The following is a 72,089-nucleotide window of genomic DNA, read 5'->3' as shown; positions in this document are numbered from 1 at the left end:
GAGAAAAACAAAAGAAAAAAATATATAGAAGAAAAAGAAGAAAAATATATAGTAAAGAGGGGACAAATTGCCCCAAAGTAAAGTCAATAAAAAGGAATCAATGCATAGGTGTTATGAATAAAATAAGAATGCATGAGTATGCAAGAAAAAGTGAAGAATGGGTGGTTAGAATAGTTCGAATTTGTATAGGTCATTATGTAGGTTAGGTGGGAAAGTCTATGCTAATCAAAGATTCAAATCCTAGTCCACTTAACCATAAATGATCCTACCTTGACCCTAACCCCATTACAACCTAAATGAAAGACCTCATGATGAATGTATGCATGCATTGAATAAATGTTGATTGTTAGAAGAAGATCAAATTTTGGAAAACATGATTAGAAGAGAATTGAGTGAATTAACCCTTAAACACTTGAGTGAATAGAGCGGATACACATCCGGTGAGGGTTCAAAAGTTCAATCACATGTATTCACCCATATTATCTATATTCTTGCAAGTTGAACTCTTTTTGATGATTCAATACAATTGTGGTTTGGACTTAGTTCCTACATGCCTAGCTCTTGTGCTTACGCATGTCTCTTGGGAATTGATTTGTTTGAACTAAGTATTCCCAATTGTTTTAGATAGTTGCATGTAGATAGGACCCATATAGTTTAGTTGCATTCAATGTCATGACCCTTAGTTCCTTCTTATTTTAGCATGAGGACATGCTAAGGCTTAAGTGTGGGGAGGTTGACAGACCCCAATTTGAGGATTTGTCTTGTATTGAATTTGGAGTATTTTGATAACCTTTTGTCACATTTAGCCTAGGAATTAGCATGGTTTTGTTATCTCTCCCATATTTGTGCCTAAGTGTAAAAACATGCTTTGTAAGCTTTATTTTGATGAATTCTAATTTCTCTTTGATTCCATAAGATGCCTTGATGTGTTTGCTAGTAATCTCAGGTTGAAATAGGCTAGGCATGGATCAAAGGAAGCAAGGAAGGAAGCATGCAAGTGGAGAGAAGCACAAAAAGCCAAAGAGTTGATCTCGGCCAAGCACGCGTACGCGCACAAGGCGCTCGCGCGCACATCGCAGAATTGGCAAGGGACGCGCACGCGCACTGTGCGCGCACGCGTCGAAGCCCGCACGTGATTCTTTTATTACAACACGTGTCTGGCGATTTTGGAAGGTTTTAGCAACCAACTTTGGCGCCAAAATGCATATAAGAGCCAAGGATTGAAGGGGATTGACACACATTACACTTAACTTGACACATTCACACCCATAGACTAATTTTAGATCATTAGGTAGATATTTTTTAGTTAGTTACATTTGTAGAGAGAGAAACTCCAACTTCTCTCTAGGATTCATCTTCATTTTCTCAATTCTCAACCATTCCTTGGTGAGATCTATTACAACACTCAATTTACTTTGCTCATATTGTAGATCATCTTCTCTAATCTCATTAGTGTTTGTAATTGTTCAATTCTTGTAGATCTTAGGTTTAGCTTTGTTGTTTTGGATTCTATTGATTCATCGAAGATCTCATTTTCATTGTTGTTCATTGTTAATTGTTGTTAATCTCTTGTGTTGAATTGCTTTGATTCTAAGTCTCTTCCCAATTTTGCTATGTCTTTCATTCTTGCCCTCCAAATGTTTGAGAAAATGCCAACTTTAGATATGGAGTAGTATTCCCTCACTTGGCCTAATGGTTGAGTCATTGGAGACACTTGAATAATGGATGTCAATTGTTGATTAAGAATTGAGGATTGCTAATTGACTTAGAGTGCACTAAAGCTAGACTTCCCTAGGGTAAGACTAGGACTTGTGACTTGAGTTAGTTACTTTTACTTGACTTTCCTCTATAATTAGGGGTTAACTAAGTGAAGCAACACTCCTTTGTTATCACAATTGAAGGAAGTTATAGTGATGGGACTTCCAATATTCAACCTTGGCCAAGGCTTCTAATATTGATTGATTGTTGTTTTCTTTTATTCACACTCTTCAAGCCACAAAAAGACCACTTAACCAATGCATGCCTCCTTGTAGCATTCCTAGGGAAGAACGACTTGGGACTAATACTCTCGATTATAGATTGTAGATTTGTTTGATGATGGATTTTGCGTCGGTTTAGACTATACTACGATTGACTACTTAATAATTTCTATACCGGCAAAAATCCATTCGTCAATCACTGACCTTAGACCCATTATTTTGTGGTAATGGTCTGCATGTTCTTTGGTTAAGAATCTCTCTTGACTCCAAAGATCCTTTGGAGCATTCTCTTTCTTACCTCTAGATTTGGTTTGTTTTCCTTTGGGAGCCATGATCTTGATGAGTCTTAGCTTAGTGATCACGGAAAAACACACCAAACTTAGAGGGTTGCTTGTCCTCAAGCAAAAGAAAAGAAAGAGGAGAGAGAGGAGGGGAGCAAATTCGAATGGTGGTGAAGGGGGGATGGCCAAACGTATATTTATAAGGGAGGGGGAGAGATTTAAAAAATTTTGAAGGAGATTTGAGAAGATATGGAAAGAATTTAAGAGATATTTGAGTTTTTGAAGAAGATTTGGAAAGGATTTGAGAGAGATTTGAAGAATGATTTTAATTTTGAAAATTTGAAGGTGAATGATGAAAGTTTGAAATGTGTTTATATAGAAAATTATGGATTAAAACAGGAAAGTTTGAAAAAATTTGAAGTGGAAAGCAAAATCTCTGTCCCCCACCTATCTGGCGTTAAACGCCCAGAATGGTATCCATTCTGGCGTTTAACGCCCAAATGTTGGCCATTATGGGCGTTTAACGCCCAGCCAGGTACCCTGGCTGGCGTTAAACACCAGAAACCCCTTCATCACTGGGCGTTTTGCTAAACGCCCAGGATGCTGCACACCTGGCGTTAAACGCCCAAAATGGTGCCCATTCTGGCGTTTAACGCCCAAAATGGTACCTTTACTGGCGTTAAACGCCCAGAATGGGCACCATTCTGGGTGTTTAACGCCCAGAGTACCCCTTACTGGCATTTTTTCGCCAGCAAGCTCCTTTTCTCTGCTTTTTGCACTGAATCCTTCTGTAACTCTGTGAATTCCTTCAATTTTGATGATCGCCCTTTGAGAATATGTATCAAACTTTTATTAAATAAAATAGATAACCTGCTGATGACTGGGTTGCCTCCTAGCAAGCGCTTCTTTATTGTCTTTAGCTGGACCTTTACTGAGATTCATTCAAGCCTCAGTTTTGAGCATTCTTGCTCAAAATTGCTTTCAAGATAATGCTTGATCCTCTGTCCATTAACAATGAACTTTTTGTCAGAATCAATATCCTGAAGCTCAACATATCCATATGGTGACACTCCTGTAATCACATACGGACCCCTCCACCGGGATTTAAGTTTTTCTGGGAATAGTCTGAGCCTAGAGTTGAAGAGCAGAACTTTTTGTCTTGGCTCAAAGACTCTGGATGACAACTTCTTGTCATGCCACTTCTTTGCCTTTTCCTTATAAATTTTTGCATTTTCAAAGGCACTGAGTCTAAATTCATCTAGCTCATTTAGCTGGAGTAATCTTTTTTCGCCAGCTAACTTAGCATCCAGGTTTAGGAATCTGGTTGCCCAGTAGGCTTTATGTTCCAGTTCCACGGGCAGATGACAGGCCTTGCCATACACAAGTTGGTATGGAGAGGTTCCTATAGGAGTCTTGAATGCTGTTCTGTATGCCCACAGAGCATCATCCAAGCTCTTTGCCCAATCCTTTCTACGGGCAATTACAATCCGTTCTAGGATTCTTTTTAGCTCTCTGTTAGAGACTTCAGCTTGCCCATTTGTCTGTGGATGATACGGAGTTGCTACTTTGTGGCTAATTCCATATCGGACCATAGCAGAGTACAGCTATTTATTGCAGAAATGAGTACCCCCATCACTGATTAGTACTCTGGGAACACCAAACCTGCTGAAGATGTGTTTCTGGAGGAATTTCAGCACGGTCTTAGTATCATTAGTGGGTGTAGCAATTGCTTCTACCCATTTAGATACATAGTCCACTGCCACCAGAATGTAAGTGTTTGAGTATGATGGTGGGAACGGACCCATGAAGTCAATACCCCATACATCAAACAATTCAATCTCTAGGATCCCTTGTTGAGGCATGGCGTATCCATGAGGCAAGTTACCAGCTCTTTGGCAACTGTCACAGTTACGCACAAACTCTCGGGCATCTCTATAGAGAGTAGGCCAGTAGAAGCCACATTGGAGGACCTTAGTGACTGTTCGCTCACTTCCGAAATGTCCCCCATACTGTGATCCATGGCAATGCCACAGGATCCTTTGTGCTTCCTCTCTAGGTACACATCTGCGGATCATTTCGTCTGCACATCGCTTAAAGAGATATGGCTCATCCCATAGGTAGTACTTGGCATCTGAAATTAATTTCTTTCTTTGCACCCTGCTGTACACCTGGGGTATGAACCTCACAGCTTTATAATTTGCAATATCTGCAAACCATGGAGCTTCCTGAATGGCAAAGAGTTGCTCATCTTGAAAAGTCTTAGAGATCTCAGTAGAAGGGAGGGACGCCCCAGCTACTGGTTCTATTCGGGACAGATGATCAGCTACTTGGTTCTATGTCCCTTTTCTGTCTCTTATTTCTATATCAAACTCTTGCAGAAGCAGCACCCACCTTATGAGCCTGGGTTTTGAATCCTGCTTTGTGAGTAAGTATTTAAGAGCAGCATGGTCAGTGTACACAATCACTTTTGACCCTACCAAATAGGATCTAAAGTTGTCAATGGCATAGACCACTGCAAGTAACTCTTTTTCTGTGGTTGTGTAATTCTTCTGTGCGTCATTTAGAACACGGCTAGCATAATAAATGACGTGCAGAAGTTTGTTATGCCTCTGTCCCAACACTGCACCAATGGCATGGTCACTGGCATCACACATTAGTTCGAATGGCAATGTCTAGTCTGGTACAGAGATGACTGGTGCTGTGACCAGCTTGGCTTTCAGGGTCTCAAATGCCTGTAGACACTGTGTGTCAAACACAAATAGTGTGTCAGCAGCTAGCAGGTTGCTTAGAGGTTTTGCAATTTTTGAAAAATCCTTTATAAACCTTCTGTAGAATCCTGCATGCCCCAGAAAGCTTCTGATTGCCTTAACATTGGCAGGTGGTGGTAATTTTTCAATCACCTCTACCTTTGCTTGATCCACCTCTATTCCCTTGCTTGAAATTTTGTGCCCAAGGACAATTCCTTCAGTCACCATAAAGTGACATTTCTCCCAGTTTAAGACCAGGTTAGTCTCTTGGCACCTTTTCAGGACAAGTGTTAGATGGTTAAGACAGGAGCTGAATGAGTCTCCATATACTGAGAAGTCATCCATGAAGACTTCCAGGAACTTCTCCACCATATCAGAGAAGATAGATAGCATGCATATCTGAAAAGTTGCAGGTGCATTACACAGACCAAAAGGCATTCTTCTGTAGGCAAACACGCCAGAAGGGCAAGTGAATGCTGTTTTCTCTTGGTCCTGAGGATCTACTGCAATTTGGTTGTAACCTGAATAGCCATCCAAAAAGCAGTAATAATCATGATCAGCTAGTCTTTCTAGCATTTGGTCTATGAATGGTAAAGGAAAATGATCCTTTCTGGTGGCTGTGTTGAGCCTTCTGTAATCAATACACATACGCCACCCTGTAACTGTTCTTGTAGGAACCAGTTCATTTTTTTCATTATGAACCACTGTCATGCCTCCCTTCTTGGGGACAACTTGGACAGGGCTCACCCAGGGGCTATCAGAAATAGGATAAATAATCCCAGCCTCTAGTAATTTAGTGACCTCTTTCTGCACCAGCTCCTTCATGGCTGGATTTAGCCGCCTTTGTGGTTGAACCACTGGTTTGGCATTATCCTCCAATAGGATCTTGTGCATGCATCTTGCTGGGCTAATACCCTTAAGATCACTTATGGACCATCCAAGAGCTGTCTTGTGTGTCCTTAGCACTTGAATTAGTGCTTCTTCTTCCTGTGAATTTAAAGCAGAGCTTATGATCACTGGAAAAGTGTCACCCTCTCCCAGAAAGGCATACTTCAGGGATGGTGGTAGTGGTTTGAGATCAGGTTTGGGAGGCTTATCCTCTTCCTGAGGAGTTTTAAAAAATCTTTTATTTCCTCTGGTTCCTCCTGATCAGGCTGAACATCCTTGAAGATGTCCTCTAGCTCTGATTCTAGACTTTCAGTCATATTGATCTCTTCCACCAAAAAGTCAATAATATCAGTGCTCATACAGTCATTTGATGTGTCTGGATGCTGCATAGCTTTGACAGCATTCAACTTGAACTCATCCTCATTGACTCTCAGTGTTACTTCCCCTTTTTGTACATCAATAAGAGTTCGTCCAGTTGCTAGGAAAGGTCTTCCTAGAATGAGAGTTGCACTCTTGTGCTCCTCCATTTCCAGCACTACAAAGTTAGTTGGAAATGCGAATGGCCCAACCTTGACAACATGTCCTCAATTATGCCTGATGGATATTTAATGGAGCCATCAGCAAGTTGGAGACATATCCGGGTTGGTTTGACCTCTTCAGTCAACCCAAGCTTTCTGATAGTGGATGCAGGTATTAGATTGATGCTTGCTCCAAGGTCACATAGGGCTGTCTTGGTGCAAGCACCTTCTAATGTGCATGGTATCATAAAGCTTCCTGGATCTTGAAGCTTTTCTGGTAAGCTTTTCAAAATGACTGCACTGCATTCTTCAGTGAGAAACACTTTTTCAGTTTCTCTCCAATCCTTCTTATGACTTGAGATCTCTTTCATGAACTTAGCGTAAGAGGATATTTGCTCATGTGCCTCTGCAAACGGAATCTTTATCTCAAGAGTCCTTAGATAGTCTGCAAAGCGGGCAAATTGCTTATCCTGTTCCGCTTGACGGAGTTTCTGAGGATAAGGCATCTTGGCTTTATATTCTTCAACCTTAGTTGCTGCAGGTTTATTCCTTACAGAGGTGGTTGGAGAAGCCTTTTTAGAGGGGTTACTATCAGCACTCTCAGGTGTCTGATTCCTCATTGGCGTTTGAACGCCAGGATTGTGTGAGGAATGGGCGTTTAACGCCAACTTTTCCCCCTTTTCTAGCGTTTGAACGCCAGAATTGGGCAAGGAATGGGCGTTTAACGCCAGCTTTTCCCCCCTTTCTGGCGTTTGAACGCCAGGAGTATTCCTCTCTGGGCTCTTACTGTCCTCAGAGGGATTTTGAGCCGTGGTTTGGTTATCCTCTGTCAACTGTTCCTTTCTTGGCTTTTTACTACTTTGAGCAGTGTTATTCAATGTCTTCCCACTCCTCAGTTGAACTGCTTGGCATTCTTCTGTTATCTGTTTAGATAACTGCTGTTTTGTTTGATTCAACTGTGATTCTATGTTCTTGTTGGCAATTTTAGTTTCTTGGAGCATCTCTTTAAATTCTGCCAACTGTTTTGTCATCAGGAGTAATTGCTGATTAAGCTCAACAATCTGTTCTTAAGGATTAGGATCAGTAGCTACTGCCATAGCTTCTTCTTTTGTAGAGGGCTCACTGCTAGAGTACAAATGTTGATTTCTAGCAACAATATCTATGAGTTCTTGAGCCTCTTCAATCGTCTTCCTCATATGTATAGATCCACCAGCTGAGTGGTCTAGAGACATCTGAGCTTTTTTTGTAAGTCCATAGTAGAAGATGTCTAACTGTACCCACTCTGAAAATATTTCAGAGGGGCATTTTCTTAGCATACCTCTATAGATCTCCCAAGCACTATATAGGGATTCATTATCCTCTTATTTAAAGTCTTGGATGTCCAGCCTTAGCTGTGTCATCCTTTTTGGAGGGTAAAATTGATTCAGAAATTTGTCTGATAACTGTCTCCATGTTTTTATGCTTGCTGTGGGTTGGTTATTCAACCACCTCTTAGCTTAATCTTTTACAGCAAATGGAAACAGTAATAATCTGTAGACATCCTGATCCACCTCTTTATCACGTACTGTGTCAGCAATTTGTAAGAATTGTGCCAGAAACTCAGTAGGTTCTTCCTGTGGAAGACCGGAATACTGACAATTTTGCTGCACCATGATAATGAGTTGAGGATTTAGCTCAAAGCTGCTTGCTTTAATGGAAGGTATACAGATGCTACTCCCATATGCAGCTGTAATAGGGTTAGCATATGACCCCAGAGTCCTTCTGGACTGCTCAATTCCACTTAGCTCCATGATGGAGAAAGGGAATATGATATGGATTCACAAGTATAGTAAATTTTTTTTATTAAAGGTGACCGAAAAAAAATAAAATAAAATAAATAGAAAATAAAATAAATTTTCAAAAACTAAAAGAAAATAAGATCAAAGCAAATTAAAAACTGAATCAATTAGTTAATTAAAAAGATTTTGGAATTAGCAATTGAAAATATATGATTGAAAATTATTTTGAAAAAGATTTGATTTTTGAAATGAGGAAAGAGAAAAACAACAGAATGACACCAAACTTAAAATTTTTAGAAAATCAAACACAAATTTTCAAAAATTTAAAGGAAAACACAAAGAAGACACCAAACTTAGAATTTTTAAGGATCAAGAAAGGACTAAGGACATGCAAATTCGAAAAAAATAAAAGAAAACAAAAGCATGCAATTGACACCAAACTTAAAATATGAAACTAAACTCAAATAAAAGACTCTAAACCAACAAAAATAAAATAGTCCTAATCTAAGCAACAAGATAAACCGTCAGTTGTCCAAACTCGAACAATCCCCGGCAACAACGCCAAAAACTTAGTGCACGAAATTGAAATCACACTTTTGCAATTCCGCACAACTAACCAGCAAGTGCACTGGGTCGTCCAAGTAATACCTTACGTGAGTAAGGGTCGATCCCACAGAGATTGTCGGCTTGAAGCAAGCTATGGTTATCTTGTAACTCTTAGTCAGGATATCAATAATTATCAGGTTTAATTGTGAAAAGTAAAAGAACATGAAATAAGTACTTGTTTTGCAGTAATGGAGAACAGGTTGAGGTTTTGGAGATGCTCTATCTTCTGAATCTCTGCTTTTCTACTGTCTTCTTCTTCATGCACACAAGACTCCTTCCATGGTAAGCTGTATGTAGGGTTTCACTGTTGTCAATGGCTACCTCCCATCCTCTCAGTGAAAATGTTCAACGCGCTCTGTCACAGCACGGCTAATCATCTGTCGGTTCTCAATCAAGTTGGAATAGAATCCAGTGATTCTTTTGCGTCTGTCACTAACGCCCAGCCTTCAGGAGTTTGAAGCTCGTCACAGTCATTCAATCCTTGAATCCTACTCAGAATACCACAGACAAGGTTTAGACCTTCCGGATTCTGTTGAATGCCGCCATCAATTCTAGCTTATACCACGAAGATTCTGATTAAGGAATCCAAGAGATATCTACTCAATCTAAGGTAGAACAGAGGTGGTTGTCAGGCACACGTTCATAGGTGAGAATGTTGATGAGTGTCACGGATCATCACATTCATCAAGTTTAGGAACAAGTGATATCTTAGAATAGAAGCAAGCGTGATTAAATGAAAAACAGTAGTAATTGCATTAATCCATCAAGCCACAGCAGAGCTCCTCACCCCCAACCATGGGGTTTAGAGACTCATGCCGTAGAAGATACAATAAGAAACGTGTAAAGTGTCATGAGGTTCATATACAATATCAAAAGGGTCCTATTAATAGTGAACTAGTAACCTAGGGTATACAGAAATGAGTAAATGACGTAAAAATCCACTTCCGGGGTCCACTTGGTGTGTACTTGGGCTGAGCATTGAAGTTTTCATGTGTAGAGACTTTTTCTGGAGTTAAACGCCAGCTTTTGTGCCAGTTTGGGCGTTTAACTCCAATTTTTGTGCCAGTTCCGGCGTTAAACGCCAGGAATTCTGAAGCTGATTTGCAACGCCGGTTTGGGCCATCAAATCTCGGACAAAGTATGGACTATTATACATTGCTGGAAATCCCAGGATGTCTACTTTCCAACGCAATTGAAAGCGCGCCAATTGGGATTCTGTAGCTCTAGAAAATTCACTTCGAGTGCAGGGAGGTCAGAATCCAACAGCATCTGCAGTCCTTTTCAGCCTCTGAATCAGATTTTTGCTCAGGTCCCTCAATTTCAGCCAGAAAATACCTGAAATCACAGAAAAAACCACAAACTCATAGTAAAGCCCAAAAAAGTGAATTTTAACTAAAAACTAATAAAAACATGCTAAAAACTAACTAAAATGTACTGAAAACATACTAAAAACAATGCCAAAAAGCGTATAAATTATCCGCTCATCACCCAGCTAACCATATTGTTGATCTAGGAAAGCGCCTTTGCATATGTCAATTTTGGATGCTGACAGATGGATTTTATTTTGTGGAAAGTAAAATTTATTTATACATTACTAACATACACTATCTATAACCTGATTTACTGTTGTTTTGGATGCAGGAATACCTTGTGTGCATGCCTGTGCTGGACTAGTTAGGGTGAACAAAAGTCTAGAGAATTTCTGCCATAAACTAGTTACTATGGAATCATATAGGAAGACATATCAGCATCATATCAATCCCATTCTTGGGTAGACCTTCTGGGAGGTTTTAGAATTTCTTAAGTCCCAACCCCCAAAGATCAAGAGGAAGCTAGGAAAATTACAATAAAAAAGGCAGATGGACACAGATGAAGCTAAAGGTGGCTGCAAGAAATTTAAACACACTTCCACCAAGGACAACACAAACCTAAAGAGGCAGCTGTCACCATTCACATGCAGCTTCTGTGGGAAAAAGGTCCACACAAGGAGGGGTTGTAAAGAGAAGAAATTAGTAGATGTTGCTGCGGTAGAAGCAGAAGCTGCCGCTGAGAAAATAGGTGGAACTGAACTTAATATTGTTGAAGATGCTCCAAATACTGCTAAACCTGACCCTAATGTTGAACTTGACCCGAATGCTGCTAACAACACCAATGTTGTTGAAGATGCTCTAATTGACTCTACAAACACTAATGTCCAAGGCTCCAAGCAGTTGAAGTTGAGCTTTCTCAACCAATTTACTCTGAACCGGAAGAGTTGTAGTAGGTAATTAATTTATTTTTCATCTAATAACAACTTGTAAACTGTTTAGTGTCGTGTAATTATAAGAGCATCTTCTAATATACTACAAATTTTTTAGGCTACTGAAGTATGTTCCATCACTAAGTCAAGATCGGATAAGTTGCCACCAAAGAGAGAATCGTCTAAACTGCCAACTTTTGCCCATGCGCCAGTTATCCCATGCAAGGTACTAGCTCCAGAATAGTTGCAAGATTTGGCAGTATCTTCAAGTTCGTTCCCACTCTGGGATTCAAGACACCTAGAAAGAAAAATTGAAGACTTTTGTATAACATGCTTGTTGTGTTGGGAGTTATTTTGTATAGGGCAATTTGAAAGTTTGAAAAAAAAACTCATTTCCTTTGTTTATATTATGTGGCCCTTTCTTTTTTTAGGATATCTTTGTGTTTATGACTACTTTATTACCAGACATGTAGTTATGTTTATTTTGTTAGTAGCACCTTGCTTATGGCTTTGTAATCCAGTCAAAACTTATGACTCATGACTTTGTTGATTCAAAATTATTACTATATTTTGCTATTGCTATATATCCAGATTACCTTTAGTGGTACAAAAACATTTAATATATCTGAAAGGTTGGCTAACACAGTTAGATGTTCAACAAATTTTTTTCATTCATAAAAACATTACACATATGATCTCAATCGCATCATTACTCAACATTGAGTTCAAAGTTTGCAAAATACCACTAGTAAGAACAATAACATTACAGAAACAACTAGAAACAACAATTGGATCATAAACTTTTGACTCATAACATCGGATTCTAATTTTTCCAACCTCCAACCTTCTATGATCTTCTGGTCATCATTTAGTTAACACTTTCTGATGATGCAGGCATAGCCTCTTGCCCGACATTTGTCCAAACAAACAAATTACACCATCTTTTACCAATTGTCTGCAATAAATGAATGATTCAATAACCAAATTAAAAGTTGGAGAAGGAATGAAATATCAGTAAAACTAACAATTACAGCTAACATTGTAATTTGGGCACCCAAAAAAAGAACTTATTTGGGTTAGAATTTGTCCTAGACTATCGAAGAACAAGTCGGTAGCCGCAACCACACCATTCTGGTACACGCGCAGCCATGCTACGAATTTGCGGCTTCCCCCTATATCTAGGGGTGTTCAAAACCGAACCAGACCGAACAAAACCGGCCAACCGAACCGAATAAACCGAAAATTAAAAAAACCGAAAAAATTATATTTTTCTGTTTTTTATGCGGTTCGGTTCGGTTTTCGGTTTTAATACTAAAAACCTTAACCGAACCGAACCGAACTGGTCAACTAAAAACCATAAAAAACCATTCGCCCCCCACCCCCAAACGGCCCAAGCCCAACCCATCAGATAACCTAACATGACCCCAACCCATCAGATAACCCTAAACCACTAACTCACTAACTCCTATTCTCCTACCCTAGCGCAGCCAAGAAACCTCATTACCCCAACCCTTCCCAGCCCCCTCCCAGCAGCGCCTCCTAGCCCCGCCTCCCAGCCCCTCCCACTCCCAGTCCCGCGAACAAGCGCCTCCCAGTCCCGCGAACCAGTGCCTCGCAGCAACGCCTCCCAGCCGCGCCTCGCAGCAACACCTCCCAGCCGCGCCTCGCAGCAATGCCTCCCAACAGCGTCGGACCAGCCACCCAGTAGCGCCGGACCAGCCCCTTCCAGCATGCAGCACCTCCCAACACCGAACACCAGATATGGAGGATCCAACTCATCCAAGTCAGGTATTAATTTGAATTATTTTTGTTTCATGTTCAGTGAATTTTCGTTTGAATTTCAGGTCATTGTTAAATAATTTTATTTTGTTTGAATTTATGCTTTTGTTTGAATAATTTCTGTTCTTTGTTCAGTGTAATTTTGTTTGAATTTATGCTTTTCTTTGAATAATTTTTGTTCTATGTTCAGTGTATTTTTGTTTGAATTTCTGGTAATTTTACATGTTTTCATCTTCAAATTATATTAAACTTGCATAGGGCAGCACAACAGATAGCACCCAAGATCAACACAGCACCTTGCCACTTCCACCCAGCAGCCGATTCAAGTGAATATGGAGCCCGAGCCATCTATTCAGGTAATGTTTAGCTGTTTACCATTCTTGTTCAGTTTAGTGTTATTAGTTTATTGTTAAGGTTTTGTTCAGTTTATTCTTGATAATTTGTTATTGCTGGAATGCTGGATAATGGTTATTGATTTATTGTTCAGTTTATGTTGGTAATTTGGTCTTGCTTGTTATTGATTTCTTGTTCAGTTTAGGGTTATCAGTTTATTGTTCAGGTTTTGTTCACTTTATTCTTGATAATTTGGTATTGCTGGAATGCTGGTTAATGGTTTATTGTTCAGTTTATGTTGGTAATTTGGTCTTGCTTGTTATTGATTTCTTGTTCAACTTAGGGTTATCAGTTTATTATTCAGGTTTTGTTCACTTTATTCTTGATCATTGCTGTTTATTGATTTATTGCTGACTTGGTAATTTGGTACTGTTGTTGCCTTGTTGGTTATTGATTCATTGCTGGTTATTAATTCATTGTTGTGACTTGGTTAATTTGGTTAAGAGAACTTCTAGGCAGTGATGAACATTATTGTTATAGGCAATTTTTGGTAGTGATACATTGCTGCGCTATCTATAATGATGAACATTATGACTTGTTTAACTTTCATTTATGTTTTCTGCCTATTTTGCATGTGCAGGTTTGGGGCTGATGTGATGGAAGTAGTTGCATTTTGGACAAAAGCCTTGTGCGTTGACATCTCTCAAGGCCGCATACCAAATCATGTTGATGATGTCAAAGCTGAAGCTAGTGACTTAGGAAATAAAGTTTTATCTAATTGGAGTGTACTTCACATTAGGACAGGCAATGGTTTCCTTCTCCAAGAATTAGCTAAACAGGGTATGGTATTTATTGTGATGTTCTGCACTTTTAGTAATATATGCTGTATAATTCTTTTATATAAAAAAAGAGAAAAGAAAGACTTTGTAAAAGTTAGCAAATTTCTGAATTACTCTTTATTATAACAAAATGTGTATTGTTGGAAATCGGAAGGCATGTGAATCTTGTGCCATATAAATTTGTTCATACACAAATATATTTAATTGCTAATTAAATGAGAATTCCATAGCATCAAAACCAAGGTGTGATATATGTGAAAATCATGAAAAACAAAGATATATTCAAGTAAACAAAGAAAGTTGCTACATAAAGGTGGCATGGAAATGTATATACTAATACTATTATATGCTTTTTTGGAGGGAAGGTACATTTATAAGATATATTACTCTTGCTACCTTTCCAAGTTCTCTGATTTGACTGGCACGGATTATAGTGAAAGGGCCATCAGCCTTGCTCAAAGCGTTGCTAATCGATGTATTTTTTTTAATTGATTGAAAAAACCGAACAAACCGAACCAAACCAAACCGATTTTAATTGGTTTGGTTTGGTTCGAATTGCTTCGATAAAAAAACCGAACCAAACCGAACCGCAGTTTAATTACACGATCGGATTGGATGACTTTTTTTTCAAAAACCGAACCAAACCGCACCGCGAACACCCCTAGCCTATATCCATTGCTTGTTAAGCGTATGGAGCTCCCTTAAAACATTGCTTCAAAGCTTTAATGGAATCTCTGTTAAATCATAATGGTGGACCACAATTATGGGACGAAAGAGAATGGAAGAAGAAATACTGCATATAGTAATGAAGATTTGCCACGTCAACTAGTCGTTGCTCCAGCATGGTATAGGAGGTGCCACATCATTACTCCGTTTGCTGACTGTACACCGGAAAGGGTAGCATGGCAACTATGGGTTTCAGAGCTGAATGTGAGGGATGCTTTTAGGAAATTTTAGAAGTCAAGGACGATTATGGGTAACTCACCCAATCTCAGAGACCACTTTGAAATTTTAATCCAATTAAATTCTTATACCATTTATTTTTTTTAATTAAGTCCCTACCATAAAAAAAGTATGAAAGAACGGAATATTCTGTTTAAAAAATGAATATTCTAAAGTTAAGGACAGAAAACCTAATAAAAAACACCTCAATATTTTCTAAATTCCAAAAACACTCTTATCATTCTCCCCAGACTCAGAAACTCCAAACCATTGCTGCATTTTCATTGAGCTCTAATGCTGGGTGTGGAAACCCTCACCCTCCCTAGCCCATAACTTGCTTTTTCCTCTTACAAATAACAAACTTGTCGCCTCATTGTATTTTGCCCTCCTTCTCTCATCCCCACTCTCACCTCTACTCTCTCCCATAGCCGACTCTATCCATTTTACAAAGTTTGAAGAAGACGACTATAAGCACATACCAACAGAAAGCTTCGCAGAACCAACAAATACAAGAAGATTTATGGAAAGCGGATGCAAGTGGTGAACCAGTGGCGGCAAGTATGAAGCAGGCAGTGGTTCAATGACGAAGATGGAGGAACAGCCGTCGTGAGGGCGGCTGGGTCTCTCTCTCTCTCTCTCCATGCACACCAGCCATATTGTGCACCTTTGTCTCCACCTTCCCATTCATGACAGCGTCATTTCTGACGCACGCCATCGTCGCGTCGGGTGATTTTGCCGCTGTGGAGGTCGTCGTCTTCCTTAGCTGGTTTTGTTTTCCATCACGTAAGATTGCCAGTGTCCAGAACTCGTGTTCCCCATTCAGGTAGGTTAGTTCCTAAATCAGAAGCTCCAATTGCAGATCTGAAATTGTTGTTGTGAGTTGAATTTGTCATGGTTTTGTTGATGAACCTAGAATTTGGAATTTGTATAATTGAATTGTTAATTCTGGATTAGAAATTATTGACTATAAATTTGTTGATGATTTTTTTTATATGAATCTGTTGTTGCCAAAGAGAAATTTGTATAGTTAATTGTTCATTCTACTTTTGCTTTATTCTGCTGCTTCTACTTCATTTTGTTTTTATTTTCGCTTAATTTGATTGTGCTGATTATGAGTTCTAATTATATATTTTGTTTGTAATTATTTTGCTTGTAATTAACTGATTATGTTATAGCAAAAATTATGTTTTTGATATGCTAGTATGGATTTATGTTGATTAGAAAACAAAAATAGAGATTTAACTAATTAGAAAATATGTTGGTATTGGAAGGGTGGTGACGGAGGAGGAGGGTGAGGAGATGGTGGACGAAGTGGAGGGAGTGGTGAACGGTGGTGAGGGTGAAAATTATAAGTGTAGGGTATGATAAATAAGTAAATTCACACTTCACTAACGTTTTTTAGACGTTTAACGTCAGTAGGAACTTAATTTAAAAAAATGGTATAGAGACCCAATTGAAAAGAAATAAAGTATAGAAACCCAATTAAAAATTCAATAAAATTATAGAGACCTATAGAATAATTAAACCTATCTAGATTTATGCAGCAGTGAACCCATGGTCATCAGACTTTTCGATCGTCAAAAATCTTTTGATTCTACACTTGTGTGGATAATGATCTAGAGGCTGAGCATTTCTTACTATCATGAAAATGTAATGATGAGAATAGCTACGACTATCAAAAAATCCGATCAAGGTTAATCTTGCCACTAAATTGGTGGATAGAGAAAAATATGCTTGAGTGTATACAGATTAACTTTAGCATTCTTATAACGCGTAAGTTGGAGGTGGATGAATTCTTGTAAAATATTGAGTACAAACATTTTTATTTTGATATGTGACAAGTGGCAATGCTTTGGGCACAATTCAAGTAGTTGCAGAGTGAATTGTAATAAGGAAAAGCCAGTCACGATATCAAGTCCGATTAAGGAGGTGATGTAAGGAATAATCAATGAATTAGGGTTAAGAGGAAGAAAAAGAGCAAATGTGACATTTCATCCTAGACTGGCTCTGCTGGAAAAGATGTTGATAGAGCCCCTTCATTCAAACCTCGAGACTCGGACTTAAAGCAAATCAACATGGATCATGCACAGTCGAAGCTTGGTACTAATCTATGCCCAATACTAAAGATAGAAATTATCTGATAGGATACTATAGTGGAAAGTCAGGCAACTACATCTCATTTGATGTTGCAAACTCTTTTGTGTGGAACAAATAAACAATAGAGGCCAACCTTTCTTAATAACTTTCCAGCGAAAGAGTTTATGTCAGGAAAGGTGCAAAGTTCTAAAAAATCTACCAGGTATAAAAATGGAGAAGTAAATCCTCTAAGGGCCAGTGTCGCACCTCCAGTGATGCAATATCATTAATCATAGACTCTTATCTCTCTTTTCAAGCAATGGTTTATGGATCATGACAATATTACTGGTTGGAATGTGAGAGGAGCCAGTAGCTAATTAGCTCATGTTTATCTCAAACAATTCGTAACAAATTTTAAATCCTCTATTTTTATTGTTTTAGAAACTCAATTGTTCTTTCCAAAAGTTACAATTATTCTGGCACAAACTAAAATATTTTTCTATTCATATTGAAAAAGTACAAGAGCACATTAGTAGTATTTGGGTGTTATCTTTTTGGTTGAGAATCTCATACACTATTATTGATACTCTCAAGTTATTTGTGTTGAGTTTTCACATGGTAATTTTTGTTGGGTTTGTGTGATGATTTATGCTAGCCTGATTCCTAATAAAAGAGAAGAGGCTTGAAAATTCTTACGTAATTTTTTCAATATTTACCTTAATTTTTGGATGGCTATTGATAAGTTCTACTCTCACCAGAAATAAAAGAAGGTAATTTCTTATACCAGAAGACAGATAGATTTGAAGAGATGATGTGGAAGTACAATTTTTTACACTCTGGTGTTATGAGCTTTCAGTTCACATGGTTTAAACATATTCCAAGAAATAGCTACATATCTAAGTATTTAGATCATGTCATGGCTACAAACTCCTGATGTTTAGTTTTTCTTAATGGTTATGTGAAAAATCTGGCTGGATAGGTTCCATTCTAATTATTATCTTACGTTACTTCACTGTCAGAATTTGAAAAAGGTTAAAAGTAATAGGCTTTTCTAGTTCTAAGCAGCTTGGACATCTCACCCCTCTCTTAAAAAGTGTTTAAAAGACTTGAAAGAAAAATAAGTCGAATATTACTCACTCTTTGGCTGAATATAGAGAAATTATTTTTTTTTTAATAATGTGTTTGAGAATATTTTTAATGAAAAATACATTTTAAAATAAAAGATTAATTTAATTTTCTGTCACAGCAAATAGAACGAGTTGATGCTTTTTTCTTTAAACAAAAAAATTAAGAATTTCGGTTAATATATTTTACTTTTCTAATGCAGGAAGAACTCTTTTAATTTTAGAAGTAATTTAAAAAACATTAATAATTTTTTTATATACAAATTGTTATTTTATGAAATAAAATAAAACAAATAAACTTTTCTTAAAAAATAAGAGTTAGAATACAGATAAATTTTTTTTTGGATAGTCGAATCTATAGTTTTCAATAATACGAGGGATCAATTGCTTTCTCAATTTAAGTAAAAAAAAAAATTAAAACAAATATTTATTTTCTAAAATCAATAAAACATACATTAAATATCTTTTTTTTTGTGAGAAACACTCGTGTAATATTTTGTTATGTTTTTTTTAATATTTGTTATTATCCATTTATATTAGTTTTTAGTAATTAGATTTTAACGATTATTAGAAAATATTTTAATAAAAATAGTTTAATATAATTTGATTAAAATTTAAAATTAATATTTTTTTTAATATTTAATTAGTTAACATTATTTTATATTTAAAATTCTAAAACAGTATTTGATTTAAACTAATAAAATGTTAAATTTCAATATAAATATTAAAATTAAATATGAGGTCATTTTATTCAAATTGGATCAATTTATTATTTTAAAAAATTAAATAAAATTAAGTAAAATTAATAAAAAATAATTAAATAAAGAGATAAATATTAAATCGATATCAAAAGATTTTATCGATGATAAGATAATAGATTATTTTAAATTGAGTTTTAATAAAAATATTTTTTAAAAATATCTCAAATAAATTTTAAATTAAATATAAATATTTTATTAAAAAATACCTTTTCTATTAAAAAAAAGTCAATCTAAATTAGCACGATATCTGACCTCTCATATAAAATTGATAAAGAAAATTGCTTCAAGAACACCGACGTTCTTAATCCTTATTAGATCCTCTCTCTCTCTCTCACACACACCGAGGCCTCTCCCCAGTTTCGCCGCCAACACCCTTCTTTCGCCGCCGCTCTGACCTCCCCGGCGCCGGTGTGTTCTCTCTCGTGCCGCTAGGGCATCCTCTTGCGCTCTCTCAACTTGCTCCTTCAGGGTTCGCTTCCTCCTTCGATCCCCTATCTTTTTCTACTTCGACTCCAATATTTAAAGCCATTTGTTTACAATTCAATCACCGTTTTTTCAGTTTAACGCCAATATGTTGCATATCCGTCTCTGGAATACCATAGATTAGAAGTTTTTAATCACCTGCACTTTGTATTAGGTTTAAGTTTAAGAAGTTATTATTGTTGTACTGGTTATGGCGTGGTGGGTTTTGAACACGGCATTGCGTTTGTTTATTTATTTGTTGAATTTTTGGAACTGATTGCATACTCTATGATTTAATTGCTTAAACTTGTTTGTATTCTCACTTGAGCAGGGAATCAGTTTTTTGCCTGAAACATGTCTGGGGAAGAGGAAGAAAATGCTGCCGAACTGAAAATTGGAGATGGTAATCGTGTCCTTTCTTATTTTCTTATTATATATTTTTTAATGAGATTTGATTTGAACTTGAGCTAGAGGAGACAAGTAAGATAAGGTTAAGATTAGAAGAATGCTGTGTGATTCTTGTGTGAAAATGCTGTAAATAGGAAATTATGAATTACTCAACAAGATACAAAAAAGGATAGTAAGTGGTAACCAAGACAGGAGTTAGAACATGTGATGCATGATCTGTAGGTTTCAAAGATGGGAAAGAGTACGTGCAGGCTTATACACTGTAGGAAAGGTTGACCAAAGACTTGGAACAAGTCAAAGCAATAAAGATGAAAATAATACAGTCATCAAAAGAGGATGAGATAGTTATTAGTTATTTTAACAAATTGTTAATGGTGATAGCTACTTGCGGAAATTTGATTGGTTCTTCTAATGCTTTTATGTGTTATTGCCTGAACATTTTTGGTTGGTATATATGGTATCATAGCATAAATTTCATTCTGATAAAGTAGGTTTTTTTCCCTCCAGATTTTTTGAAGGCGAAGTGTTTGATGAATTGTGAAGTTTCATTGATTCTTGAGCATAAGTATGAGCAGCTTCAACAGACTTCTGATGATCCCATGAATCAAGTTTCTCAGTGAGTGAAATCCTTTATCTTTCTGATGGGTGGGTTCAGCATAAAGATCGGTTATGTAGTTCCTTTTTAGGGTCTTGGAACTGTCATGGCATTTACTGTTGGAATTCCATTATGAATAGACTGGATGTTAGACGCTCAAGTTTTTATTTGTAAAGAAAAACAACACTACCTCATGATTGGTTGCGAAAACAAAATAGCAGATGGCCTATGATTTTTATTAATCACCAATTTAACTATTGGAATAAGAGCACTTAATTGATCCATACCATTACAAAGCACTTTATTTTGACTCTTTTTTAATAATTTCCCTGTACAAAATTGATATCTTGCCAGTATAGACTTGACAAAATTGAAATAGAAAAGGAACAAAGTTGTTTAAGATATTTGGCATCATATGGTATTAATTTTCTTTTTTGACATTTTCAGGGTATTTGAAAAATCATTGCAGTATGTGAAGCGCTTTAGCCGCTACAAAAATCCTGATGCTGTTAGACAAGTCCGAGAGTATCCTTCAAAACTGAGTTGAAAAGCCTGCGTGCTGTTTCTTCCTTAATATATACATTCAATCACATTATGTTGTTCATCTTGTGTTTGTTAATGATGATTGACCTAATTTTGTTTCATATACTGACTGAACTTTTCTATTATCTTTCTTGATTTTTTGAATTTTCCTTAGAGTAGTATCATTTTATTTCTTTTCAGCTTTAGTCTTTCTAAAACAAAAATTATTTTATTATAATTTTGTAAGAGGAATTGTGTTCATTGTTTGATAAATTAAGGTCTATTGTATTTTAGTTAGTACACCTTACAGAAAAGTTTAGTGTATAATCCACTTTATGGAGTTGAGAACTAAGAAGCTTGAAACTTTAAAAGCATTGCATGAGGATTGTGAATTTGTGACGTGTGTGTGGATTGTGGTATTGTGACGCTTTGCATTAAAATTGTGAGAATTTGTGATCTTAACTACTGTACAGAATTCTTGCACGATATCAATTGGCTGAATTTGAGGTAATATCTCTGTTCCCTTTATGAAGTCTGTTTAGGAACCAAGTTTCACATTTTGCACATCACGATATATGAAATCTGTGTTTACTTGAATTTGTTGCAGCTGTGTGTCCTTGGTAATCTCTGCCCAGAAACTGTGGAGGAAGCTATTGCTATGGTTCCATCTATAAAGGTAGTAGTCATTTGTTCCATCTATAATCATATTATAAATATATCCTCTTCTATAAAGGTAGTAGTCATTTGCCCAGAAACTCCTTTGGGTAATCGGAAATATCCTACCTTTTCTCTTCCTCCTTTCATCGTCGCCCCTCTAAACACGGTCCATCAGATAAATTGTTCCGTCTTTAGTTGCTATGGAATTACAAGCGTCAAATATTTTTCCCATTGGACATGGCTTACATCTATTTCCTATTATGCAGAATTAATAATCCGTGGTTATTGATTTTTCTCCTCTCAAATGTTTGTTGATATAAGGTTTTATGCATTTGTTGAAGATAAAAATAGGCCAAATAGTTGATTGAAAAATTATAGGCTTGCTTAATTGTGTTTCATGAAGATGCTAAGCATGTTTCATGAAGATGCTAAGCATGTTTCATCAACCTAAAAGCAATTGTTACGTTAATGTTGCAGACTAGAGGAAGGGCGCAGGATGATGAAGCCATTGAGAAAATGTTAAATGACCTATCGTTGATTAAGAAATTTGAATGAAAATTTGTTCCAATTGGCAATAGATCTCAGTTACCCCCTTGTCAATGCACAATGTTGATCATGGCGTAGTTTTGCTGTTACTGCATATGGTATCACTTGACCTATGTCGAGCAAACTTTTTGTAATTTACATTATGAAACTCATCACTAGTAATTATAGGCTATAGCTATTTTGTTTTTACCGTGGATCCTAATCCTATGGTAAGTGGAGTGATTGAATGACCCTTTTATAATATATATAGATTGCCCTACTTTGTGTAATTCGTTCCTGATTCTCGTCTTATAGAACTTCGTTTCGATGTCACGTTAGTAAAGTTGACCCTTAATATTTACAGATTTGTCTCACATACTTTTAATTTCTGCATACCTCATTTCAAAGCTTAATTTCAATCACAGTTGCTATCGAGATGATCCTTTATTTTCAACTCTTATGCTTCATGAAACACCAGAAACTAATTGGCTGTATCGAATAAACAAAAGGGTAAACAAAAAATGCATCCAATTATTTTGGCACTCGTACAAAAATGTCCCATTATCGATAAAAATATATTCAAATAATTTAAAAATGCGTTAAAATACTGTCATGATAAAAAGACCTATACTGTTAATAGTACTTGTGTAGAAAGTTTAGTTTGTCAAGTCACTTTTTTTGTTGTTAATGTAAAAACGTTTTAATTCGCGAATGTGTATTTTTTCTATATTTTTAAATAAGAAGTAATGATCAAATCAGTACTCGAAAGATTCAAACACTGACATTTTGGTACCTCACTATTGTTATTGACAAAATGGTCCTTAAAAGATTTTAAAATTTGACAAGTATACTCACGAGTTTACCGGAGAACATTTCCAGCAAGCACAGTACTGATGTGGCTACCGTGTTTTGGTGATTTGGCAAACTACCCCCAAAGTTCCCTCTCCAACGTACACTCCCTCCCCTTCCCTCTCCCTCCCTGTCGCAGCTCCCATCCCCAACGCACACTTCTCCTCAATCGCGGTTCCCGCCGCATCACAAGCCCCTCTCCAACGTACACTTTCCCTTCCTCCCTCAATACCACCATTCACAGCAACAACAACTTTAACATCAACAGCAACAACAACCTCCACTACTCCCCCTTCCCCAACGCACACTTTCCTCTCCCTCCCTCAAAACCACCATTCACAGCAACAACAATCTCAACATCAACAGAGTTGTCCCAAATCATGAATTGTCCCAAATTTTTAGGTTAAATTATCATTCAAAAAGATTAATCACAATAAAACTTAGAGAAAACAAACAAATTCATATACAATAACCAAAATAAAATAAAATAAAATAAAATAAAACTTAATACAGACACCACCAAAGCAAGAATAGAAGAAGAACACTAGACACAGAGGGGGCACGACACGATGGAGCCAAGATGGAACCCAGACAGAGGAGACACTGTGGTGAAAAGGGGATTAGAATTCAAAGAGGCAAGAGAAGGGGATTAGGATTTAAAAAGGGAGATTTTGGACTGAGGAGGGGGGAAGTGCGTTGGAGATAGGGGATTAGGGTTAGAGAGGGGGAGGGAAGGATTAGGGTTGGGGAGGGGGAGAATGCATTCAGGAAGGGGAAGGGGGGGAGTGCCTTAGGGAGGGGAAGGAGAAGGAGAAGAATTAGGGTGGGGGAGGGTATTTGCCATGTCATGAAAACGCAGTGGCCATGTCAATACTGTACTTGCCGGTAATGTGCTTCGGTGAACTCGTGTGTACGCTTGTCAAATTTTAAAATCTTTTAAGGACCATTTTTTCTATAACAATAGTGAGATACCAAAATGTCAGCGTTTGAATCTTTTGAGAACTGATTTGATCATTACCTCTTTAAATAATTTAAAGATATTTTTGTTGATACCAAAATTTAGAAACATTTTTGTCATCAATAAAATAATTTAAGTGTATTTTAGTGTTACAAAATGACTAATAGTCATAATTATAATTAAATTTCGTAATACAATCAAATTATGTTCACATTTATAATCACAATATGATTTAAATAGTAATAACTTATTAAGTATGGTTTAATTTTTTTAAATTTATTAATATTTAGTCTAGTATAAATAAAACTTCAGTCCAACCTAAATATTAATAACTTTTAATATCTAAAAAGTAATAATATTAAAAAGAACAAAAAAGATTATGTTTCACTTTTATGTTTGGCAATTTTTATCTTTCTGAACGCAGAAATGATTCTGCCTCTGAACGCACGTTTAAGAGAAACTAAAATTTGTAGCTTTTGTGTTTTACATTCATGGTTGTTGATTATCCTTGTAAAATTAGGTAAAAATTTTATTTTTTTTTACTAACCCTACTCTTCTTTTTCTTCAATAAAAAAGATACCAATAACTATTACTTTTACAGTAGTTTTTTTGTAGTTATTCCTACTTTTTCTTTGTAGTTATTTCTACTTCTTTATAGTTTTTTCGTTCCAGCTTTTTTTCATCAAAATCGTTCAGGTTTATTTCAATCACTAACAAATTGAATATTTTAATTTTTTTATTATTTTTAGTGCTCATTTTTATATTTTAATTTTTATGTTTTTTTATTATATTTTTATTTATATAATAAATATTTTTATATTATATGTGTAGTGTTCTGATTTCTCATGTTATGTTTTTATGAGTTTTTTATCATTTACTATATTTTTTTTATATATTTTTTTATGAATTTTTTTTACTGGCTTTATTCATATGATTTTTTATTTATTTTATTGTATTTCTTTTATTCATATGACAAATATTGTTGATTTTTTTATAGGTTCTTATTTTTTAGATATTTTATTAATTTTTATGATATTTTTATTATTTTTTGTTCATATAAATTTTTTTTTATTCTTTACTGAATTGTATTTATGTTGTGTATGCTATTTTTTATTTTTTATTTAATTTTATTTATATGAATTTTATTCACTTTTTATTGTATTTTTTTTGTTCATATGATAAATGTTGTTGATTTTATGAAATTTTTTTTGTATAATTTTTTTTATTATTTGATATACTCTACTTTTGTTTTGTATTATTTTTTTTATTTTTTATTCTGACTTTGTAAAATTTGTAATTGTAATTATTAGGGTAAAAAACCCAAATGAGCCAAGGAGAGCTCAAAATTACCTAATTAAGCCAAATCAAAAATCCATACATGAATCAACCAGGACGAATTATTATATAATTCGAATCAATATGATTCGAATTATAATTACATGTAATTCGAATTGATATGATTCGAATTACTAGGAAGGCAACAAATGAATGAAGTTCGAAACAAGTTGTTTTGAATTACATCAACATAATTCGAATTTAGTTAATTCGAATTACTAGGAAGACACATTGTTAAGTAATTCGAAACAAGTTGTTTCGAATTACACTTAACTAATTCGAATCTAGTTAATTCGAATTACTAGGCTAGGTTGTGATACTACATAATTCGAAACATATAGATTCGAATTATATATATATAGTGCGAGCCAGGGCTGTATATATATGCTGTGAACTCATGTTGCTCTCAACAAAGAGGGGAGATGGCTAGTGAGGAGAGTTTCCTAGTTCTGGTACATTACAGAGGGTCGATTAAGAGAAAAACTCGGTCCGGCGTGAAGTTCACTGATAAGGATCCCCTATGTATTATCGTGACGCCGACAACCACCTACGATGCACTTGTTAGCTCTGTGCTGGAGAAGCTGGGTCTTGAAGGCGTTAAAAGGGTCAAGAAGTTTTTCTACCGCATTCCAACAGCGGTGCTCCATGACACCGTGAAGTTTGATTGTTTCACAATCGGTACTGACGAGAACTTGCAGGTTATGTTTCTTTCTCGTAGGCAGTTTCCCGAGGTAAGGACACCAGAGCTGTTGGCAAAGTTGGTTGATGGGGTATCCAGCTCGGGTGGTTCGAACCGGAATGCCACTACTATAGCCGCGGTTGCTGGCTCGAGCTCGAGACCTGCTGTTGCTTCATCCTCTGCTCCTGTGTATGAGCCACCGATGCAGCCTGTTGCGTCCCCTTCGTTTGCCGTTGATCTGAGCGGCAATGTTGGAGACGAGGTTCGGTATGGGGAACATATTCCCACCGAGGTACATTGTCCCACACCGGCTGCTGTTGGTGATGGTTTGTTTGATGATCCAGATGACGATGACGTGGAGCCGGATATGATCGCTGATGAAAGCGGCGATGATGTTGGAACTACTGTTCCGACAAGGGCTACAGGTGGATCTAGTTCTGGCACACATCAGTATCCACCCCATTTTTCCTCATTGGACCTGGATGCCATGCGGCAGGACGACAATGCTCTGCAGGCCTCAGGATTTGGTGCTAGAGATACCGAGGGGTCTGCCGGTATGAACGAGTTCCAGGTTGGCCAACAATTTCAGGATAAAGATGAGGCGCTGTTGAGTGTGAAGACGTACAGTATCCGCCGAGGGGTCCAGTACAAGGTCGTTGAGTCTGACTACCGCAGGTATGTGGGAAAGTGTTCTGAGTTTGGGAATGGGTGCACATGGCTAATTCGGTTGAGTCTCCGACAGCGGAAGGGTATCTGGGAAGTGAAGCGATACAACGGACCGCATACATGTCTTGTACAGCCATGCTAGTGCCGCCGACGCCCAACTGTAGCGACCCATCTCCTCAAGCCGAGCAACATATGGTAGCCATCTGATGTGTATACGATTGCCGGACTTGTCGGCAAACAGCTGCGTACCCAATAACATCATGATATAGGCCCGGGCAAATCGCCTAACTGTCTCCTCATCTGCCCCATCTGGACACTCTGCGAATGTCTCCTGAAACCAGGTGCAGTTGACTGCGAATTTTTGCACCTGGTTCTCCGGAGGTAAAACACCGAGCAACTCATGGAACCACTGCCAAGCAGGTCTCCCACCCTCAATGTAAAGGTGGAAGTCCGTAAGGCAACCACTAACATAATCTCCGTCGACTGGCAACCCCAGCTGGTATGCGACGTCCTGAAGCGTGATACTGCACTCTCCGAACGGCATGTGGAAGGTGTGCGTCTCAGGCCGCCACCTCTCGACGAATGCGCTGACTAGGGGCTCGTCTAGTCGGAACCATCTGTCGTTCAGTCTCGCAAGATGGTAAAGTCCCGCCATCTGCAAGTACGGGACATACCTCTCATCAAGACGCATCCCCTGTTGCCGCCTAACGCTGGATATGCAACGACGAGGCTGGCCAGTACATAAACCGCATAATTAGAACAGATGCACAAACCACTTGCGTAAACCGCTAAAAGTAAAATAAACCGCTAAAACAAAACCATTAACAAAAACCATCAACAAAAACCATTAACAAAAACCATTAACAAAAACCATTAACAATAAACCATTAACAAAAACCATTAACAAAAACCATTAACAATAAACCATTAACAATAAACCATTAACAAAAACCATTAACAAAAACCATTAACAATAAACCATTAACAAAAACCATTAACAAAAACCATTAACAATAAAACGCTAAACCAAAACCATTAACAAAAACCATTAACAATAAACCATTAACAAAAACCATTAACAAAAACCATTAACAATAAACCATTAACAATAAACCATTAACCATTAACAAAAACCATTAACAAAAACCATTAACAATAAACCATTAACAAAAACCATTAACAAAAACCATTAACAATAAAACGCTAAACCAAAACCATTAACAAAAACCATTAACAATAAACCGCTAAAACAAAACCATTAACAAAAACCATAAACAAAAACCATCAACAAAAACCACTAGCCTACACTATTTTCCTAAACCATTAACAAAAACCATTAACAATAAACCGCTAAAACAAAACCATTAACAAAAACCATTAACAAAAACCATCAACAAAAACCACTAGCCTACACTACTTTCCTAAACCACTATCCTAAACCACTAACAGTAACATAAACCATCATAGAAAACCATTAACAAATACCGTTATCATAAACCGCTTTCATAAACCACTAACCTCGTCGTTGATCACACCGGCGATATGAGCTACTCCATCCAAACGATAAAGCCTTCTCGGATCGTCCCCCATCGACAGAAACAACCGCTCTGGTCGCACTCGTACTGCACGTTGGTCTTCTTCTCTGGGATTTGGTGGGGTTGGAGAATGAGAAAGTGATTCGAATGAACTTGGCTCGAACTCCTTTTATAGCCGAACTCCTTGTAATTCGAATCAAGTTGATTCGAATTACTATGAAACTCAAATTTCACCTAATTCGAATCAAGTAGATTCGAACCTCCCTAAAATCCACTTCTCCTAGTAATTCGAATTAAGTAAATTCGAATTACGTTGATGTAAATCGAAACAAGTTGTTTCGAACTTCATTTGATTCTTGCCTTCCTAGTAATTCGAATCATATCAATTCGAATTATATGTAACTATAATTCGAATCATATTGATTCGAATTATATATTAATTCGTCCTGGTTGATTCATGTATTGATTTTTCATTTGGCTGAATTAGGTAATTTTGAGCTCTCATTGGCTCATTTCGGTTTTTTACCCTAATTATTATATACTACGTTTGTTATCAAGATTTTGTATAATATAAATTATGGTCCTATACAAAATAGGACAAAATAAATAAAAAATTAATTATAAATAACAATAGAGTCATGAATAATGAAAATTTATAATTCAAAATAATACTAAATTAAAGAGTACTAACTGTACCTAAAAATTATAGAATTTTTTTGTATTTGACATTATAAAATTTATAGTACTCTCTTTCATATTTTTATTTTTTATTGTATTTATTTTATTTATATAATAAATATTTTTTATATTTTTTTGTTAGTGTTCTGATTTTGCATGTATATAAAAAAAATTATCTAAATTGATGTCTCTTTTAGTAATTTTTCATCTAAAAATAATTTTGAGTAGTATATTCTAAACAATATTTATTTTACTATAATCAATTTTGATATAAAGATTGCTAAATATAAATCACATTAACCCAAACTTACTTTTCATACAAATCAATTTTACAAAATAAATTTTATGCAAACTCCTTGCAAACTGTAATCCAAACACACACGTACGTCCAGTCTCATCCTAACAAATTATGTTACGTTATTATGTTAAAATATGTTTTTATTTTATTTTGTTTTAAAATATTATTTTTTATAATGAACATATTATGAATTGTGTTGAATTGATTATTTCATGATGATTATATTATATTTTAATTGGTTAAGTTTTTTTTACACAAAAATTAAAAGAATATATAAATATTTGCGGGTATCTACCTTCTCTAAAGGAATATCTAAAGATAACTCGAGAGGAAGATGGAAAGGAGAGGAGAGATATTTTTTTAAATAGGAACGAGGAACATAAAAGGATTATCTGTCGCACTCTTATAAGTACCCATTACCCTGCCTATAACATGCAACGGAGATCCAGAGCCAATTTAAGTGGGAACGCATGGACTTTGTCCAAATTTTTTGTGGTGACTGAACTTTGTCCAGATTAAACTTTAAAGAATGTATCCTGATCGATTTGAGACTCTCACATTAAGTTTAAATTTAAACTAATCTTACTTGCTTGGATCTACTTAAGTATATTTTAAATTAGTATTTTTTAAAAAAATAGTAGGTTATATTTTATTAATTATTAAAAAATAAAATATAAAGATGTCCAAAAGCAAGATAGCGTAATAAAAGGTGCGTAGTCGAAAAACGAAGAAAAATCTTAAAGAAAAAAGAATGATAAATTAAATTAGTATTTTAACTTTTAAGTCATTACTATAATAAATACTATATTATTAAATATTATAACCATTTAATATATATAAAATTTTGGATATACTTACCAAAAAAAATTAATTTAAGTTAAAAAAATTTTAATTATTTTTTTCTCTCTTTTAGTTTAAAATATTATTTATTAATATAATAAAAAAATAAAAATAACAATAACAATAACAATAATTATTCACATTATTAAAATAAATTATATTACTACATTCATGATATTATATATATCTAAGATTATTATATATGATAAATGATTATTTGATACTTTTGTAATAACCATATAGTTAATTTATGTATAAATCATCTAATCTTTATAACATATAATATATTGTATAATTTTTTTTCTTTTCGTATAGATATATTAAGATGTCATTAATATTATTTTGCATATCAAATAAACAACTTAAATCATTATATAGGACAATAAATATAATATGCTATTTTTTTTAATTATATTAGTATTAAAAAATATTTAAATAATATAAACTAATTTTTTTTGGTAGAAAATAAAGCAATAATAAAGTTATTAACTAAGTTAATTATATAATTAAAAAATTATGGATCATTTTTTAAATAATAAAAATACTATTTTTACATGCTACAAATTTTATGGAAATAATTTTAAATAATAAATTAATTCTCAATAAAATGCATATCAAATATTATTATATAAGTATTAATTATTTTAAATTAAATTAATTTATATTCATACTAAAGAATATTTATTTAGGATTATAATTTAAATTCTGTACAAGACACGAAAAATGAAACTAATTATAAAAATTAAAAGTGAATAAATTTTGTAATTATGGTTATTGTTAACGGACATGTCACTTTCTAAATTTTTACTCTAAATAACTTAATTTACGGTAGGTCGTTTTTGTCACATTTTAAAATTTTTTGAAAATTACTTTGTTAATAACAAAAATTAAATATCATCTTATCAACGATTAGGGGCGGAGCTAGATGAAATATTAGAGGGGGTAAAAAATATTTACATAAAAAAATAAGACTAAAATAAAATTTTAAGAAGGGACTAAACTAAAATTTACATATAATTTATATGTAAAAAATTAAAATTAAGGGAGACCATTGCCCCTTTTCAATGTATATAGCTCCGCCCCTGTCAACAATAGAATTTTTTAAATACCGAATTGGTATTTACTTCTTTTAAGAAGAAGAGTTATTCAAATCAAATCAAGCACATATTATATTCTGTGGTAATAGGCTATATAAAAATTATGTAGTATCTTTCACTAGTAGTTTATGTGAAGGAATATGAGATGTATGTGTTTAAAGGAAAAAACTATTTTTAAACACAAGATTGATTTTTAAATAAAAAGTCAGTTTTTATATAAAAAAATAATTATTTTTAAATTGATTTTATTTTTATGATCGGTTTATTAATTCTATAATTTGATAATAATTATTTTTATTATTTAAAATTAGTTGGATTTATTAACTTAATTCAAATTTCTAATGAATCAAAAGTCAGGATTGATCCTTAATTTATGTTTACTGTTTAAAAAGAGATTTCAGATTCACTTTAAAATAGCGGTAGATAAAATTAAAGAAAAATTAAATGGATATAGATAAATTAGTTGCTTTTGATTAGATTTGATACAAATTAATTTTTTATTTTAACTTAATTTTGACTTTGATTTTGTTGGACTAAAATTAATTTTATCTTTAAAACAACAACAACAAAATTTTATACGATCATTAAATTATATTTAAGAATATAAGAATAAAATATTTTTATCACTATCAAATAAAAAATATTATCTATGAATATTTTGATTAAATATATAGCATTTTAAATTTTAACTGAAGTCTTTTTAAAAATCATAATTTAAAATCTGAAATACAGAATTATTTTATAAAACTAATAATTATTTAAAAATTGTTTAGATATATTTTAAGAAAGATAAAAGTTTTTACTTTATTTCGTTTATATTTTGACACATCATTAATTTAAAAAAAAATTGATTTAAAAAATAGTTTTAAATTTAGAAAATTTAAACTTAAAAGATAAAAATAACGTATATTATTAGGGTTAATGTTCAAATTCGTCCCTTAAAGATCACGTGATTTTCATTTTCGTCCCCGAATGCTTTTTTTAATCAAATTAGTCCCTGAAAGATAAACTGCTAGTCAAATTAGTCCTTCCGTTAATTGGATGATGATGTGTCACGTTAAGTGCCACATGATATGATGACGTGACACGCCACGTGGCAGGTCAGTAACACGTGGCATGCCACGTGTCACTTGACATATAAAAAAGTTTTCTATTAGTCAAAATAGTTCTTCCGTCAATTGGATGATGATGTGTCACGTTAAGTGCCACGTGGCATGATGACGTGACACGCCAGGTGGCAGGTTAGTAACACTCACTTGATATATAAAAAAATTTTCTATTAGTCAAAATAGTCCTTTTTTTTCCAAAGATAATAGGTTATATTTCATTAATTATTAAAAAATGAAATACAAAGATGTCCAAAAGCAGGACAGCATAATAAAAGGTGGGGATTTCCCAAAAACACTACACTGAAGGTATTCATCCAACGGTGCGTGGTCGAAAAACGAAGAAAAATCTTAAAGAAGAAATAATGATAAATCAAATTGAATACACCTAAGAGCTTGTCTCATGGAGATGACGACCTAAACTGAGAGTTCTTTGGATTTCACGGAGCAACTTGACAGAGCTTGCTAGAATGGCAGACGGCATAGAAGTAGAACCTTCAAAAATCAACTGGTTGCGAGCTTTCCAACAGTTCCAGCAAATGATGGCAAGCAATTGAGGATTACGGTAAGCATTCTTCAACGGGTTAAGTATCTCTGTTGATGCAGTCCACCATGTCCAAAAGTCGTTAGAACTCTGAGGGGGAAGACAGTCACGAAGATAACTCTGAGACCATACGTCTTTAATTCTAGAGCAATCGATCAAACAATGAGTGACTGTTTCCGTTGCTTCATGACAACAAGGGCATATTGGTGATATAGATGGGATGCGGTAATGAATCTGAGCAAGCACCGGAAGTCGGCCATGGAGAGCTTTCCAGATAAATAGCTTAATTTTGTGAGGCAAGTTCAACTTCCATAGATCAATCCACTACTTTTTCTGTTGTATATAATTAGGGCAAAGCTCCAGAGGCGGATAGTAAAATAAATAGCCAATTCTGTAACCTGAAGCTGTATCATATTGCTTGGATTTGTTCAAATCCCATTGCAATTTGTCCCTACTCTGCTGAATTTTAACTGACAAAATCCTGTTTACAACGTCTTGGGAAAATAGTTCTTGAATGAGATTCTGATTCCAATTTCTATCTTCAGTAATTAGATCTTTAACTCTTGAAAACAACTCAGAAATAGCCTGTCTATTTGGCATGTCAGAAATCATTAAAGGATACGGAGGAGGCAGCCAAGGATCCTCAAAGGTTCGGATATCCTCACAAGTACCCACAGCCCAATTAAGACCTTTTTCAACAATCTTTCGGCCTTCCAGTATGCTCCTCCATCCCCAAGAAGGTAAGACTCCAATTTCTACCGTTATAGCATTACCATTGCTAAAGTATTTACCTCTTAAGATTTTGGATAATAAGGAAGTAGGCTGTGTTACAAGTCGCCAAAACTGTTTGCCTAAAAGCGCCAGATTTTGGATTCTGAGATCTTTAAATCCAAGGCCTCCTTCTTTTCGTGGGCGAGTCATAGTGTCCCAGCTAATCCAAGCCATCCTCCTTTCAGAACCTTTTTGTCCCCACCAGAACTGAGAAAGTAGAGAGTGAATTTCCGAAATTAAACCATCAGGCAACTTGAAGCAAGACAATGTATAAATAGGAATAGCTTCTCCCACTGCCTTAAGCAATACGTGTCTACCACCTGACGAAAGAAGATTGCGCTTCCACCCTTGGATTCTTTTTCGAACCTTTTCTTTGATCATACTAAAAGAAGCCCTTTTCGATTTAGAGACTGTAGAAGGCAAACCAAGGTATTTATCCTGAGCCCCAATATGATTAATATTCATAGAGTTAGCCAGTAGTGTACGAGTAGTGGACGAAGTGTTGTGGCTAAAGAATACAGCAGATTTATTAAGATTTACCCTCTGGCCACTGATGCTTTCATAAGAATTCAATAAATGCAGGATATTTGAACATGCTTCAGGATTAGCCTTACAGAATAAAATGGAATCATCAGCAAACAGGAGGTGGTTGACCTTGGGACATCGCCTATGTATCTGAAGACCCTGAATTAGTCTGTTTTGTTCTGCCTTGTGTAGCAAGAAGGAGAGACCTTCTGCACAAAAAAGAAAAAGATAGGGGGATAGAGGATCTCCTTGTCGAATACCTCTATTTGGTTTGAAGAAACCATAAGGTTGTCCTTCCACAATAACAGAATAAGAAACAGTTGTCACTAATTCTCGAATCCACATGATCCATCGAGAGTCAAAACCAAACTTCTTCAATATAAACCAAAGAAAGTGCCATTCCACCCTATCATATGCCTTACTCATATCTAATTTTAGCGCCATTTCATTTTTGAGACCCCTCTTTTTGTTCTTCAAGTAATGCATACACTCGTGACCAATTAGGATATTATCAGAGATTAATCTGCCTTTAATAAAAGCACTCTGTGTAGGGCTAATTAGTCTATTCATCATACTCTGAAGCCTATGTACAAATACTTTGGAGATAATCTTGTAAAAGACTGAAGATAGGCTTATTGGTCTTACCTGAGTCATATCTTTAGCATCAGAAATCTTGGGAATAAGACAGATCTGAGTGTGGTTAAAACCCTTCAAGATTCTGCCCCCAGAAAAGAAGCTCTTAACTGCTCGAAACACATCACCACTAAGTATGTTCCAGAAGCTTTGAAAAAATTTTGCTGTCATACCATCATCTCCTGGAGCACTTTGAGGATGAATGCTAAATGTTGCGCGTTTCACTTCCTCCATAGTCACTGGTCTTTGAAGCCTACGGTTCATGTGAGCTGTAACCTTAGGTTCAAAATCAGTAAACAGAGGTTTAGGGTTCTCATGACAAGTGGAGGAAAAGATGTCCTTGAAATAAGATTCAGCCACAGAAGCAATACCAGCATTTGAAGTAGCCACTTCACCATCATTGCCAGTTAGTTGCCAAATTCTATTCCTTCGGGTTCGATTTCTAAATTTCTGATGGAAGAAAGCTGTATTCTGATCACCAGATTTGAGCCATTTGACTCTAGACTTATCTTTCCAATAAGATTCCTCATTTTGCAATGCTTTTTCAAGTTTGTCCTCTATTTCTGAAATGATGTCGCCTCCATGAATTCCTGCTAAACGAAGTTCCTCTAATTCCGACTGTAGTAAATCAATCTCCATCTTCGAATTAGATCTGTGTTCTTGCTGCCATTTGACAATCTTATGCCGACAACGCTTTATTTTTTGAGCTAGGATATACATGACTGAACCATCAATCTGTTCATGCCAAACCTCTCTAACAATCTGCCGTATTTCATCATTGGAACACCATCTTTCTTGGAATTTGAATCGGTGTTTAGATCTCTCAGTTCTCGGATTAGAGTCTAGGAGAAGAGGGGCATGATCCGAGCCTGATTCTGACAGTCTAAGAACCGTTGCATTGGGATAGAGTTGCTGCCAATCAACTCCTACCAGGAATCGGTCCAGTCTTTCCTGTATCAACTCATCACCCCTCCGTCTATTTGACCAAGTGAATGGTCTTCCGACCATACCAATATCAATCAGGGAATTATCATCAATAAAACTATTAAAGGTTTCAATAAAAGAAGGAGATTTAGCACCCCCACCTTCTTTCTCCAATTGATTAGAAATGGCATTAAAATCCCCCATTAACACAACCTTACCAACGAACTGTTGGGTGACTGAAGTTAATTCAGCAAATTGAGCCATTCTATGTTGATCATTTGAACTGAGATAAACACCTAGAACACCATAGAGATCATTAGAACCAGCTGTCAGAACTGATGCCGCAATGAAAAATCTACCATGCTGTAAAATTTGAACAGTGCAACCATCCCTCCATGCCATTGCCAAACCCCTGATAATCCATCCAGATCTACAATAAACCATTCCTTGAAACCACAAGATCTTAGTTTTCCTTCAACTTGTCGAGATTGATTTTTTGTTTCACAGATAAAACCAACCTCGGGGGAGTAGGATTTGCAAATCCCTTTAAGATTGTGGATTGTCAGGGGTCTCCCCAAATTCCGACAATTCCACGAGAGCAGTTTCATATTTCTTTGGGTGCCACTTGAAGGCTGGCACCTCCACCGTCATAGCAATTATATGAGGGTTCTGAGTTTCTGATTTGTTGCTCATGGTGTAGAGAAAATCAGAATTGGTATTCAATGATTTCAAAGAGACATAAGATATATGGAATGAGTGAATTAGAAAATGGAATGAATTAAAAGAACAATGAATTGGAAAAGAAAACGAAAATTAGGGAGCTAAGTGGAAAAGAAATTAAGAGAAAAATAAAAAATAGAAGAAGATTAAAAAGAGTTTGACGAAGAAAAGACAAAGAAAGGTGTAACCATGAAGGTGGTGCAGTGAAACCCTAGCAGAGCGTCGGGCGCTAGATGAGGAGTACGTACTCCCACTAGTCAAAATAGTCCTTAAAAGTGTAGACGTAAGTTATTTTCATCTCTCAAATTTTAAAACAGAACAAATCTTTTAGCACTTCTAAATTTAATTCCTTACCAAGTCACCAAAAAATTTAATTCCTTACCACATGGATTAAATTAAAATAAGATAAATTAAAATAAGATAAGATAAAACACTATGCTTTCTCTTTTTTCTACTCGTTACGTCCCTTTTCCCAAATTTTCATCATTAACAAAGTATCTGATCTTCTTAATATTTTCTCTGGACTCATATATATATGTATATTAATATCATCACAGGCTCTTATTCTTTTCTATCAATCCATCGTTACACCAATGGCCATGCGAAAGATTTATGCATCTCTCCCTGCTGTAGCTGCAGGAGTTGGATTCTTCTTCTATAATACGAAGGTAAGAAAAAGATATTTATTTATTTATGTTCATATAAAATGTCATATAATTCCAAAAAGTAACATCAAGATTTCTATAAACGCAGAAACTTACAAAAGGAATTTCAGCATCTGATCAAGAAACAAGGTCAACAAGAGTATTGGAAGAACAAACCAAGGCTATTAGGAAACCAAGTGTGGCACCACACTTTGATGGTTTGCATTGTTTTGAAACCTTTGTTATGAATTAAATTTTCGGAAAGATGTACAACTGAACTGATTATATGAGATAGATAAAATAGTAGAAGAATTTATATTTATTCGTTTAAATAATGTCTCAATTTATTTCAAATCATTCATAATAGATATAAAATTGGTTTGGTAAAACTTTTACTTTTTTTTAAATAATTTAAGGAAACTGTCTTTTAAAAGACAATTTATAGTGTGTTTGGTTTTGTGTTGGAGGAGAGAGAAACTTGATTTGCGTCTATTCAATGTTTTATTTTTATATTTGTCAACTTTTTTTTTAATTTTCTAACCACAAAGGTAATTTCTACCTTTTAACTCACGTTTACTAAAAATTACCAATTTTAGCTTTTGAATTCACTTTTTTACGTTGGACTAAAATTTATTTTCTATGTACCAATTTTGTCATTCACTATTCATATGTTTGTTTTTTTATAATATTTTTTCAATGTTCTCTTGTACATATTATTTTTTATAAAACTTCTATTATGAAATATTTTGCTTGAGATTTTTTTACCATTATTGTTTTTTTTTTGTTGTATAGAATATTTTGTTTGCTTTGTATTATAATTCTATTAATCCTATTAGAATACTAAAAAGCATGAGAGTACTAAAAAAATATTAAAATTTATTTAAATATCTAAAATAAAATTATAAGATAATATAAAATAATTATTTAAATTCATATTATTTTCTATAATTTTTAATTTAAAAATAATTTTGAATAATGTAATCCAAACAATATTTAGTTTACTATAATCTATTTTGAATAAAAATTACCAAATATAAACCACGTTAATACCAACTCACTTCTAAGCAAAATCAATTTTACAAAATCAATTCTATACAAACCTCCGTTTACTAACGTTAATCCAAACACATACTAAGAGTTCGGATGCATTTCTTCTCTTTTGTAAAATTGAGCTCCTAAATGTATCATGTTTAATTAAATTGATAAAAACTCTGTATTAATACCTTTCTCTCATAATCAGTTTTAGCCTATTATTTCCCATCAATAGTCTCTGCTCTGAGTTAAAAGATTTTAGCATATGAAGAATAAGGATGCATTAGGAACATTATCAAAACTTGCAACTTTAAAGGGTAAGCAATAAAATATCTAAAGACTAGCTTCGATCGTAAAGGAAGCAGGGAAACAACCAATTGCAGTGGTTCTGTTAGCATGCCATTGCCAATTTGCCATTCCCCAAATTTTACAGAAAATATAGAATGAACTCAGGAAAATTAATTCGAGCAGTTGATTTCTTCTGTTATTGCCAATTACAAAATGACACAGAAAACTTTCCGCCTTGTGTCATTGTTATAAACGAAATTTACAGAAAATATATAGCATCTGTAACTCCCGAAAATTTAGGCTGCAGTACTACGCATACTGAAACCAGCATTCTCTGGTTGCAATTTCTTTCTGCTGTTTTATGGTGAAAAATGGAGCAAAAAATGTTTTTGGTAATATCTAGGATTACCGAAGAATTAACCATAACCGGGAGATCAAAATAAAATAAAATTATCTGGTACTTTATAAACTCAAGCTGTTGCAGCCAAGGGCACAGATCTGTGACATGCTCTCTTTGCAGCGCGAACAATATCTTCAACCTACACATCGGCATACAGAACAAACCAAATTTAACCAATACACATGTACCAAAGCTTTCAGTAAATTAACACTGATTTCCATGACATACTTGTGTCATACCAAGCCAATCATCTCAACACTATTAGGTTAGAAAATATATAATACTTATTTGCTTTATTGAATCAATATGCATAAGAGAATGAGTCATCCAAATCAGGGTGGCAAATTCACTGAAAATAAAATTTAACTTTAGAAGAATCACCTGTGGGACAGCCATTCTCTCTAAATTGGCAGCATAAGGCATAGGAACATCAGCCCCGGCAATTCTCTCAACCGGTGCATCGAGATAACCAAAACTCTCCTCAACTACAGATGTGCTGCTCAAGAGATGCAAGAAGGTTAGTTTATTTCCAACAATTAACAAGTTTAACAGTTAAAAGGTCAATGCAAAGAGCTAACCAAATTTCAGCGCCAACACCATGCTGAGGAAAACCTTCTTCAACTGTCACCAATCTGTTGGTTTTCCTGACTGAAGCATTAATTGTGGTTCTATCAAGTGGCCGAATTGAACGCAAATTTATAACCTGTGCAGACAAATCCTTGACTCAGTATTTTTATCATAACAGAAACACAGGTTTCATTGGGAGAAGACTTTCAATCACAAACCATGGCAAAGCTTACCTCAGCACTGACTCCTTCCTTCGCCAGTATCTCCGCAGCCTAAGGACCAAGCAAGAGAGTTATTTATATCCAAAATCTTCTGTGTGTGAAAAAGATTCTGAATCTTTTACAAAAAATAAAAAATGAAGGAAAGAATAAAGATTCTAATGTTCTTAAAAAGTTTGTATAACACCACATAACAGACCAGTGCCTTCCAAAATTTACAATACCTGTTAGTGCAAGGAACCCAATTATCTTATCATATTCCTCAGCAAATAGTAATAATAAATTGGATATAAAAGCAAACAATACATATCTAGATACCTTAAGAGCATAGCCAACCATTTTTGAATAGGCTGTAATAGTAACATCTTTTCCTTCTCTCTCAATCTGTTAATAAAATGCATAATGAAAAACAAGGATTCAGAGTTTACAGACAGGTATTTCATATATTATAGTTTATAGATAATATTACCTTTGCTTTTCCAATGGGAAGGCAAAAACTGGAATCAAGAACTTCGGCTGAAACAGGGAATGACTCACCATATCTAAAGCGGAAATACACAAATTCATTTTCAGTTGCACATACTCCCTCCATTCCTTTATATACGTCACTTTATTTGAATGGAATTATTAAGAAAATTAAAATCAAGTGTAATGTAAAGATAAATTACTAAGCAACCCTTAATAAATGAGGAAAGAGATAGTAGAATAATTTTGAACACTTATATAGATCAAGGTTTAATTAATAATTCAACAAAAAATGCTGCATAGACAATAGAATAATAGATATTGTGGAATGGAAAATATAAGCTAAGGTGAGAGGGAAAGAAAAAGAACAAAGGCATTATCAATCAAGGAGCACAACTTACAACAACTCATTTTCAAGAAAAACAACAGGATCAGGGTCCCTTATAGCGGCTTTAAGCAAGCCACGAGCATCTTCAGATGAATATGGTGCCAATACCTTCAACCCAGGGCACGAGGCATACCAAGCTGCATAACACTGCATAAAAAGTAAAGTTGTTGGATATACAATAAAAAATAAAAACCATGATATCTGTGCTCAACAGGTTGTAACCAGAGCATACTCAACAGGAAACACAAAACTAGTTGAGGAAAGTTTATACATAAAGGTAGAAAGCCTAGAGGTCCATACTTGAGAGTGCTGAGCACCAACACCAGCAGCAGCCCCATTGGGTCCTCTGAAGACGATAGGTACAGATATTTGCCCAGCAGACATGTAGTTTGATTTTGCAGCAGAATTAATGATGTGATCTATTGCCTATGGACAAATTAAAATACAGCAAGCGGTTAAATTATGAACCTAATGAAGAAGCTAGTAAGGTGATCTTTCATTACATGTGTTGATGCAACATTTTTTCTCAACATTGCTGTCATGCAGAGAAAAGAAACTTCACATTCTAACATAATATGTTCTGAGAAATTAAGAACTGTGGCTAAAACAGAGGACAGAATTAAGAAGCAAAAAAATTCAAAAAATGAGTCCCAACATCTATGAAGCCTGGTTAATGCATATGGAGTTTCAGTGATACTAAAACTGCAAGTCAAACACCACACAGTAACTTGAATATATTGTTTATGATTAGTACAGCCAACAGTAACTTGAATACATTGTTCCAATATAGAGAGAGGTCAACAGTTTGCCTCCGATCACAAAGGCAAAATTTATATATGTAATCAAGACTCAAATGTGAACTCAATAATGTCCATATAATGTGACCCAGATATTCAAATCACAAAGAATTTGATTCTTTTCATTGTCTTAAGTATATTCTTCTTTTATCCCCAAAAATAAAAAAAAAAAAGCATCGGCAAGAAGAATTTGGCCAACTTCAAAAGACATCACAGTACTTTAATTAAATAGGTGCTTTAATAAAAATGTAAAACAACACACTTAACTTCACACTTTGTTCAAGGATTTAATCAAGTTAAACTCTAACCTGCATGGAGAAGTTAAAAGTCATAAACTCCACAACAGGCCTTAGACCATAGTAAGCAGCACCGACTCCAATCCCAGCAAAGCCAGCCTGCAATATATTTAGCAAACAAATTAGTCTCCTCACTAAAATAGTAAAATAAAACAGAAGCAGTGACAATGATGGATAGGGTTTATCCCTTATGTGATAATTCAGATTCTGTTTTATTTGTTCTTGTCGGCATTAAACTTTTCCCTTTCTGTTGCAGTCAGTCTTATTTAGGATAGATAAGTTATATACATGTAAACATTTGAGAGGAGGTGCAGAATGACAGAATTAAGATCTTGCGAATAAGTGCCTGAACAAATACCAACGAGTAAGGAAGTGTTTGTTAAAAAAATAACCTCAGTAATTGGAGTATCAAGAACCCTCTCAGGGCCATACTTGTCCAGCAGCCCCTTAGAAATCTACACATAAGAAGTAGAAGTTAAACAGATGATAGCAAAACAAATTCACAAATGCACAGCCACCAAGAAACCCATAACTAACCTTATATGCACCCTGGTATTCTCCGACCTGCAGTTAAATACACCCAAAACTATCATAAGAAACAGAAAATAGTAAAGAGACCAGCAAGAATTCATTTTCGAAAATAAAAATATGATAGTATGAATCAGGCACCTAAATTACCTCTTCACCCATCAAGAACACTTTAGGATCAGCAGACATTTCCTCATCAAGAGCAGAGTTCAGAGCCTCTCTCACTGTCATCTGTTATGTTATATCATAGATTAGAATATGTTAGAAACATATTTTGTTTCGAAAACATAAAACATGCATTAAGTTAGGCGTGAAATGAAAGGTGAGATAAACTAAAGGAAGAAAGCATACCTCTTTAGCTGCAGAAGCGAAAGCTCTAAATGCACCGAAGGCAGGGCAGATACTCTGCAAAGCAAAAAGTGTGTAAGATGCTTCCAAGCACCGTATCAGACAAAAGTAGGAAATGGTACCTACCTTATGCCTTATAGCACGCAACATCTTGCTTTACTCGAAACCTTGAACTCAAACAAAGCAAACCTAGTCACAAGAACCATAATCATCAACAAACAACATTCTTTACAAATTACATAACAAAGTAATCTAAAAGCCACACATAGAACCAGATACTGAAATCATATCTTCACACATATATAGCATATCCAAAGGGGAAAAAAAACAGAGAAATGGTAGGCATTGGCTAATCTAGCGAATTATATATTTCATCAGTACCTTTTTTAAAAGTGTCTATGCAAATTTCATGATAGTCCATATTTATGTCAAATTTTTTCAAACTAAATTTAATAAAACACCCTCTATTCCATATAAAAAACCTATTTCACCCTTCCCCAACTAAAGCTGCTATTCCGTTTACACACTTCCTTTACAAATTTTATGTGATTCATATCCTCTCCTGCTTTTATTGAACCACCTTCTTTATTCACACTAACAGCAAAAGCTGCTTTTCTATTTTTCAGTGGTCCAATCAAGCCGCTTTTTAACATTTGCAACCAAAAATATTTTTTAAAATCTCTATTCAAATCATTAATTGGTGTAATTTTAGAATAAAGCTTAAAAAGAGAAAGTTATCCCCAAAAAAAGGAGTTTAGAAGTGACGAACTTTCCAATGCATTTCTTAATTTTGTCTTAATAATTTAGAATTATAATTGTTAAACATGTCATCATGGTATAAAACAAATAATATTAAATTTTACATGCATTCTACTAGTCTAGAATAGTGATAGCCTCCATAACCGTTTTATATATACTTGAATATCACTGAATCTTCCTATTTTCAATATCTAATTATTAGTTACTTATACGTCAAGTGGATTTAGAAGGTAAACGATTTAACATACTAGTTGATCGGTGATACTTAAAGCATGAAACCAAATCCATTATAGTTTTGAATCTTTTCCACTACGCAAATCGGAGCGCAATTTATACTATACAGCCGCAACAGAAACAACTAAATCAGAGAAAAATTATGAAATTTCAGAAATATATATTAAACCAAAAGGAATTGGGGAAAAACAAACAGAATTTGGGGAAAATAACTCACGTGGTGAAAGGCAGAGACAGAGAAGGGTTAACGGATCGTGTTATGGAAGCGACGGAAGGTAGAAAGCAGCTTCAACGAATGGAGATTCAGAGAAAATGGAGACCGGAGATTGGGTTTGTTTTCTGTTAAAGTTGCCAACCCTTCATAAAAGGTATGCGACCAACACCAACCTACCTACCCATAAACCGGGAGATATATACATACGCTAATCAAATTTTGTATTTTTTGTATTTTTGTTTATAAGAGATTAAGTTGATATAGAAATGTTTATAAATATTTTTGTGAAAAAATAAATTTGGAAAAAAGGATAAATCGATTTTAATTTTTTGTTAATGAATATTTAAGTTTTTGACCTCTTTAAAATTTGGACACATTGGTTTTTGAGTTTAATTTGTCTAATTTTAAAAATTCTCTCACATATACATCTGTATCAATCAAGTCAGTACAATGGAAGTCACATTTGATTTTTCTTTAGGTTTGCCAGATTCAAGTGAATATGAAAGATCAATATGTCTAAGTTTTGAAAATGTCACGAACTTAAATGTATTTTCAAATCTTTCAGAACTTAACTTAAATATCTGCATATCAAAAAGGTAAAGACCTATTTGTCTTTTTTTCTATTATTGATTTAAATATTAAAATATAAAAAACATTGATTTTTTGGTGTCTTAAAATATTAATTATTTAATATTTACGTTATTTTAATAAAATAGTTTTACATGTGCATTCAATTCCGTAATGTCACATCAGCAAAAATAACTACATTCTATATTAATTGTGTGAATGATCATCTAAAAGAACAAATATGATTTATACGACTGAGTAAAATATTTTACACTCTATCAAAATTAAAGTCTATTTTAATACCTTTAAAATAGAAATTATAAAATGTGTAAAAAAGATTAATTTTGTTTATATATTATAAAAGCAACCATTCTGAGTATTCACAAAAAATTAATTATCAAATAAATTATTTATATAAAATATATATAAAAATAAAAAATATATTAAAAATAAATAATATATATTTACCTATAAATATATGATAGTTACTTTAGTGGTTAGCTTTTTTTATAAATATAATATTTTTATTCTAAAAGTTAGGAACGAAATTTGTTGAAAGGATTACTAGTTATAAAATTTAAGACCAAATTGATTCTTTGAAAGCTTAAGAATTTAATTGATTTGTGAATGAAAACCAAAGCTACATTAATTGTCTAAACTCTTTTAGTAGTTAAATGTGTTAAAGATAGGTTCTATAAGTAATAAATATGAAATTATGAATCATATCAAAATCCTAAACATAAATTAAATCAACCTACAAAAACTACTTTGATTTTATGAAAACTAAAATAATTATCGCATCTCAAATTAAAAATTACCCTTCAAAGAAAAGTACTTGCTAGGGCTGTTGGAATTTGAATGAGTACTTGTTCTCCGTTGTTTGTAATAGAGTAGCATGTCATCTAGCTTGGGTTGCTACAGGATGACATAGAGATGATATAGTAGGAACCAAACACGACATAATCAAGAACTTGGTTGCATTAGATCTTTTTGGTTTTTAGTAAGAAATTGTAGCGCCCACACTAGATAAAATATAGTGCGAATAGGATTTTTGTATGAATTAGATAGAGTCTAGATTGAGCTTCAATCTTATCTGATTAAGCCTGCACTCTATATATGCATATATTATATATTTATATAAAAATATGTTTTAAATAGATGTTGAACCAAACACTTCTCATTAAATGCAAAAGATCTTTAGTCACTAAAAAAATTATTAATTAATAATTTAATACGTTTTTTATATAAAAGTCAATTTCAATTTATATAATAATGTTGCATCTTTTTTATAACTCGCAGGTAGGGTTGAGTACCCATCAGTTAAAAACGGGTAGAACTAGAGTTGAGATATTCTCAACCTGCGGATAGAGTTAGAGTCAACTTCAAATTCCACCCTACCCATTGTCACCCCTACTAGCGATCTTTGATTGGGTTCTTGATAGCTTAATCGAAATGAGTTCAACTAAGCAATTTTAAAACACTTATTTGATTATAAAAAAATGAGCAAAAATATACATAAATTTTTACATTATTGATAGACTAATTTTTTTAATGAGTTATGTACACACCCTATATCAAATTTTGTTAGTTATTTCTATTCTTTTATAACTTGAATAATTTTTTCAACGGTAATTACTAGCAGATGGCACCTTATTTGTCATGGTAGCACTGCACATTGTGTGACCTAGATTTAACAAATAAAAATAAAAAAATTATGAGATTAAAATAAAATCTTCAATCTAAATCTTTTTCGCATCTCTTATATTAGGGATTTGTAAACCTTAACATACCAAAATGTCACAATATCAATGATCGAAAAACATATTCCATGTTTTGTGCGAGTGGTTGTGGTGGCTCTCCTTCTGCGCCAAAAAATTAAGAAGAAGAAGAAGGAATTCGACTATAACAATGACAAGTGTCTGCATGAACTTAATGAAGTGGTGTTTGAGTCTGCAACAAAGTAAAACTTAGAAAGATTGTTTTTTCATTGTCTGTTGTGGAAAAGATGTGATTTTTTATTTTGTTTGTGACGATAAATGTTATGCAACTTCTGTGAAATGGCTGAAATTATCCTTGGATTTATGAATGCAAAATGTTAAATTGATGTGTAATTATTTTTGTTTGAGCTGATGAAATTGTTGATGTTGAAAATTGGGAGATTTAGGAATAAAATGAAGAACAAATAGAAGTTTGTAGAAGAAAGTAAATGAAAGGTAAAAAAAAACTAAGATGTTACAGACAACTAATGAGATTAATCAAGAATTAAAGAGCATTAAAAAATTGGTGCAGTAACTAATAGATATATTGAACTTTCTTATAATGCACAAAGCCAACATGGCAAATAAGATATTATCTGGCAACCACTATCACTTGAAAAATTATTCAAGTGATAGAAGGATAAAAATGACCAACAAAACTTAATATTAATGAGTACAAATGATTCATTAAAATATTATAATGTACTTTTATCTATCGTATGATGAAAATTTATGTATACTTTTATCTATTTTTTTAATTATATTACAATTTAAACTATGTCATTTTATCGTTGTCACATGAATATTTTAACATTATATTAATAATGTATTAATAGTAGTTAAATTGAGGATGAACTAAGAGTCATCATTTATAAATTTAAAGATCAATTTCGTCATTTTCAAAAGTTATAAATTATTTAGATGAGTGTTAAAAATATCGTAAAATAAATTTGACATTATCTTATAAATAAATTTGTATTTTTTAACCATGAAAAAATGAGCAATAATAATTTTGACTAAAGAAAATATAACTCGATCATTCTAAAATATTAAGTGCAAGAGAAAAACCTAGACATTGGTGGTTTTCTCGAATGAATTCATCTAAACATCTTAAAATACATTTATTTAATTTTTTATAGATATCAAATTAATTAATACTTTTTATAATTAGAATTGTCGGTACTCAAATTTTTTAACACTAGAAATGATAATTCATTCTAATACCATATTATTATTGTGATAAGATAGCCTGAGATAAATGTCCATTTTCTATAAAGTTTAGATTTTAAAAAATATATATTTAATTAAGTTTGAAAGTAATGACTCTGTAAGTATATAAATAGAAGAACAAATTCTGAGATAAGAATAGACGCAATCAATAAAATTTTCTATCTCTCCTTTATACTAAAACACTCTTCTCTCTTCTTTTTATACACGCTACTATATATAATAATAATATATATATATATAAATAATTTTTATTATATTGAGATATTAATTATGGTAAATATTAATACTAGAGTCTTCTATATTTACTTTTTTATTTTATATTTATTATATCTTCCTTATTTATTTTACAACACGTTATCAGCACGAGAGTCTGATCAAATTTTAGGAAGACTCAAAAAATGACAAAAACATATAATGAAGATATTTGCCTTGCGGATAGTGCAAGTTCGCACATCATTATCAAAAGTAATATATATTTTACTCATCTTGTGCCAAAAGAAGAATATTTTAATACTATTATTGGCTCCGGTAATGTGATAGAAGACTCCGGAAGAGCTATAATTTTATTTCCTAGAGGAACAAAATTCATAATAAATAATGCACTATTGTCTACTAAGTCTCTAAGAAACTTATTGAGTTTCAAAGATATTCGGCGAAATGGATATCATATTGAAACTATGAATGAGGGAAATCATGAGTACTTATGTATCACAATTCATGATTCAAATAAAAGGTTATATTAGAAAAGTTACACTCACTTTTATCTGGGTTATATTATACCAAAATTAGTGCAATTGAATCACATGTCATTGTAAACCAGAAGTTTACTAACCCAAATGAATTCATAACTTGGCATGATCGATTGGGTCATCCAGGAACAACCATGATGCGAAGAATTATTGACAACTCCCATGGACATTCACTAAAGAGCCAGAAGATTTTTAAATCTAGTGAATTTTATTGTGCTGCATGTTCTCAGAAAAAGTTAATTTTAAGGTCATCACTAGTAAAGAATGGATTTGAGTCTCCTGAATTTCTAGAAAGGATTCAAGACGATATATATGGACCTATTCATCTACCATGTGGATCTTTTAAATATTGTATGGTCTTAATAGATACATCTTCGAGGTGGTCACATGTGTGCTTATTGTCTTCTCGCAACCTGACGTTTGCGAGATTACTTATTCAAATTATTTGAGTAAAAGCATAGTTTCCAGAAAACCCAATCAAAACAATTCGTCTTGATAACATTGGTGAAATTCACTTCCCAAGCATTTGATGCTTATTGTATGGCTAATGGAATAAGCATTGAACATCCAGTAGCTCATGTTCACACACAAAATGGGTTAGCAGAATCACTTATTAAATGCCTCCAATTAATTGATAGAACCTTACTTATGAGAACAAATCTCCCAACATCGGCTTGGGGCATGCTATTTTACATGCCGCAACACTTATTCGTTTAAGGCAAACAAGTTACCATCAATTATCTCCTATGCAATTAGCTTTTGGCCATAAGCCAAATGTTTCCCATTTACGAATATTCGGGTATGCGATATATGTTTCCATTGCACCACCTTCTCGCACCAAAATGGGATCCCAAAGAAAATTGGGGATATATGTTGGATATGATTCTCCCTCTATAGTGAGATATCTTGAGATACAAATTGGAGATATATTTAAAGCCCGATTTGCATATTGTCATTTTGATTAATCAAAATTTCCAACATTAGGGGGAGAGAAAAAACTTCCTAAAATGGAACTTAATTGGAATGCATCATCCTTGATACATTTAGATCCTCGATCAGGGCAATGTGAACTAGAAGTTCAAAAGATTATACATTTGCAAAGAAGAGCAAATAAATTGCCCGATACATTTCCTGATATGAAAAGAATAACCAAATCCTATACCTGTTGAAAATGTCCCAATTCGAATAGATGTCCCAATTGGACAAGTGGCCATTGAAACAAATTCATACCAGAAGCGTGGTAGACCTATCGATTCTAAAGACAAAAATTCTTGAAAAAAAGAGGTAAATACTATTCTTGTTGAAAAAGACATAGTAAAGACACATGTAGTTGTCTAAAATTCTGATATAGTTTTAATGCCAGAAGACGTTCAGGTACCTGCAAATTTTGAAAATGATGAGATATCGATAAATTATGCCTTTACAGGAGAAAAATATGACCAAAATAAGATAATTGTCAATGAAATATTTGCATATAATGTGGTATTAAATATCATGCATGAAGGTAAGGATCTTGAGCCAAGAACAGTCAAAGAATGTCGACAAAGGAATGATTGGCCAAAATGAGAAGAAGGTATGAAGGCTGAGTTAGACTCACTTGCAAAATGTGAAGTCTTTAGACCTGTAGTCCATACACCAGAAGATGTAAAACCTGTTGGATACAGATGGGTATTTGTGAGAAAACGAAATGAGAAAAATGAAGTTGTACGTAACAAAGCTCAACTTATGGCACAAGATTTTTCAAAAAAGGCCCGGTATAGATTATGAAGAAACATATTCTCCTATAGTGGATGTAATAACATTGCGTTATTTAGTCAGTTTATCCACATACCATAAACTACACATGCATTTAATGGATGTGGTAACAGCCTACTTATACGGATCATTAGATCGTGATATCTATATGAAAGTCCTTGAAGGACTAAAGATATCTAAACCATCCAATAAATATTTGCAAGGGTTATACTCAGTCAAATTGCAAAGATTTTTATATGGTCTAAAGCAATCTGGACGAATGTGGTATAATCGTCTTACTGAGTATCTGGCCAAAAATAGATTCAAGAATGATGATATTTGCCCATGTGTTTTCATAAAGAAATCTGCATCTGAATTCAGTATAATTGCTGTGTACGTTGATGATTTAAATACCATTGGAACTCCTAAAGAGATTCTAACAATTATAAAAACTCTAAAAGAAAAGTTTGAAATGAAAAATCTTGGAAAGACTAAATTTTGTCTCGACCTGCAGATCAAGCATACCAAAAATGGGATTTTTATTCATCAAACAATATACACAGGAAAGATCTTGAAGAGATTTTATATGGATAAGTCACATTTATTAAGTATCGCAATGATCATAGGATCTCTAAATGTGGAAAATGATTAATTCCGTCCTAAAGAAGAAAATGAAGATATCCTTGGTCATGAAGTACCATATCTTAGTGCAATTGGAGCGCTAATGTATCTTTCTAATAATACACGACCTGACATATCAATTATGGTGAATTTACTAGCAAGGTATAGTTCCTCTCCAACTAGAAGACATTGGAATGGAATCAAACAAAATTTTTGATATCTTCATAGAATGGTTGATATGGGATTGTTTTATCCCTATGGATCCAAGTCACAACTAGTTAACTATGTAGATGTAGGATACTTATCTGATCCACACAAAAGAAGATCCCAAAAAGGATACCTATTCACATATGGTGGTATAGCTATATCATGGAAGTTCACGAAACAGATGATAGCAACAACCTCCTCTATTCATGCTGAAATACTAGCGATACATGAAGCAAGTCGCGAGTGTTTTTAGCTCAGGAGTTTGATCCAATATATTCTGTCATCATGTGGACTGATTGATCATAAGATAGCTCAAACTGTTTTGTTTGAAGATAATATAACATGCATTGCTCAACTTAAGGGTGGATACATCAAAGGTGACAGAATAAAATATATTTCTCCCAAATTCTTCTTCACTCATGATCTTCAAAATTAAGGAATAATTGATATCCAACAAATCCGCTCAAGCGATAATCTAATAAATTTATTTACAAAATCACTTCCAAAATTATCCTTTGAAAAATTGGTACATCAGATTGGGATGCGCTGATTTCAAGATATTAAATAATGTCGACAAAAGGGGGAGACTGTACTTTTTTTTCTTTGGTCAGGTTTTTTTCATTGAATTTTTCTTGACAAGGTTTTTAATGAGACAGTCCCCATCACAAAAGATATTGTACTCTTTTTTCTTCACTAAAGTTTTTCCCATTGGGTTTTTGTTTAGTAAGGTTTTAATGAGACATAATCCTAAATGGTCATTCAAGGGGGGAGTGTTGTGATAAGATAGCCCGAGGTGGATGCCCATTTTCCATAAAACTCAGGTTTTCAAGAGAAATTATGTTTAATGAAATTTGAAAGTGATGATCTTGTACGTTTATAAATAGAGGAGCAAGTTCTAAGATAAGAATAGAAACAATCAATAAAATTCTCTATCTCTCTTTTATATTAAAACACTCTTCTCTCTCCCTTTTATATATGCTACTATATATACTAGTAATATATATATATATATATAAAATTTTTATTATATTGATATATTAATTGTGGTAAATATTAATATTAGAGTCTTTTACTTTTATTTTTTTATTTTATATTTATTATATGTTTCTTATTCATTTTACAACAGTTATCTTATTAGAGTTGGAATTTGGAAGTGATCAAGTCTACTTGTGACCAATTTAGAGTTGACTAATTAATAATTCGATAAACTAGACTTATGAGTAAAGTTTGAGCTCATATATCAAAAACTCAAACTTGAATTTGACCAATTACCTCATAAATTTACTTAATTTCATAAGTATATATATTTTTTAAAAAAATTATATTCAAACTATTTAAGCTCATTCTTAGATTTGAATAAGTGTTATATTATTAATATTATGAGTGATCAAATCGACTTGTAACTAGCTCAAACTCGACTCAGTAACAATTCAAGTAACTAAGATTATGAGATTTTGAGCCAATTTTAGCTCATATATTAAAGTGTCGAACTTGAAATCAGATAGAATCAATAAATTAACTCATAAATTTACTTAATTTATATGTGTATATGAATTTTTTTTGTTAGTTTTAAGCATACAATACTCAAGAGGGGATGAATTAAATATCAAAAAATAATAATAAATTTTTATAAAATTTAAATGAGTTTGAAGTAAAGTGCATAAATGGATTTGTACTAGTATTTTTTTAAGAATTTAATTTATCTTAAGTATTTACAAGGAGATTTTACTTTTTACACCTGATAAACCCCATTTGTAGGGTTTATCTTGTGCTTGATATAGGGGATTTTATAACCTTTTACCCACATTTATTCAATGAAATAGCATGGTTTTATAACTTCTCCTTTAATTGTGCTTAAGAGTGAAAACATGCTTTTTAGGTCTTGAAATAAATAAATTTAATTCACCTTGATTCCATTAGATGCCTTGATATGTTTGTTAAGTGATTTAAGGTTTAGGAGGCAAAGATTGGATCAAGGGAATGAAGAAAGAAAGCATGAAAAGTTGGAGAACTCATGAAGAAATGAAAGAACCAGAAAGCTGTCAAGCCGACCTCTTCGCACTTAAACGACCATAACTTGAGCTACAGAGGTCCAAATGATGCGGTTTCAGTTGGGTTAGAAAGCTAACATCCGGGGCTTCGAAACGATATAAGATTTGCCATAGTTGCTACACGTATGGTGGCGCGTACGTGCATAGTACGCGCACGTGCTGTTGCTGCCACCTGGTTCACTTAAAGCACAACGTGGCCAGCGATTTTAGAAGCCTTGTGGGCCCAATCCAACTCATTTCTGATGCTATTTAAGCCAATGATTGAAGGAGAATCAACATACTTTTACCATTAAGTTAGTTACCATTAGTCATAGTTTAGTTTAGAATTAGTTTCTAGAGAGAGAAGCTCTCACTTCTCTCTAGGATTAGGATTAAGATTAGGTTTAGTTCTTAGATCTAGATTTTAATTCATCTTCTTCTACTTCTATCCTCTTAATTCCTTGTTGTTACATTCATCTTCCTCTATTCTTTTGTTGTAATTTCCTTTATGTTGTTCTTATACTTTGTTGTAGATCCACTTTTGTTCCTTCCTTTCTCTTTCAATTCAATTCAAGGTAAATCATAATAATTGTGTTCCTTTTGATTTGTGTTGTTAATTCCTTTCAATAATTGTTGTTAGATTTTGTTCTTGTTGTTGATTTACTATATTTTTCTTTTATGCCTTCCAAGTGTTTGATGAAATGCTTGGTTTGATTTTAGAGTAGGATTTTATACTCTTGGCTTGGAAAGGTAACTTAGGACCTCTTGAGTTACTAATGTCCAAGTGATTGATGATGGGGAGCCATTGACTCTAGTTCTCACTAATTGAATTAGTGGAAAGTTAGGACTTATGGACTAGGATTGATATAGCTCATTTGACTTTCCTTTACTACTAGTTAGAGGATGATTTAATGAGATTAATCCTTGCCAATTCTCATATTGTGGTTAGTGATTAGGATAGAGATCCTTGACCACCAACCCTTGCCAAGACCTTTTTAGCCATTAGTTTACTTTCTTGCCATTTATCTTTCATGTTTCTTATCAAAACCCCAAAAAATAACTCAACCAATAGCAAGACACTTTATTGTAATTCCTAGGGAGAACGACCCGAGGTTTGAATACTTCGGTTTATAAAATTAGGGGTTTGTTACTTGTAACAAACAATCTTTTGTATGAAAGGATTTTTGATTGGTTTAGAAACTATACTTGCAACGAGACTTCAATAGTGAAATTCTATACCGTCAAAAATTTAATCATCAAAATGGCGCCGTTGCCGGGGAATTGCAATGGTGTTATGTTATTGGTTATTGTATATATGTGAATAGTGTGAATATGTTTGCTTTTGTTAGCTCTTACTAGTTTTAGGATTTAATTTTCTTGCTTCTTATTTGATTTTGTTTTCATTTTCCTCTTGCTATCATGAATTCTCACCTTGGCTATGAGTTTGGTTATCAACATGTTGTAGGAAATGAGGACTATAATGAAGATGTGCATCAAGAATGGGACAATCAAAGGTGGGAGGAACCATATGCATATGATCAATCTTCATGGCAACAACCTCCACCAATGCACTATGAAGAAGAGCCATTCTATGATGCATATCAATCCAATGGCTATGGTGAATCACCTTGTGACTTTCAAGAACCACCACCATATGCCTATGAACCATATCCTCAACATAACTCTCAACCATACTCACAAGCCTCTTTTCACCAACCACCTTCATATGACCCTAATTCATATCCATCCTACCAACAACCATATGAGCCATATGAACCACACATAGAGCTACCACCACCCCAACATCAACATTTTCAAGAGCCACCCCCTCCATATTATTACCAAAATGAACCACCTCCAATATACGAAAATTTTCAACCACAAGATGAATACCACTTTCCACCACAACCTCCCATGGAAGAATACTCATATCCATTGATCCAAGAGCCACATGATCCTAATCATATTATCCAAGAGGAACAAGAGTCAAGGGATCATCTCAAGGAAGCATTGGATCAATTTCAAGCAACCATGGAGTGTGTTGTGCAACAAGTGGAAAGAATGGAAAACATTGAACCACCACAACTCTACTAAGAAGAACCACCTTCCTACTATGAACCCTTCCCCCAAAATGATGAATCCTTCCAACCACCTCAATCTCTAATGGATGAAACCCTTGGTGTTCTTGTTCAAGGGCAAGAAGAGATGAAAAGGGATGTGCAAAATTTCATGGCCGCCTTGGATGCGGTAACAAATCAATTAGCCTCCCAATGCTTGAACACTCAAGGAACTCCCACGGCTACATGTGGAGAATCAAATGAAGAACATAGCATGAAGGAGAGATTGGAAACTCCGGTGGGAAATGAGGGAAGTTGCTTTGTATTGGAACAATTGGAGGAAGCTTCAATTGTTGAAGACAAGGAAGAAGTGGTAGAAGACTTAGGAGATGCGGAGCCTCCATGGGAATATAGAGTTGAAGAAAACCCCTCCAAGATGATTGAAATTGATGCTTGGGAGGAAAGTGCACACCTTCCAAGGCATATTCCATATGAAGACATGGATGGGATAGAGAAAGAATTGAGTTCCCTTGGTGATGAAGATCAAGCATCAAGTCTTAGTGGTAAAGAATCCTTTGAGCATGAAGAACCTTCTCCGGTTGGATTTGAAAGCGTTGAGGAGGTAAATTTTTCTCATCCTCCCTATTATGATTTGAGTAAAGGAAAAGGTTCAGATAAAATTGTTAAACAAAGGATTGAGATTAAGAGATCTTGTGAAGAGGTGGAAGTCCCTAGAAATGGAAGAACGAGGGTTGGCTATGCTTTGTCAAGATCTTTGGAAGCATCTTTGCCTAGGTTGCCATCCACACCTTCATTTGAGTGGGTGAAATTCATTTCTATTAGCTTTATTATCCCACTTGAATATGGTTTGCTTGAAACGGATGGCCAACTTAGGGAAGTTAGTGGGATGAAGCGTAAGCGGAAAAGGTTTTGTGGTGGGCGTTGCAAATCGAGGCTCATCATGGTTGATGCATCAAACATGAGATATAAAGGTTGGAGTAGTGCTCAAATAGATGGGTCCAGGAGGATTGTTGGCCACTATATAGAGAATTCACTTTACTTACCACCCGGATGGACTAATAATGATAATCAACTTCAAGACGGGTGTGAAAATAAAGTGTGGGATCCCAGATTAGAAGAAGAGGATCAACTTTGGGAGCCCCAAGCTTGTGAAGAACTCCATCAACACTTGGCTCTATCCATGAGAAATCTTGGGGCACAATGGAGAACCAAGCATTGGTGGGAGTTCCAAGATGAGTACAAGCACAAGCCACCTTGATGAGGAGCTCCCCATAAGTCCAACGTAAGGACAATAAACAAAAGTGCTAGGTGGGAGACACCCCACCATGGTAAAATCCTTTCATTTTCTCTTTTGTACATATTGGTAGAGCTAGTTTAATTTCATGTTTAGATTAGTTGGTTGAGTTTAATTAGTATTTTAACATGTTAAATAAGGTTTTAGGGTGTTTTGGTAGTAGCTTGGAGGTTTGGAATGCTTGGATTGGTGCAAAAACATAGCAAAAATTTTTGAAAAACAGAACACCATCCACGCGTTCGCGCACATGACGCGTACGCGCACCTGAGCATCTTTCGACCACCCACGCGGACGCGCACTGTACGCGTACGCGTGGATGCAAAAATTCTACCCTAGCCAAAAACCCGAGAGTTAGGCCTGCGCTGTGCAAACATTGGGCCTAAGGCACAAGTCTATGCACGCGTGCGCGCACCTGGTGCGTACGCGCACATGATCTTAAATTCGCAATGCACGCGCACGCACACTTTGCGCGCGCGCGTCGATTGCACGATCCACACTCCTGGTACTTTTACCAGAGAGTTGTGCCACTTTTGGGCCAACACTAAGCCTCTCGCCTAACTCGATGCACGCGTGCGTGCACTTGGCGCGTACGCGTCCTTTGACCAATATACCCATCGACGCATAAACATGCATGACGCGCACGCGTCGGTAAAAAAAAAAAAGAGAGAGTTTTTTTCTCATCTTCCATTTTCTTTTGTTAATCACATTCGCATACTTCTACTCTTCCCATTTTCATTTAGTTTTTGTAGCATGTTTTCGTTTTTTTTCAAAAAAAAGCCATTTTAATAATGGTGTTGAACTTTCCTACTCAATTGTTGAGACTTTCTTGCATTATTTTGATGCTTCTTGACTTGTTTGATATTGTTGGGTGATGAAACTTTTACATCAATGCTTCATCTTGAATGACTCTTGTGTCTTTGTGCATTGATATGACCTCATATTGTCTTTCATGACCCACTTCTTCTCATTTGAACTTGATGCTCAATACACTCTTCATGCTTTAACTTTACTCTTGCATCGAGCTTAATGATATGCCCTAGCTTACATTGTTTTCTCACTCACATGCCTAGCTAACATGTAGTAGGGAATCATACTCTTATTTGGCATTAGCCCCCGCCTATGTTCTAATTGCCTTGATATCTTTGTTATAGGCTTAATTTTCTTTCTTTCTTTCCTTTTGGGTTGGCCACCAATACGGAGGAGAAACGAAAAGCTTTTAAATGGGGAAACAAACAAGTCCGCACAACCTTTTGAAGGAGCTCATCAATTATAGCAACCCATCCACCTTGCTCTTCTTTGCATGCACCGAGGACGGTGCAATCTTCAAGTGTGGGGAGGTCGTCCGACCGATCTCCATGGGTAACAATTTCTTTTTCAACACCAAATTTTTATTTTCTTTGTTAGATTAGCTATTGCATTGCACGACAGGTTGCATGTTAGTTAGAATTTGTTCATATTTTTATCACTTCTTTTTATTAGGACTACTTGGTTAGGATGATGATTTCTTTCCCAAGAAACCGTTTTAGGGTAACCTACCAATTTGAAAAAGAAAATTTGTTGAACTTGCTTGAAAGAATGTATTTTGGAACATGGTTTTTGAGCTAAGAACACAAGCTTGCGAGATTTGAGCCTAATTGCGTGGTTACATCTTATAACCACTTATTCTTCCTTCTTGTGTGCATTATTCTCTTCCTATGATTGTAATCTTTGATTTGTTTGATTCTTTATGTCCATTATTTTGTGTATTCATGCATTTATATGATTGAGGCCATCATTTCATTAGCTCACTTACCCAAATGGCCTTACCTTTTATCTTTCTTTGTTAGCCAAATTTGAGCTTACGATTAACCCACTTTGTTCTTAATTTAGCACATTACAAGCCTTAAAGCGAAAAATAATAAATGTCCTTAATTTGGATCTTTGATTAGCTTGGGCTAGTGTGTGTGAGTATCATTCAAGTGTGGGAACCTTGGGACATTGGGTGAATAAAAGGGTAGTTTTGTATTTTTACTGAAATTATTGGAAATTGGGTACATGCTCATGTATTGATCAATTGTAAACCTTATGCATTGATGCTCTTGTATATAGGAAGAAAAAAAAAACAAAAGAAAAAGAAAAGAAAAGAAAAAGAAAAACAACATGAAAAAAATAATAATAATAGAAAAAGAACGAAAAAAAGAAGAAAAAGAAAGAAATAAAAAGGGGACAAAATGCCCCAAAGTAATGCTCAAATAAAAGTCAATGCATATGTGTTGTGAAATGAAAAGGGAATGCATGAGTATGTGGAAAGGTGAAGAATGGGTAGTTAGGTTAGAACTTAATTGTATAGGATGTCATAGGTTAGGTGGAAAGTCTAAGCCTATCAAAGATTCAAATTCCAAGCTCACTTAACCAAATATGCATCCTACCTTGACCCTAACCCCATTACAACCTAAAGAAAAGACCTCATGATAATTGTATGCATGCATTGAATAATTGTTAATTGTTAGATGAAAAATAAATCTTGGAAAGCATGATTTGGGGAGAATTGAGAGAATCGACCCGACACACTTGAGCGACTAGAGTGCAAACACTTCTGGTGAGGGTTCGATGCTCAATTCCTTGATTCCCGGCTTTCACGAGCGGTCTTCTTGCAAGTCTATGTGAACTTCATGTTTATACTTCAATTGGTAGGACTCATGAATCGTTATATGATCTTGGCCCTACTTGTGCATACATGCTCTTGGAGGATTGATTTATTTTTAACCAAGTAGGTAAAACCATTTTGCATTTAGTTGCATATAGTTTAGGTTGCATATAGTTTATTTACATGGAATAAATGTTGATACCCTTTGTTTCTCTCTTGGTTTAAGCATGAGGACATGCTTGGTTTAAGTGTGGGGAGGTTGATAAACCCCATTTGTAGGATTTATCTTGTGCTTGATATAGGAGATTTTATAACCTTTTACCCACATTTATTCAATGAAATAGCATGGTTTTATAACTTCTCCTTTAATTGTGCTTAAGAGTGAAAACATGCTTTTTAGGTCTTGAAATAAATAAATTTAATTCACCTTGATTCCATTTTGATAAACGAAATTTAGCATGCCGAATTAGAATTCAAAGATGAATATGATCGTGAGTATAGTCTAATCGACACTTAAATCTCGTACCAAACAATCCTACAATCTATATCCGAGAGTACTAGTCTCCCGAGTCGTCCTCCCTTGGAATTGCCAAAGTGTGCATCTTATTGATTAGAAAGCCTTGTTAGGATTCTTTGAAGGTTTTAGCAAAGTAATAGGAAACAAACAATCAATCATTAAAAGACTTGGCTTAGGGTTGGCATTAGAATTTCTATCCTTATAGTTCATTCAATGATGACAACAATTAGGCCTTGTTTCATTTAGTTATCCCCTAGGTATAGAGGAAAGTCAAATGAAAATAATCAACTTGAGTCACAAGTCCTAGCTTCACCTCATGGGAATCTAGCTTTAGTGCATTCCAAGTCAATTAGCAATCCCTAATTCCAAATCAACAATTGACACAACTATTCAACTTCTTCTAATGGCCCAACCCTATGCCAAGTGAGAAATTTCTACTCCATAACTAGTGTTGACATTTTATCAAACATTTGATGAGCAAGAAAGAAAGTCATAGTAAAATGAGAAGAAAAGTAGAATTAAAAGTATTGCAACAAGGAACTAACAACAAGTATCAAAGAGCAACAATGAAAATCAAATTCTCAAAGTATTGATGAAATCCAAAACTACAAAGTTGAATTCTAGATCTATGAGAATTGAGCAATTACAACTACTACTTGAAATTGGAGAAGAAAATCTATGACATGAACAAAGTGAATTGAGAATTGCAATGGATTTCACCAAAGAGTGATTGAAAATTCAGAAATTGGATGAAGATGAACCCTAGTGAAAGCTTGGAATCTCTCTCCTTCTTCTCCAAGAGTGTAACTAACTATCCCTCAAAATATCTAAAATCTAGAAAATGAACTAAGTGTCCTTAACCCTTGCTCCTTTGGTCTTCTTAAGCTTTTCCCGCCAAGGCATTTCCCCAGAATGGGATTCCCAACTACCTCCACGCCTAAGTCACGTGACTTCTTAAAAAATCATATTCGAACATCGGCGCGCACGCGCAAGGTACGCGCGCGCCACCGAAGCATCTTGTAATGTGCGCGGAGGCGTGATGTGCGCGTGCGCGCCCATGAAGATCATGGCTTAGCCGCTATGTGGCTTGGCTCTTGGCTTCGACTTCTAGTTGCTCCATCCACGCGGACGCATCAAGTGCGCGCACGCGCCCATGCTGAGATTTCCAAGGCTCAATTCTCATGCTCCCTTCCTTTGCACCCGTCCTCCTTCTCTCTCCCGGTCCATCCCTGCCCTATATTCTGAAACCACTTAACACACAGGTCACGGCATCGAATGGCATCAAGAGAAGATTATAAATGTATCTATTTTGGTGCAAAATAAGCATGTTTTCATCCATGGGGCAAAACTAGGAAAGGAACACAAAATCTCTTATTTTCATATAGAAAGTGTGTGGAATCATTGATAAAACCCCTGAAATCAGCACAAGATAAACCCTCAAAATGGGGTTTATCAACACCACTTATCAAGATGTAAATAACAATGAATATAAAAAAGAGATTAAGTTTAAAGAGATTGTAAACGATGATATATTTTTTGTTCGATGTAACCTCTTTGCCTACGTCCAGTCCTCCCCACCAAGGTGTTGGAGATTTCTACTATATCACCAAACTTCTAGGGTGCTTGACAAACTGCTAGAACAATGAGCATTTAATGCACACTTCACGGTATATAACCACCACTCGTATATTAAACCACTCCATTTAGAGACACCTTCTCTAAGAATTCTCTTAAATGCTTAATATACTTCTTTAGTATTCTCACTGAATATAGTATATAAGTATGTCTCACAACTTTGGAGAATCTCACTCCAAATAGCTCAGCAAGAAGAGCTACAAAAATCTCCTTTCACAACTTAAAGAAACAGAAATTGAATAATCTTAAGAAAAGTGAATGAATACAAATTAAGCTCTAATGAACACAAACTTATATATCTCTCAAATTCGGTATAAATAACTTTAAAATTGTATTTAAAAAATAATATATGAACTCAAGAAAGCTTAAAAAAAGTGTTGTGTATCAAATGATGCTTCAACACACCTATTTATAACAATTTCAAAGTATTGGAACGTTGCACGTCAGGTAGAATGTAGTCATTTTATCAAAACTAGTTGTTACAAGCTTTTTGTCAGTAAATGAATCGATTCTTTTATAAGAGAATTAATTCTTACTAGCCGTTGTATGAGAAAATTTAAAATTTCAAATGAAAGAATCGATTCTTTTACAAGGAGAATCGATTTTATGTGCTAAAGAATCGATTTTTTGGGACACAAAATCGATTCCAGAGCTTTGCAGAATCAAACTTCAATTTTGTAATGCTGGAGAACCGATTTTTTATCGAAGAAAATTAATTCATTGCTTAGGAGAACTGTTGAGTTAAGAAATTAACTAAATTAACCAATGATGACAAACATTATTTTTGGGCAAAATAAATAATTAGTGTTGATTATTAATAATTGTATGTTGCTAATTATTTATTAAATATTACAGGCCAAAATTCAATTTAGCAGCCCAAATGGAATGAAAATAAAATAACTAGGCTGGTGGGCTGATAACAAAAATGAAGCCCAAAAGAAAACAAAGCCAAAGAAATCAAACGGGTTGCTTTATGGATATCCGATCCAAGCTCGTTACTAGCAAATTGCTCCAATTTGATCTCACATCACAAGTAACGTTCACTTTTGTGTGTTGGTCAGAAAATCAGAAAAGTGAGAGAGAGAGAGAGAGAGAGAGAGAGAGAGAGAGAGAGAGAGAGAGAGAGCTTCTTCCCTAAGCTATTCACCAAAGAAGCAAGAAAGAGAAGGTTAATCAAATGGTAGAAGTCCAATCACCAATATCAATCTGTATCAAGAAGAGGTCAGAAGTTAAAGGTGATTTTATTTCCTTCTACATGCATCTCATTTTCTTCTCCTCTTCCCAACTCTCTGCTAGTCCGAAAATGGAATTCATGGAAAAGTTGATTTCTTTTCAACTCTGCTGTGTATCTACGGTTGAAAATGAGTCTTGGGGACCAAGTTATTTTTTAATGACTCAGATTTGGTTTACCATTGGAAAACTTGTTGTGGTTGCCGTATTGAGGCTTTCGGTGAAAAAGATGGTCAGAACCAAAGTTCCTAATTTGAGGAATAATGGAAGAAAGTGAACTGTTGGGTTGGTGAAGCACAGAGCTCAAGAAATTGACCTAGGGAGAGCAGCCCAGCAACATGCAAGGAGATAAAAGAGGTTTGCTGTTCATTCAGAAGCTAATGAGAGAAAATCAGAGTTTGGTGAATTGTGTTCTGTGAAGAGTTCCCTGAAGAAGTTCCTCTTCTTGGATAATGCTTTCTTTCAAAGAAGCATTCGGCCAATATTGAAGAACTAAATCAGAGACTTGCAAATCTGGTTTATCACATAGCAAAGAGGCTGTTGATGAAGTCAATCTCCTTCATGTTTTACAGATTGTAATGTACTTTTCAATGTTTATCTTTCTGTAATTTCTTGAGTGAAAAGGCATAGTGAGAGAGCTCAAGTAAAAGCCATAAGTGAAAAAAGGCTGAATGATACACTTGAGAGAAAAGCCTATAGTTATTTCAGATTTCTTTAGGTTGATTAAGTGTCTTGTATCTTGTACCTGTTAGGTATCCCTTTCTTAGTTGGGTTAGCACTAAGAGTGAAGAGTTAGGTATTGGCATAGCCAATGTCAAGTTAGGTTAGAACTTGAGTGTGAAAGGATTGGGTTAATCCTGTAGAATTGGTGTATGTAATACTTTTAAATATAGTGGAAATTCCTCCATTGTTATGGAGGAGACTAGACGTAGGTTGCATAGCACAAGGCAACCGAACCAGGATACATGTTGGTGTTAGCTTTTCTCTTCTCTGCTATTTTCATGAGACAAAAATAAATTGTCTCATAAATTTCCGTTGCTGAGTACAAATAGAATCAGAATTGAGAGTTTGTTTTAAAGGGTCGAGTTCAGTAACTTAAAAGGAAGGCATAGATTTAACCCCCCTTTTCTAAGCCTACCACAACCTTCAATTAGTATCAGGAGCTAAGGTCTCAAGAATCAAGCTTAACCACTTTGAGCAAAGATCCAATGGCGAATAACTTAGGCACAACCACAGTTGCCTACACCCTCACTGAAGGCCAATCAAACAACCAGCCACCTTTCTTCAATGGGAAGAACTATGCCTACTGGAAAGAGAGGATGAAGATCTTCATTCAATCCATTGACTACAACATATGGAAGATTGTTGTGAGAGGTCCCAAGATCCCAACAAAAATAAGTGTTGATGGAGTGGTGACTCCAAAAGAAGAAGCTAAATGGAATGAAGATGATAAGAAGAAGATGGAGCTGAATGCTAAAGCAATCAACCTTCTTCACTGTGCTATCAACTTTGAAAAGTACCGGAAGGTGTCTAGATGCAAGACAGCCAAAGAAATCTGGGAAAAACTCCAGGTTACACATGAAGGCACTAAACAAGTCAAAGAAACGAGGATTGATATGCTGCAAAAAGAGTACGAGACGTTCAACATGAAGGATGGAGAAAGCATTGATGAAATGTTTGAGAGATTCTCAATCATAATCAACAACCTTGATGCTATGGGTACAAACTACACAGAACAAACCCTAGTAAGAAAACTCCTTAGAAGCCTCACAAAAGAATGGGAAACCACTGCCACTATCCTAACCGAGAGCAACAACCTAAGCTCTATAACCTATGATGAGCTGAGAGGAGAACTCCTTGCCTATGAAACCACACACACAAACCCGGACTCAAAGAAAAAGAGAATAGCCATTAAGTCAAAAATAGAACCAAAAGAGAGTGAGTCTAGTGATGATATTTTAGATGACGAGCTTATGTTTTTTGCTAGGAGATTTAGAAGGATGATGAAGAACAAGGGCAAATACAAGGGTTCAATCTCAAAGGAATACAAGATAGACTTGAGCAAGGTGACGTGTCATCATTGCAAGGAGGCTGGACACTTCAAGCTAAACTGTCCAAAACTCAAGAAAGAGGACAAAGGAAAGAAAGAAAAGAAGAGAGTGCTCATGGCAGCTTGGGAGAATCTCGAGAATGACTCCAATGAGGAAGAAGACTCTGAAGGTGAAGACAAAGACTATTTCATGGCTGGAAACAATAATTTTGATGAGGTAAATTACTTTGATTTATCTATGGATAATTTACATGCTATTATTGATGATCTCACTTAAACACCTCAAAACTGCTTGACAAGTACAATGAGTGCAGATCTGAAAGAGATGTGTTAAGAGTTGAAAATTAATTTTTAAAAGAAAAAGTGAAGGAAACTGAATGTGCTTTGGACATTATTGAAGAAAACAAATTTCTAAAATCTGAACTTGAAAAAGTAAAAGGAAAGCACATTGTGGATCCTTCTCATGAGTTAATTGCTGAAAATAAAAGATTAAATGATATGATTAAAAGACTGAATGGTGACTCAGCAAAATTTGCTCAAAGTTCTAGTAACTTGGACAGATTACTTGCAAGCCAAAGACCATTATTTGAAAAATCTGGTTTAGGTTATATAGCCAAGGAAAGTGCAGTTTTCAATGACTCTCCTATGAAATGTGTGGCTTCTTCATCAAATACTAAATCAACACCAAACAAATCTGGTATTGGATATGTTCCAACATTTGAAGAAAAAATTGATGAAGTATACACAAGTGAAATTGAGCCTTCACTAAGAATCGAACCTAGTTCAAACAGGCCAGGTTTGGGGTACATTTCAAAAAATGAGGTTGCTTTCAAGAAACCACCATTTTACAACAAAATCTCATATTCGAAAAGTCCAAAAGTTCAAAAAAAATTTGGTGAAAATATTTTTGCAAAGAGGAACAATTTTAATAAAAATCAATTTGTCAAAAGAAATGCACCTCTTCCAAAAATTTCAACCCTTTAATCATTTCCAGCAAAGCAACTCACCTCAATTTCAACGATAGACATCAGAAAATCATTGTGTAAATTGCAAGAAATTTGGTCACTCATATGCACAATGTTTCAACGAAAAGAGAGTTGTGGGAAACAAAATTTACAATGTTGTTTGTGATTTCAATGCACTTGGGCAACCAAGATGGATTAACTTCAAAGGATCCAATTTAATTTGGATACCTAAGGTTACTTGAAGTTTCTCATGCAGATTTGCCTAGCATCCAATAACAAGAAGGATATGTGGTACTTGGATAGCGGATGCTCAAGGCACATGACTGGAAGGTCAACTTACTTCATCAAACTAAACAAATATGATGGAGGTTTTGTGACCTTTAGAGATGATGAAAAAGGTAAAATAATTGCTGTTGGAAAAGTAGGTAATGAACAATCTACTTTCATTGATGATGTATTTTTGGTATGTGGTTTAAAGCACAATCTTTTGAGTATAAGCCAGCTGTGTGACTTAGGATATTTAGTGACTTTCAAAAGACTTGAGTGTTGTGTTATAAATAAAAAGACAAATGAAGTACTTTTTGTTGCCAAGCATTGTAATAATGTGTATGGACTTACCCTTGATGAACTAATGGATCAAAATGTAGCTTGTTTTCATTCTAAAGAATCTGAAAAGTGGCTATGGCACAAGAGATTGGGCCATGCAAGTATGTTTCAAATAAACAAACTTGTAAAGAAAGAGTTAGTAAGAGGTCTTCCTTTGATAAAGTTTGACAAAAACATCACTTGTGATGCTTGCCAAATGGGAAAATAAACAAAATGTTCATTTAAACATAAGGAAGACATCTCTACTAAAAGGCCACTTGAGTTGCTACACATTGATTTATTTGGTCCAACAAGAACTTAAAGCCTAGGTGGTAAACGCTATGGTTTAGTGATTGTGGATGACTATACTAGGTTTGGTTGGGTGTTATTTCTTGCACACAAAAATGAAGCCTTTTCGTCCTTTGAACCTTTTTGCAAGAAAATTCAAAATAAAAAGGATTTGAAGATCTCTTCTATAAGAAGTGATCATGGAACTGAATTTGAAAACAATTTATTCGAATCCTTTTGTGAGGAATTTTGAATATCTCACAATTTCTCTTGTCCAAGGATACCACAACAAAATGGTGTGGTGGAAAGAAGAAATAGAAGCATACAAGAAATGACAAGAGCTATGCTTTGTGAGAGCAATGTTCCAAAATTCCTTTGGGCTGAATGGTGCGGTGATTTAACAACCACAGACTAACCGGCAAGTGCACCGGGTCGTACCAAGTAATACCTCAGGTGAGTGAGGATCGATCCCACGAAGATTGATGGACTAAGCAACAATGGTTAAATGATTTACTTAGTTAGGCAAGCAGAAATTGGTTTTGAGATGTTCAAAAGGTTTAAAAAGTGACTTCAAAATCTCAGAAGGCAGCAAGTAATTAAGTTGAAAATAAAATATGGGAGAAAATAGTTAAGACTTCAGAGTTATCTATTTTTCCGAATTAACTTTTCTAATTAACTATTTTAATCATGTAGGATTTAATTTATGGCAAACTATATGTGACTAGACCCTAATTCCTTAGACCTTTCTAGCCTCCTCTAAAATTCATCGACTGCTAATGCCTTGGTCAATTAATTCCAATTAGAGGGTGAAGTTCAAATTCTAGTTTATATGCCACAAAAATTCTAATTATCAAAAAATAAGAGGATTATATGAGCTCCTAACCTTAACAATGGAGGATTATTTGCTCATGGTTCAGAGAAAAACTAAGATTGTGATAAAATGTACAGAGTTCTAATCTGATGGGATGTAAAATTCCGTCTCTAATTCCCTAATGGAATCCCCTTTTTATAACTAATCCTAATAAATTTAAAATCTAATTATCAAAAATTAAAAATAATATCTTTTTCTATTTTAAAATCAAATTTGAATTTAAATCAGAATAATCAGCAGGTCTTCAGTTGATGGGTAGAGACCACATGTTTTGTCCATTCTGCAGCTTCTAATCTGTGTTTTCTGGGTTAAAAACTGGGTCAAAACAGCCTAGAAATTGCTCTCAACATTTTTCTGCGTTTTCTGCACGTGGCGCATTTCACGCGTACACGTCAGTCACGCGTACGCGTCGCTGGTCTTCTTCGCAAGTCACGTGCACGCGTCGATCACGCGCACGCGTTGCTGTGAAATTCTTCAAATCACGCGTACGCGTCAGTCACGTGCACGCGTCGTCATGTAAAGCTCTAAATCATGCGTACGCGTTAGTCACGCGTGCGTGTCGCTCTTCGCTACCATCTCCTTTGATTCTTATGCTGCAGAAACTCCATCAAATCCAGCTAAATGCTACCTAAAATAAACAAAATTGCAAAAGACTCAAAGTAGCATCCATATTGGCTAAAAGATAATTAATTCTTTATTAAACTCAACAATTTAGATGCAAATTCACTAGGAAAAGATAGGAAAGATGCTCACGCATCACAAAACTAAACTTGAATTGTTGCTTGTCCTCAAGCAACCAAAACTAATATAAGCTTAGGATGTGAATTTGCATGAGAATGAGAATTCGATTAAGCTCAAGTCTCTTCTTATAATAGGGTTTACAACTACAATCCTGAATAGTTTTGGCATCTCACTCTCCTTTGAATCAGAAGAATGTTACTGTCATCTGGAATTAGAATCCGGATAATATTATGAATTCTCTGATCTTTTGTAACTCAATTTAATTCTTGAACACAACAATTTTTCTTTGGTGCTTTGCACCTTGAGCCTAGCCGTGACTTTAAATGTTTTGTCTCAAGGATTACTTGACACAGAAACACCACAAGCACTTAACTGGGGAACTCTCTTTAAGTTCTAATTATTTTTATTTATTATTTTATAATTTTTTTATTATTATCCCCAGACAGTGGTGCTCAAAGCCTTTGGCGTACTCTGCAATTGATCTCGACACTAGATGTTTTGTCTCAAGGATTACTTAACACAGAAACAACACAAGCATGTGACTAGAAAAACAACTCTTTGAGCTTTTAATCATGTCTGACCTCCCTAGTCATTGATGCTTAAAGCCTTCGACCTTGCTTTTATTTTTCTTTTGCTGTTTCTTTTGCTTCAAGGATTAAACTTTCATTAATTTTAGAGAAATCATAATAATTCTCTAAATTCCTGTTCCTTGTACATCAACATTCTTTGATTTAAATTTAAATATGCACTGTTCATGTCATGCATTCAGAATCACAGAAAATACCACCACATTTAAGTAAATAAGACTACTCTTAAAATTAACTCAATTTTTCATGCAATACATCACTTCTGTATTTTTTATTTGAATTCAAGCTCAGTGGGTAATACATGAGATATCTTTTCAGAATTAAAGCATTTAAGGGAAAACTAAACTAGACCTAGGATTCTCACTAATTAGAATCTTCCTTGGATCTAGAGTTAGTCTGCTAAGGCTGTTGTTGCTGCTGAGATTGAGATTGGCGGTTATTGTAATTATTCTGTTGGAAGCCGCCCTGAGAATTATTGTTGAAATTCTGAGGTCTCTGAGATTGGTCTCTCCACCCAAAATTTGGGTGATTTCTCCATCCTTAATTGTATGTCTAAGAATAGGGGGTCATTATTGGGATTTCTAGAACCACTCTCCATGTAATTGACCTGTTCAGAAGAGGTTTGAGCATAATCATAATTATCATTTTGCACTAAATTTCCTGCCATGTCATAGGAGACCTCTTGAGGTAGATTTTGGGTGTTGATAGCTGAGACTTGCATGCCACCCATGTGTTGAGTAAGTAGACTTATTTGCTGAGACATAAGCTTGTTCTAAGCAAGAATAGCATTAAGAGCTTCTACTTCCATGACACTCTTCTTCTGAGGAGCCTTAGAGTTCACAGGATTCCTGTTAGATGAGTATAAATATTGGTTGCTAGCAACCAATTCAATAAGCTCAATAGTCTCCTCTGGTGTCTTCTTCTTGTGCAATGAACCTCCTGCAAAATTGTCTAAGCACATCTTGGACATTTCACCCAAGCCTTCATAAAAGATATCTAGTTACGTCTATTTGGAGAACATGTCCGGAGGGTATTGCGTAGTTAGTAGCTTGTATCTCTCCCAAGCTTCATACAGAGTTTCACCATCCTTCTGCCTGAAGGTCTGAACCTCCACCGTAAGCTTAGTCAGCTTCTTTGGCGGGGAAAATTTAGTAAGAAACTTAATAACAACCTTGTTCCAAGTATCCAGACTCTCCTTGGGTTGGGAATCTAGCCATAGTTTTGCTCTATCCCTCAGAGCAAATGGGAAGAACATGAGTTTGTACACCTCTGGATTCACTCCATTTGTCTTCACAGTATCACAAATCTGCAGAAAACTAGAGATAAACTGATTTGGATCTTCGTGGGAAAGACCATGATACTGGCAGTTATGTTGCACCAGGGTGACCAGTTGTGGCTTCAACTCAAAGTTGTTCGCAGCTATAAGAGGCACCACAATACTTTTTCCATAAAGATCTGCAGTAGGAGCAGAGTAAGAGCAAAGTACTCTCCTTTGTTGTTCATTCCCATTCGGATTAGCCACATTGGCATTATCAGCATCATTAGGATCCATAGCGGATTCCACAGCCTTGTAAAATCTTGCCTATTGTAAACGTTGCCTGAAAGTCCTTTCAGGTTCAGGATCAAAGTCAAAGAGATGTTCTTTGTCTCTGTTCCTGCGCATAAACAAACAAAAGACAAAGAAAAGATGGGAATCTCTACGTCAGAGTGTAGAGAGTTTCCAGTGAGGTAACCTGAATAAAGAGATAAAAATATTGAATAAAACAAACAAACACTAAAATTTGAAAATTACTTGAAAAATTAAGACAAATTTTTTTGCTTTTATTAGGCAATTTAAATAAGAAAAATTAAAATAAGACTAACTAGGAAACACCAAACTTAATTTCAGAAATTAAAAAAATATTAGTGCTAATTATTTATTTATATATATATATATTTATTATTTTTATTATTTTTTTAAAACTAACTAATAAAAGAAAAAAAATAGAAAACGAAACAGGGGAAGGGGATGCTGAACGGAAAAGAAGAAAAAAAATTAAAAAGAAAACAAAACGAAAAGCGAAAAAAATAAAAAAAAATAAAAAAATAAACGAAAGTAAAGGAGGGGTGAACGGAAATAAAGAAAGAAAAAAGAAGAACAATTAAAAAATGAAAAAACAAAAATCTAATTAAAGTAAAAATTATCTAATCTAAGCAATCAAACAATTGATAGTTGTTAATCACTATCAATTCCTGGCAATGGCGCAAAAAACTTAGTGCGGTGATTTAACAATCACATACTAACCGACAAGTGCACCAGGTCGTACCAAGTAATACCTCAGGTGAGTGAGGATCGATCCCACGAGGATTGATGGACTAAGCAACAATGGTTAAATGATTTACTTAGTTAGTAAAGTAGAAATTGGTTTTAAGATGTTCAAAAGGTTTAAAAAGTGACTTCAAAATCTCAGAAGGCAGCAAGTAATTAAGTTGAAAATAAAATAGGGGAGAAAACAATTAAGGCTTCAGGGTTATCTATTTTTCCGGATTAACTTTTCTTACTAACTATTTTAATCATGTAGGATTTAATTTATGGCAAACTATATGTGACTAGACCCTAATTCCTTAGACCTTTCTAGCCTCCTCTAAAATTCATCGACTACTAATGTCTTAGTCAATTAATTCCAATTAGAGGGTGAAGTTCAAATTTCAGTTTATATGCCACAAAAATTCTAATTACCCAAAAATAAGAGGATTATATGTCACGTATCTTGTTAAATCCAAAAAATTAAAATTTAGGAGAAATTGTTTTCAAGCTGTTGTTCAAGTAAAGAGCTATTCCAAGTTTTACAAGAACTCAAATAGAAAGAGGGTCATACTTCCGTTCCACCAAAATTCATAAGATGAAGAGCGAAAACAATTCTTAAATTATAAATCCATACATAAATAAAAATAGAAAAAGTAATAAAATCAATCCATACAAATAGACAGAGCTCCTAACCTTAACAATAGAGGATTAACTACTCATGGTTCAGAGAAAAAGTAAGATTGTAATAAAATGTACAGAGTTTCAATCTGATGGGATGTAAAATTCCGTCTCTAATTCCCTAATGGAATCCCCTTTTTATAACTAATCCTAATTAATTTAAAATCTAATTATCTAAAATTAAAAATAATATCTTTTCCTATTTTAAAATCAAATTTGAATTTAAATCAGAATAATCAGTAGGTCTTCAGTTGATGGATGGGGACCACATGTTTTGTCCATTCTGCAGCTTCTAATCTGTATTTTCTGGGCTGAAAACTGGGTCAAAATAGCCCAGAAATCGCCCCCAGCATTTTTCTATGTTTTCTGCACATGGCGCATGTCACGCATACGCGTTAGTCACGCGTACGCGTCACTGGACTTCTTCGCAAGTTACGGGGACGCGTTGGTCACGCGCATGCGTCGCTGTGAAATTCTTCAAATCACGCACGCGTCAGTCACGCGCACGCGTCGCCGTGGAAAGCTCCAAATCACGCGTATGCGTCAGTCACGCGTACACGTCGCTCTTCGCTGCCATCTCCTTTGATTCTTGTGCTACAGAAACTCCATCAAATCCAACTCAATGCTATCTAAAATAAACAAAATTGCAAAAGACTCAAAGTAGCATCCATATTGGCTAAAAGATAATTAATTCTTTATTAAACTCAACAATTTAGATGCAAATTCATTAGGAAAAGATAGAAAAGATGCTCACGCATCACTGAAATGGTTAACACGGCTTGCCACATTTTAAATAGAACAATCATAAGAAAATTTTTGAAGAAAACCCTTTATGAACTTTGGAAAGGTTACCCACCAAACTTAGACTACTTAGACATCTTTGGATGTAAATGTTTTGTTCTAAATAACAAAGAAAATTTGAAAAAATTTGATCCAAAGACATATGAGTGTTTATTTGTAGGATATTCCACAACTAGTAAAGCATATAGGGTTTATCATCAAGATGCTAGGATTATTGAGGAGTCCATACATGTTACATTTTGTAATACTAACTTGGTGCAAAGTATTGTGGTAGACTGTGATGCAGGGAATCAAGCTCAAAAAGACAATGAGACTGCACAAAATCATGAAAATGAAAATTCTAGACAAGCTGAACCAGAAACTTCAACTGTTGAAAATTCAAGAGACAATTCCATTTTGTCTCATGAATCTGAAGGAGATCCTGAAACCAATAGTACCCAGATTTCCTTGGTGACTGAATTTGCCTCCAAGTCCACCAGATCTCGTGAATGGAGATTCTTGAAGAATTATCCTAAGGAATTTGTCATTGGGGACGTTTCTCATGGGGTGAAAACTCAGTCCTCAAC

The 72,089-nt window shown here is 34.6% G+C and overlaps 4 protein-coding genes and 1 long non-coding RNA gene across 6 annotated transcripts; 3 read left to right on the top strand and 2 right to left on the bottom strand.

The window, feature by feature from the left end:
• Positions 1-12,482: 12,482 nt before the first annotated feature.
• LOC130951598 (uncharacterized) lies at positions 12,483-14,171 on the top strand. The gene is made up of 3 exons (XR_009074032.1): positions 12,483-12,824; positions 13,074-13,171; positions 13,789-14,171. It is a non-coding gene; the product is annotated as an uncharacterized LOC130951598 (long non-coding RNA).
• A 4,978-nt stretch (positions 14,172-19,149) lies between these two features.
• Positions 19,150-22,420, top strand: LOC130947667 (DNA-directed RNA polymerase II subunit 4). The gene is made up of 7 exons (XM_057876370.1): positions 19,150-19,359; positions 19,684-19,755; positions 20,268-20,376; positions 20,803-20,880; positions 21,351-21,384; positions 21,485-21,553; positions 22,012-22,420. Exons 2-7 carry the CDS (start codon positions 19,707-19,709, stop codon positions 22,087-22,089), a joined length of 417 nt encoding a protein of 138 aa, XP_057732353.1. The 5' UTR covers positions 19,150-19,359; positions 19,684-19,706; the 3' UTR covers positions 22,090-22,420.
• A 3,203-nt stretch (positions 22,421-25,623) lies between these two features.
• On the top strand, positions 25,624-26,602 carry LOC130949295 (uncharacterized). Its single transcript, XM_057878056.1, has 2 exons — positions 25,624-26,506; positions 26,556-26,602. The coding sequence occupies exons 1-2, from the start codon at positions 25,624-25,626 to the stop codon at positions 26,600-26,602; spliced, it is 930 nt and encodes a 309-aa protein (XP_057734039.1).
• On the bottom strand, positions 26,599-28,136 carry LOC130949294 (protein MAIN-LIKE 1-like). The gene is made up of 2 exons (XM_057878055.1): positions 28,065-28,136; positions 26,599-27,276 (listed from the first exon to the last, which is right to left on the bottom strand). The coding sequence occupies exons 1-2, from the start codon at positions 28,134-28,136 to the stop codon at positions 26,599-26,601; spliced, it is 750 nt and encodes a 249-aa protein (XP_057734038.1).
• A 10,206-nt stretch (positions 28,137-38,342) lies between these two features.
• On the bottom strand, positions 38,343-43,597 carry LOC130951306 (pyruvate dehydrogenase E1 component subunit beta-1, mitochondrial-like). Of its 2 annotated transcripts, XM_057879960.1 has the most exons (15): positions 43,399-43,597; positions 42,315-42,377; positions 42,192-42,245; positions 41,991-42,071; positions 41,850-41,876; positions 41,705-41,767; positions 41,325-41,411; positions 40,520-40,645; positions 40,233-40,366; positions 39,836-39,908; positions 39,685-39,750; positions 39,382-39,420; positions 39,160-39,284; positions 38,963-39,077; positions 38,343-38,720 (listed from the first exon to the last, which is right to left on the bottom strand). In XM_057879960.1, the coding sequence occupies exons 2-15, from the start codon at positions 42,336-42,338 to the stop codon at positions 38,652-38,654; spliced, it is 1,083 nt and encodes a 360-aa protein (XP_057735943.1). In that variant the 5' UTR covers positions 42,339-42,377; positions 43,399-43,597; the 3' UTR covers positions 38,343-38,651. The 2 variants fall into 2 exon arrangements, with proteins under 2 accessions (XP_057735943.1, XP_057735942.1); XM_057879959.1 differs by having other exon boundaries at positions 42,192-42,377.
• Positions 43,598-72,089: the final 28,492 nt, after the last annotated feature.

The sequence above is a fragment of the Arachis stenosperma genome, chromosome 9 (assembly GCF_014773155.1).
Source record: "Arachis stenosperma cultivar V10309 chromosome 9, arast.V10309.gnm1.PFL2, whole genome shotgun sequence".
In the NCBI taxonomy this organism is placed as follows: Eukaryota; Viridiplantae; Streptophyta; class Magnoliopsida; order Fabales; family Fabaceae; genus Arachis; species Arachis stenosperma.
The sequence above is the reverse complement of the archived record's forward strand: the minus strand, read 5'-3'. Positions and strand labels throughout refer to the sequence as shown.

Excerpts from the sequence above, each read along its gene's own strand:
- LOC130951306 (XM_057879959.1), bottom strand. The coding sequence starts at position 42,338 with ATGTTGCGTGCTATAAGGCATAAGGTAGGTACCATTTCCTACTTTTGT. Across the intron at positions 39,909-40,232 it reads TTTCTTGAAAATGAGTTGTT|ATATGGTGAGTCATTCCCTG; the intron begins GTAAGTTGTGCT and ends TTTCCGCTTTAG. Across the intron at positions 38,721-38,962 it reads AGAGAATGGCTGTCCCACAG|GTTGAAGATATTGTTCGCGC; the intron begins GTGATTCTTCTA and ends GCCGATGTGTAG.
- LOC130947667 (XM_057876370.1), top strand. The coding sequence starts at position 19,707 with ATGTCTGGGGAAGAGGAAGAAAATGCTGCCGAACTGAAAATTGGAGAT. Across the intron at positions 19,756-20,267 it reads CGAACTGAAAATTGGAGATG|ATTTTTTGAAGGCGAAGTGT; the intron begins GTAATCGTGTCC and ends TTTTCCCTCCAG. Across the intron at positions 21,554-22,011 it reads CTATGGTTCCATCTATAAAG|ACTAGAGGAAGGGCGCAGGA; the intron begins GTAGTAGTCATT and ends TTAATGTTGCAG.
- LOC130949294 (XM_057878055.1), bottom strand. The coding sequence starts at position 28,136 with ATGGGGGACGATCCGAGAAGGCTTTATCGTTTGGATGGAGTAGCTCAT. Across the intron at positions 27,277-28,064 it reads CCGGTGTGATCAACGACGAG|CCTCGTCGTTGCATATCCAG; the intron begins GTTAGTGGTTTA and ends TGTACTGGCCAG.
- LOC130949295 (XM_057878056.1), top strand. The coding sequence starts at position 25,624 with ATGGCTAGTGAGGAGAGTTTCCTAGTTCTGGTACATTACAGAGGGTCG. Across the intron at positions 26,507-26,555 it reads GTTGAGTGTGAAGACGTACA|GTATGTGGGAAAGTGTTCTG; the intron begins GTATCCGCCGAG and ends TGACTACCGCAG.